The sequence below is a fragment of the Populus nigra genome, chromosome 13 (assembly GCF_951802175.1).
Source record: "Populus nigra chromosome 13, ddPopNigr1.1, whole genome shotgun sequence".
Taxonomy (NCBI): Eukaryota; Viridiplantae; Streptophyta; class Magnoliopsida; order Malpighiales; family Salicaceae; genus Populus; species Populus nigra.
In genome coordinates, this window is record NC_084864.1 from 1,661,961 (window position 1) to 1,726,217 (window position 64,257).

At 35.0% G+C, this 64,257-nt stretch overlaps 3 protein-coding genes, 1 long non-coding RNA gene and 1 pseudogene across 5 annotated transcripts; 4 read left to right on the forward strand and 1 right to left on the reverse strand.

Annotated features, from left to right (window-relative positions):
• Window positions 1-30,158: 30,158 nt before the first annotated feature.
• Window positions 30,159-34,891, forward strand: LOC133670769 (uncharacterized). Of its 2 annotated transcripts, XM_062091381.1 has the most exons (9): window positions 30,159-30,360; window positions 30,457-30,641; window positions 30,900-30,973; window positions 31,092-31,145; window positions 31,251-31,308; window positions 31,664-31,782; window positions 31,972-32,088; window positions 32,665-32,758; window positions 33,456-34,891. In XM_062091381.1, the coding sequence occupies exons 3-9, from the start codon at window positions 30,953-30,955 to the stop codon at window positions 33,473-33,475; spliced, it is 483 nt and encodes a 160-aa protein (XP_061947365.1). In that variant the 5' UTR covers window positions 30,159-30,360; window positions 30,457-30,641; window positions 30,900-30,952; the 3' UTR covers window positions 33,476-34,891. The 2 variants fall into 2 exon arrangements, with proteins under 2 accessions (XP_061947365.1, XP_061947366.1); XM_062091382.1 differs by lacking the exon at window positions 33,456-34,891 and having other exon boundaries at window positions 30,162-30,360; window positions 32,672-32,758.
• LOC133671453 (uncharacterized) lies at window positions 34,622-39,216 on the forward strand (annotated as a pseudogene).
• Window positions 39,217-39,364: 148 nt separating this feature from the next.
• LOC133670770 (uncharacterized) lies at window positions 39,365-40,350 on the reverse strand. Its single transcript, XR_009834162.1, has 2 exons — window positions 39,796-40,350; window positions 39,365-39,665 (listed from the first exon to the last, which is right to left on the reverse strand). It is a non-coding gene; the product is annotated as an uncharacterized LOC133670770 (long non-coding RNA).
• Window positions 40,351-46,726: 6,376 nt separating this feature from the next.
• Window positions 46,727-48,460, forward strand: LOC133670578 (protein SHORT-ROOT-like). Its single transcript, XM_062091099.1, has one exon. The coding sequence runs from the start codon at window positions 46,827-46,829 to the stop codon at window positions 48,150-48,152; it is 1,326 nt and encodes a 441-aa protein (XP_061947083.1). The 5' UTR covers window positions 46,727-46,826; the 3' UTR covers window positions 48,153-48,460.
• Window positions 48,461-56,749: 8,289 nt separating this feature from the next.
• On the forward strand, window positions 56,750-58,916 carry LOC133670771 (large ribosomal subunit protein eL38z/eL38y-like). Its single transcript, XM_062091384.1, has 3 exons — window positions 56,750-56,902; window positions 58,238-58,421; window positions 58,708-58,916. Exons 1-3 carry the CDS (start codon window positions 56,900-56,902, stop codon window positions 58,728-58,730), a joined length of 210 nt encoding a protein of 69 aa, XP_061947368.1. The 5' UTR covers window positions 56,750-56,899; the 3' UTR covers window positions 58,731-58,916.
• Window positions 58,917-64,257: the final 5,341 nt, after the last annotated feature.

Sequence of the window (64,257 nt, forward strand, 5' to 3'; positions counted from 1 at the left end):
GATATTTGACTCCATTGAAACAATGGAATCTCCATTGACGATTTAAACGCCGATGATATTACTCGGGCAGCTTCAATGTTTGTGAACCTGAAAATAAATGAAATAAATTCAATAGTGATTACTTCATAAATTATGTTGTAATTTTAAAAAAAAAAACCTTAACAAACTTACATTGAAAGGTCGTCCTTCCACTGTGCCTCGTACTTGCGGGTAAATTGATTCCGCTGCGAAGGCACACCGCCTCTACGCTGTGAGTACCACTGGAAGAGGCAGCATCGGTTGACGACGCAGGTGGTGTAGGTGCCTCTTCTTGAGAGGCACCTAAGGAAATATCATCTTCGCTACTAGACGAACTAGCTGCGACCATACTTGAGCGACCAGCTCTGGTTTTCGTTCTACGCATCTACACAATTTTATACAAATAATTATATAATTAAATTCAAATGTAAAAAAAAAAAATTCGACAGCACCTCCCCTATACCAGATACTACCAAAATCCACAAACCTGCACATATTAACAATAGCCACAACCAATTTACCCAATCTATACTAATTATTCCAACATATTCAATTACTAATCCTAAGGTAAATTCAACATTAAGAATTACAATTCAAGTAATTATTCAATAATTATGCCAATACAACAAAACAATAAATTAAAAAAAGAACTCTAGAATAACAATCAAAATAAATGGAAAAAATTAAACACAAAGCATGTAATAATAGAGTAAAACTAATAATTATTCCAACATATTCAATTACTAATTCTAAGGTAAATTCAACATTAAGAATTACAATTCAACAAATTATTCAATAATTATGCCAATACAACAAAACAATAAATTAAAAAAAAAACTCTAGAATAACAATCAAAATAAATGGAAAAAATTAAACACAAATCATGCAATAATAAAGTAAAATTAATAATTATTCCAACATATTCAATTACTAATTCTATGGTAAATTCAACATTAACAATAAATATTCAACAAAATAACTAATAATAGTTATGCCAATACAACAATAAAAAATATTCAATAAATTCAAAAAAAAAACTATAGACTTTAGCAATGAATTATGCAAAAAAACTATAGACTTTATTTACATTACAAAAAATACACCAAAACAAAAAAAATAACCAAAAAATAGCAAAAAAAAAACCATTAAAGTAAAATGAAATAGAGGAAACACTAACCGTTTAAACTGATGGAGATTCACGATTAAAAAAGCTTGAGATCGCCTGAAGAACAGAGTGAAGAACGGAGAGGAAAAAATGTTGAAAAACTGAGGAGAAGAGAAAATGAACTGAAGCGGCGGTCGAGGGAGGTTAAATACCAATTTTACCTACGGATTCACCGACGGCTATATAATTAATTATTATTTTAATTTATTCCATCGGTGAGGTGTTAAAAATCCGTCGGTAAATTTTGAATTTCGCACCAATTTTTTTAATGGTGCTCCATATTTTTCGAAGTCCGTCGGTAAATCCGTCGGCAATCTGACACGGTCAGAGATGCATTTAATGCACAACCCTTTGATATTCGCGTGGTCCGTCGGGAATTGTGTCGGTAAAATTGACAACGTACCGACGGCTATATATTCATCGGTGTGGCCGTCGGTGATGTGGTGGCATTACCAGTAATTATTTTCGAACTCTCTGTGAAATATCGACGGACTTACGTACGTCGGTGTGGCCGTCGATGATGTGGTGGCATTACCAGTAATTATTTTCTAACTCTCTGTGAAATACCGACGGACTTAAGTCCGTCGGTGTGGCCGTCGGTGATGTGGTGGCATTTCCAGTAATTATTTCATGTCACAAAATATATCATCCATTTTCAAATAATTATTTCAAGTAATTATTTCGTAATTGTGGCATTTCAACTTATTATTTCAAGTAATAAATATTTTGTGTTTCAAAATATATCATCCATAATCTAAATTACATGAAAAAAGAGGTTTTACATAGGGCTTCATTTTGGTAGTTAGTCAGAATTTTCTTCTTCTTCGTCATCAATTGAATTGTCATCACCTTCATCGCAATCTTCAATATGAATATCATCTTCTTCATCGATATTTGCTTGTCCGCTAGAGCTCAAAATAAAATTCAACTCCTCTGCGTCAACATCAACAAGACTATCATCGAAAACACAAAAATTTGAATTTTCTTCCAATTCAATCGAAGGAGCAACTTGATATGGTTCAACCACCTCACTAACTTGAAAGACTTCATCTCGCACACTTGTGTCTTCATTCTCATCCTGAACAACCTCGACACGACTGTCGCACCCTCGCGGCGTCGCGGCGACCATCGATTGATTTCAGGGTCTTTGTTGTTTGTGTAAAAGGAGTCGCCACCTAGTATTTTGGTCACTAGGAACCCTAACTGGTCTTTCAGAGATTCAAAGGTAAGGGACTGGTTGCGTAAAGGGAAGGTATTAGCACCCCTAAAACGCCCTATCTAAGGTAAGCTGCTTGGTGTTTGGTTTGCTCTATAATTCCTATGGTGTTGGTTTTTTCTAATCCTATCAGTTTTTCTAGGTTTGATTCAAATAAAATTTATTAGGATAGAAATCCAAGGAGATTCCATGTGCTTTAAAAGCTCATTTTTCCCTTAGTATTTCAAGAGTTTGCGACTCGTAAATCGCAAGGAGGAGGGACAAAAAAATTAGAAATCTAAGGCGCAAAAAAAAAACCTATATTTAGTATTTTATACTCTCACAGCTCGTAAACCGTGAAAAAAAATTTGAAATGTCCTCGATTATAATCAAGGCTTCTTTCAAGGATGTGTGCGGATTTGTTACTCCCAATAATATTTTGGATATTCGTCCTTTAAGGATTTCTTTATCCAAACATTAGCGGTGAATAATAGATGAATTCCCCCCAAAATAAGATTTTTATATTTTTTGGAATATTGGCCAATACCCTTTGGAGTTTTACAAACATGTTGTAAAATCCAGAAATGCAAGAAAACAATTTTTTGGTGTTTAAGAAATCCATGCGAAAACACATTTTCAAAACTTTCAATATTCTTTGTACATAAAAAAAACATTCTAAAACATGTAAGGGTATTGGTTGTATGCAACACACAAGAAAATATTTTTTTATATATTTTTTTTCAAAACGCAAACATCACAATTAGACATAAACACCAAAATGGAAAGTAGCAAGCCATCATTCATATTACAAGAAACTTGAAACAATTCGTAACAAAAATCGTTCAAAGCCAAATCAACTTAAAATTTTGTACACTGGAAAGGACTAAGCCCATATGCATGAGGGAGCCAAAGTTTTGAAACTGAAATTTTGAAATCAAAATCCTACTGCATGTGACCATGACTCATGATCTATTTTCTTTTTAACAATCCGGGAGAAACTGCCATGCTAGTTTCATACAAAAAGGAAGAGCTTGGGACGGCATGCTTTTATAACACATATATATCACGGACTAGAAACCAAAGCAGACCTGGCCGGCTATTTCAATAAAAAAAAATGGATGGACACAAAGAGAAAATGGAGCTACTGATGAAGAAAACAATAGCCCCCTCCCCCGGTTCCTTAATTCTGAACCAGCGAAAGAAAGGAGATAAAAAAAGAACACCAGAGGCTAGCCAACGCTTAACATAGTCACCCATCCAAAACTCAAAACCACGGCAGAAACAACACAAGGCAAGCATTCATTGTACAGTCTAAAATTAAAAATGAATGTGCAAAGCAAAGACAAAACAGGTACAACATATTTAAAGACAACAAAGGAGGAGGAAGTGAAGACTTACCTGCAGGTCTCACCGTCTTCTTTTCTGCAGAAGATGAAATAAAACCAAGCAAACGTTGCTATCAAGGTTTAGCAGCAAAACTCCCTCTCCATCTTGTCTTTTTTCTCTCCCCTTTCCTCACAATAACACCAGAATGCAAGAAAAGAACTCTTTCTATTTACTGTGTTTTTCTTACTCTTTGCCTCTCTTGCGTTTTTCTCCTCTTTTATGCTCTTTTCTCTCTGTTTTTCCTCTCCTTTTTTTGCTCTCTTTTTCTGTTTTTCTGCTCTCTTTCTGTCGCCTCTTGCTAGGTCATTAAAGGGGTTTATATATAGTCTAACATATCTCTATTTAGGAAAAATCCAATGCATTAATTCTAGGATGCAAATCCCTGCTGATGTGCAGTAAAAAAAACGCAAAAAGGAAACTGAAATATTCTTATTCCTATTCTGATTTTCAGCACTTAATTTCCATTGATCAAAGGGTGGTACAACTCCTTTCTTTCCTTCCATAGCTGGGACCATGAGGCACCAGCTGTTTCCTTTGAAATAAATCAATAAAACGTGGTCTCAAGCTCTCCAATCAGCAAGAAAAACATGGAAACCAGTAGGAAATTTGCAGGGGAAAAAAGGAAAGAAATCAGATGGGTAAGGGTGCATGCAAGGTCTTTTTGATAATTTTTGATATCGAAATCAAGTGATTCAAAAGCCCAAATTCATCTACGCATCTAGGAATAAAACTTTGATGAAGAAGTCGAAGTGAGATAAAATCTTTTTACATAACATAATCTAGCAGTAATTTGGTTGGTCGAAAGGGATCTCCGGGTCTAACTCAAAAACTGACGAATGCCGAGAGTCCTGATATGACTGAGAGTATGAACTAAGAACAAAAATCACAAAAACTAGACCAAAAATAGAGTTTTTTTTAGTGCAGACTCGGGTCAATATCCTTCTCGCGGCAGAATTCTCTGCCTTCACGTTAGATATTCAAACAGGAACATCTTAGGCCTCTGATATTGAAATCAAGTGATTCAAAAGCTCAAATTCATCTACGCATCTAGGACTACAACTTTGATGAAGGAGTCGAAGTGAGATAAAATCTTTTTACAAAACAGAAACTGGCAGTAATCTAGTTGGTCAAAAGGTTCTTGATCTGACAATACTGAGCATCCAAATCTGACTGAGAATCTGAAAAATGATCCCCTAGGACCTAATAAAGGTGTACGTCAATTTTTCAACATGTAATGAGTGACAGGATATACCTAGGATGGTCAGATATCATACGAAACTGAGTCAGAATCAGAGCCTAAGTTGGAACCAAAAAATTGCGACAGCAGCAGAACTATTTTTTTAGTGCAAATTCTAAGGGATTTATTCAACCTTAAAGACCAGATAAAAAAGAACGAATTTAGCATTATGAAGACTCCTGATCAACCTAAGAAAACCTGATGATTTTGGTAGTAAAGGGGAAGGATAAAAAGAGCAGAAAACAGCTCAAACAAGGTTTCAAAACACAAAATATTTCTTTCTGTGCTTTTTGTCAATCTTCTAGCGAATATGAGCTAAACTCCTACACTCCATTCAAAAGAGGTATACATCATCTCCAGCACGTGGGGTCCAAAATTGAGTAACAACAACGACCCCGGGGTTTCGTTTTTAAAACGGACAACCAATCCACTCTTGATCGATCCTTTCTAAATGAAGGGGTGTATGTGTAATAAACTTGTTGACATTGCTTTGCGAAAACAAAGACATCATTTATGTTGCAGAGTCTAGCTTTTGAGTTGATTTTGACCAGACCATAGTGCGGATCAACTCTGATTCCTCTGTCAGTCGTGTCATACCAATAGCATTTGAATAAAAACACTATATTCTGCTCGTTATGATATTGCAGTTCGACGACCTCTTCTAATCTACCATAGTAGTCAACTTCTAACTCACTACTAGTGGATCCCTTAACACAAACACCGCTGTTATATGTCTTTCTTCCTTGCCTGTATTCTTCAGTATGGAAAACATATCCATTGACAAAATACCCGTTGTAGCACTTACATTTTCTTTTAGGCCCCAGGCTTAGTGAAGACAATGACTTAGGTGCACTCCTTCCCATTTGATAAACCTTGTATGTAATGTACATCAATAAACAGTAAATGAACGAGAATCTCGTAATGACATGCATACGTACAGTAATTTTGCAAGTTAGAATGAGTTTGTGATAGTGCTTACATGTGTTCTGAACCACGTGGCAAACTGCTCATCTTGTAATTGAAAGATCTGGGATTCGGTCAGCTGTGAGTTATTGGAGAGCAAATATTGACGATGTTGCCTGCAAGTGATAATGAGTGTATGATATTATAATATATAATTAACAGTATATTACTAACAAAGTTTAATTAGTATAAACTTACTGAATAAAAGGTCTCAGCTCATCACAGTTAAATAGAACATAGTTGTGTGCTTGTTTGAACTCTATTTCCGACAAATATCTTCCTCTTACGGCATTTTTAGGTGTGGGTCGTCCAGTATTGGAGAATATTGACAAGTTCCCATTGGAAGGCACTTCACCGCCATCATCATGCCGTGGAACGTGATTGATTCTCGTTCTCATATGAGGTTTGAAATAGTACTAGATAAATGTTGAGATCTCCTCAACAATATAGGCCTCACATATCGAAGCCTCAACATGCGTCTTGTTCTTAACCTTTTTCTTGAGATTGAACAAGTACCTGCATTGAAATATTAATCAAGTATTTTCAATTAAGAAAAACATATAAAATACTTTTATATATGAATTACATTGCAACAGTAATATCTAACCGTTCGAATGGGTACATCCATCTATATTGGACCGGTCCTCCAGCTTTTACCTCGAATGGTAGATGTATAGGGAGATGCTCCATTGAGTCAAAAAATGATGGAGGGAATATCATCTCAAGTTTGCATAGTGTCTCGACAATATTCGTTTGAAGCCTCTCAATGTGATCAACATTCAACTTGCTGGAGCATATATCTCTGAAGAAATGACTGATCTCCATGAGTGCATCCTATTGTAACCCATTTTTGGGTCCACACCAAAATATATATATAAAAATATGTATATATAGCCAAAGGAGGTTAGAAAAATAACAGGAGGCAGAAGCGCTAAAAAAATGGTCGGAAAATTTGTCAATGAGGTTAAAAATACAAAGATTGGATTTTTTACAGTATATTCTTGAAGGAGGAGAGCCCTGTTGAGAAGGAATATTTGAAATTTGAGGAGAAAAGCCCGAATTTGGATGTTTATGGACTTAATTGGATTTTTAAATGAATTTATAGGGGATTTGATTGCAAGAAAAATTGATTTTTAAGTCAATTTGGGCTTTAATTAGAAGAACTTTAAGTTCTGGGGCCAAAATATATTTTTTAGGAATTTATTAGGTCAAATCAGGGGCTTAATTGCATAAATATTGAAGTTTAAGGGCCAATTGGGGACTTGATTGAGAAAATCCGAAACCAGGGACCAAATTGGAAGAGGCGTGTAAATGGAGGGGCTGCAATTAATGGATTCAGGGGCCTAATTGAAGAAATTGGAAGTTTATTGATCAATTAAGGGCTCAATTGCATAAATCAGAGGCCAAGGACTAAAGTGAAAAACGCGGCCAACAAGAGGGGTGGAGACCGAAATTGGCAGGGATGCAATTGAATGAACAAAAGATGATTGAGGGCTGATTTGAACATTGGCGCGTTCTGGCACCACATTTAAATGAAACGGCGCGTTTTCTCTAAAACGACGTCATTTCATATATTTAGAAAAAAAAAAAGAGGAGGACCGAACGGTGCCATTTTGAACGGCACTGTTCCCCTTTCTTCTTCCCCCCCGAACATTGCAGCGGGGAAGAAGGAAAAAGGGGCTTTTGTTTGAATTTCGCTGGGCCCTCTCTCGCCTGGAGCCCACCGACCGAACACACTGGCCGACCACCCGCCGCGCACCTGCCAAAAAACCGGGGGCAGCCGAACCTTGGCAGTCGCGCCCAATGGCCGACCAGCCGGCTGCTCCCCATGAGAACAGTAAAAAGCCACGCCCTTGGCTCTATAAATAGGACCCAAGAATATTGAGGAGAAGGACGGGGAGGAAACTGAAGAGAGGAGAAAACGAAAAAAAAACAGAGGAAGAAGAGGGAAAAAACCGAAAGGGAGGAGAGAGAGGGGAGGAGATAGAACGAAGGAGAGAGAAGGAAGAGAGGGGCGAACCGAAAAAAAAAGAGAAGAGGAACGGGAAGAGAGGAAGGACCAAACCGAAAACAAAAGAAAAGGCAAACCGAAAACAAAGAGAAAGGGAAGAACGGAGAGAACGAACCAAACCATTGGAAACAGCCGCAGCACCGCCTGAAGCCGCCGTCCGTGAGCTACGACACCGCCACCAGCCTCCGCCGCAGCACCGCCAGCGAAGCCGACAGACCAGCGACGCACAGCCTCCTCCGCGCCAGGTAATTCTTCTTCCCCCCTTCATTACTGCATTTTGTTTTGTTCCCTGCATGCAGAATGAATAGCGTTCTGCATGCAGGAGGGTGGGGGGAAAATAATCCCCCCCGCCAACGTTGTTGCTGGGCCAGGCTGGTCCTGGCCCAGCCCAGTCTTCTGGGTCGGGTCTGGCCTAGAAGAGAAAGTTTTTTTGGGCCGAGATCGGCCCAATCTATTTTGGGCCGAGATCGGCCCAACACCTTTGAGGCTGAGTCCGGCCCAGTTGGTTGGGCCGGCTCAGCCCAGCCCGATTTAGTGTTATATTTATATATATTTTGTATTATTTATATATAGATATATATATATAAAAAATTTAAGAAAATTCTGCAAAAATTATTTCAAAAAATATGTGATTTTCTGTAATTTTATTATTGTATTTTGATTAATATCGGTTTGTATTTTTATACTGTAAAGATACAAATCCGGTATTAAAATACCCGGTTTCCATCAAAACATCAAAGATTTTCAAAATAAAAAATGTTTTTTTTGCTTTCAAAAAAAAAAGTTTCTAAAATATCTTTAAAAATATTGTTGATCTTTCTTGCATATTTTTATCAAAGTGGATTAATATTTGGTTGTATTTTTATACCGTAAGGATACAAAACCAGTATTAAAATACCCGATTTGCGTCAAAACATCAAAAAAATATACATAATTAAAAAATGTTTTGTTTTAAAATACGGCCTAGTCTCTCCAATATATATATATAAATATTCTAACATCCTATTTTCACACAACAAAGAAAACTTCGAGAACAATATATGTATTAGCATGTATTTTGGCTTTAATAACCAGTTTATTCAAGCCATGAGAACTAGGCCAATATTTCAAAAATTCTAAAAAAATCTTTTTGTCTTCTTTTAGTATTTGGGATTATGAATTTATACGTAAAATGTATTCCTGATATTAAAAATATGGTTTTTTTACATAGACATTACAACAGTTAGGTTTTACCCGATAAGATAAGGACCTCCTTATTGAGGAGGACTTTTCTTGAACCATAGACGGACCAACAACTAGAAAACACAACGAGACCTTGAATTTTATCAGACAAATAAACAATGCAGCTTACCTTAGGTAGGGCGTATTTGGGGTGCTAATACCTTCCCTTTACGCAACCAGTCCCCGTACCCAATCTCTGAGACCAGTTAGGGTTCCTAGTGACCAAAATACTAGGTGGCGACTCCCATTCCATTTTCTACCAACAAAAGACAATATTTTCTTGTCTCCCCACATTTGCCAGATAGATACCATACACATTTCCTAGATTTTAAAGTGGGAATATTCGCCGCGACGCCGCGCACCCGCGACAGAATGGCGACTCCACTGGGGAACTTGTGGACTAAGCTTTGTTTTTGTCTGATTTGTTTTTGTTTTCAAGTGTTTATTGTTAATATGTCTTTCCTTTTTGTTATCTGCTTATATGCTTTAAATATTTTTGCACATATTGTTCATGCATTTGTATAGAACTGTCACATGCATCACATACTTTGATTTTGAGAAGCACACACAAGCTTAAGTTAGGTGGGGGATTAGCGATTTACCTTATGACTATTGGTTAGGGTTCAGATGCGTGAAACACCCGACTCATATCTGAGTGCCTGCTTGGTAATGGTGGGTATATGTACCTTAACTGTTCCTTGCAACGCCCCCATACTGTCTTTACGAAGAACGTCACTGGGCAGATATGAGACCCTTTCAAGACCAGATAGAAAACCTACCCGTTCTCACCTAATAAATAGAACTTGTCCTTAGGATATCTATATTACGTTCATCTACATCATGATTAATAATGTTAAATTCATCAATCCAGGTTTTTGAGCCGAAATCATGACTAAGTACCTATCTTTCCAAGAGTTTGGGCAAGAATCTGAGTTGACTCAAGTAGCTGAAGGAAAATGCCCAAGAATCGATGCTAGTAGGTTGCCTGGCATTACCAAGATAAATCACATGGTAAATGACTTGGGGAAGTTAGTGTCCATTATGGAATATATTGATGAGACTATTTTTGAAAGGCGATATGGGAGAATTGCACAACTAATGAGGTTACCTGTACAAGCAGCAGCAATCAAAGCCCTACTGATTTTTTGGGATCCTAGTTATCGATGTTTTACCTTCGAGAATGTCGATATGACACCGACTTTGGAGGAATATGAAAGGATTTTAGATTTTCCAAACAACAGCCACAAGATCTACCTCAGGCGAAGATTTGAAGACACAGCTTTGGAGGTAGTCAGTTTATTAGGCTTGGGAAAGATCAGCCAATGTAGAGTCGCCGAGGGGGGTTTCAAATGGAAGGTCATTGAAGCCCGAATGAAGAAAAATGCTGAAGAAGGCAAGTTGGGAGAGGAACGATACAGGTTGGTGGCCTTCGCCATTTTTGGGCTAGTATTGTTCCCTTCCGAAATCGGAGTCATCAGTTTGGAAGCAGCAAGTGTCTTCATAGAATACGAGCGTGACCAGATCAATCCCTCGTCAGCCATTTTGGGAGAAACCATGTTATCACTCAACCACTGTAGAACGCATGGAAAAGGAGCCATGAGATGTTGCATCCCTATGTTGTATTTATGGATTATCAGTCATATCGAAACACCAAGGGAAATCTTTAACAACTTTTGGTGGTTTGACTTGAGACCGTTAAAAATTACCATAGATGAGGCTTGGAAGAACTGGGATGAGAAAGCATGGATAGAGAAATATGCCGCATTGCCAAAGAGCAAATTTAAATGGAAAGCACCATGGATGAACAATGTCATCTGCACAATGAGCTGTGGAAGCAAGATATGGGTTCCCTTGATTGGTATAACCGGGTACATCAGTTACGCGCCCGCCCTAGTAACAAGGCAGTTGGGTGGAATGCAGTATGCACCAAGAACTCTGGGTTTAGCTGATTTCGTCGGTTTATTCAAACACCAACCTTTCCTCGAGGAGATGGAACTTATCCGACAAGATTGGGAAAGACCCCTGATGGTAAAAAGGCAAGAAGGGAGCACATTTGAAACATCATTCAGCCAGAACTATGCAGTTTGGAGGAACGAAGAGCTTTCTAAAGTGAAGGGTTTCTCAATACCAAAACATCCAGAATCCACAATAGAGCAACAAAAAAGGAAAAGGACTGATATTGAGGAAGAGTTGAGAAAGCAGCTAGAACAATGTAGATTTGATCTCAGCAAGAGCAAAGGGCAGCAACAACTGTTAGAAAATCAATTAGAAGAAGAAAACACGATGAGGGTTTACTTGAACCAACAGTTGGAAAAACAGGATAAGCAATTAACGTCCTTAAAGGAATGGCAGAAAAGGGCTGAGGTAGCTGAAGAAATAGCAAAAGCAGTTCAGGCTGAGTTAAGGAATCGAATAACTGAGTATGATAAGCTGTCTAACAAGAACGGGCTCACACAAAAAGAGTTGGCTAAGGTTAAGAGATCAACCAAAGGCAAGATGAGTGTCGATAAAGAGATGATGGATTCCTTGAAGAAAGAAAGGAGCATTCTTTTAAAGAAAGTAGAAGTTGAAAAGGAGAAAAATCGGCTAGCCCATCTCGACATAGAAGAGGAAAGAAGGATCAGAGCTCAATATATGATGCAATTGGAGGAAGAGAGAAGTTCAAGAAAGGCTGCAGAGTCTGATATGAGAGATTACCAGAAGAGAGCCGAGTCTTCGAAAGGAAGGATGATGGCTTTACAATCGGAGATCAAGATACGAGAAGAAGAGTTAAAAGAGATGAGAAGCCATTACTTCGAGATGGAAGAGGAGCTCAGTAAGGCTAAGCAAGAGCGTCAAGAATGTCAAGACTACATGGACAGCTTTACAGTTCAAATTAACTCCAAAATAGTCGAGCTGGATATCGAAAAGGAAGAACTACAGAGGGTAAGGGATAAGTTGGCCCGGTCGAAGGATATGGTTCGAGTGTTGGAAAGAAGTAATGAAGCCCTATGAGCCAGCAACGAAGTGATAATTGCAGATAACATCGTGTTCCATGATAAGATAAGGCACATAACGAAGCAGGTCAAGCAAGCAGCCCGTTATGCAGAAAGATTGCAACAACAAGCTATCCAAATTGGAAATGATGCTTCAAAGTATCGGGAATACATAGCGGCCATCACATGTTTTATTGGGGACTTAGCTAATAGGGGAAACGCCTTTTAAAGGGTAACAATGTATAACGCCCTGTTTGGTAATCATTGTATGAACGACTTCTATTTATAAGAAGGCCATGACCTATCTTTCTTTCTAAATGTGTTTTGGTAAGCTACTATGATAAAGAACTTGGCAAACCCTCCTTTACAGTAATCGGGTCAACTCAGAAATCTTGCCTAAAGGATTACGAAAGTCATGAGTCGGCTCTAAAATATACATTGCATGAGCATCATATTTTCATCACGCATTTGTTTTTTAATTTATCATATGCATTCCAGATCGTGAAACATAGGTCCCACATCCAAAGTCCACAACACCCGGTTTAGAGCAAGAATGGAGAACGAAGAAAGAGCTCACTTAGAGTCACATTATCAGACCGAGTTAGAGTCCGTAAAAAATGAAGTTTCTCGGCTAACCAACTTACTCGAGCAGCTTTTAAGAGCTAAGAATGGGGAGGGAACATCAGCACAACAGCTTGAAGGAGCGCCAGCAGCTCACATCCCTCAAGCATCTCAAAACCAGGGGGCAAACTCGGCCAATGAACAACATTTTGTGCCTATCACCCCTATCCAGCCAACTCACGCTCCAATCACTGTGGACTTAACAACGGAGGGAGTCCCGGATAATAGGTCTCCCAGTGTGATGGACCAAGACAAGCTATTTGCTCTAGAAGAAAGATTAAGGGCAGTTGAGGGTAATGACTGGTTTGACCCTATGCGAGCAGCCGAAGTATGTTTGGTACCAAACATCGTGGTGCCAAAAGATTTTCGAATACCAGAGTTCATTAAGTATACCGGTTTGGAATGCCCAAACACTCACCTTCGATCCTACTGCAACAAAATGGCGGAAGTAATCCGTGATGATAAATTGCTAATCTATTTCTTTCAAGATAGCCTAGCAGGATCCGCTTTAAGCTGGTACATGAGGTTAGACAGCATCAGGATCAAGAGCTGGAGAGACTTGGTGGAGGCTTTCCTCAAACAGTACAAGTTTAACATGGAAATCGCTCCTGATCGAACAAGTCTAATGGCAATAGAGAAAAGGAGTCAGGAGTCAGTAAGGGCTTATGCGCAAAGATGGAGGGATGAGGCAATGCATGTCCAACCCCCTTTGATAGAAACGGAGATGGTGAGCTTGTTTGCCAATACCTTCAAAGCACCTTATTATGAGCACCTAATGGGTAGCTCCTCTCAACATTTCTATGATGCGGTACGCATAGCTGAGAGGATAGAACAAGGGATTAAAGCTGGGCGAATAGCGATGCCAGTGGAAAAGAAGGGTTTTATTGGAAGAAAGAGAGAAGGCGATGTTAACAATCTGGAAGGTGGGTATAAGGGCAAGAGAGTAGATTTCCATAATCCTCAAGTACCTACCTCTCAATTCTCACGCATAAACTTTAACCAACCTTTTTCCACTAATCGAACAAATAACCAGTCAAACTACCAAAATCACTACCAAAGACCCCATACAAGATACACTTCAGAACAACTACCACCGTTACCCATGCCTTTGAAGGACATGTATGCCAAACTGTTGAGCATTGGACAAATAGCTCTTATCCCTACACTGCCACTACAACCACCATTCCCAATTTGGTACAAGCCCGAGTTGGCTTGCGAGTACCATGGGGGTAATCCCGGGCATGGGATTGAAACCTGTTACGCTTTCAAGAAGAGGTTATTGGAGCTTATTAAGATGGGATGGGTATCCTTTGAAGACAAGCCCAATGTTAATTCAAACTCATTGCCTAAGCATGCACCAAATAGTAGTGGAATAGGCATGATCGAAGTGGGAAATCAATGCAAGGTGTTGAAGGTGTCCATGAAGAAGTTGTACGACATGTTAGTACGATCAGGATTTCTAAAGGCAAATGTGGAAAGTCATTCGGAGGGAGGTGGTTATTGTGAGTTCCATGGAAGAGATGGACACCATATTGAGGATTGCATCGAGTTTTGCGAAAAGATTGCAAAAATGTTAAAAATGGGGCAATTGAGAATTGAACCCATGGAGAGCAGGGGTGAGGTGAGTATGATGGAAGGTCAAGATGAGATGACAGGAGTATGCAGGGTCCAACAAACAGCTAATGAGCCCCCAAGGCTAATCTTGGTTAAACCGTCCTACACAAAAGGGAATCACAATGCCATGCACTACAATTACGGTTATGCCTCCAACGTTCAAACTCCACTTCCTTTGTTCCAAACTGAGATTAGTGGTTTGACTCGGAGTGGTCGTTGCTTTACGCCCGAGGAGTTGAGGAAGGCAAAGGGCAAAGAAGTAGTAGATCTTGACAAAGCACTAGAAGTTAATAAGCCGGTAACAGAAGAGGAGTCGAATGAATTCTTGAAGTTGATCAAGCATAGCGAATATTGCATAGTAGATCAACTAAAGAAGACTCCAGCTAGGATCTCCCTTATGTCCTTGATACTCAGCTCTGAGCCGCACCGAAACGCCTTGCAAAAGGTATTGAATGAGGCGTATGTACCCCAAGACATTGAACACAAAACCATGGAGCATCTCGTGGGGAGGATCCACGCAACTAATTACCTGTACTTCACGGCTGACAAGCTTGATGCTGAAGGTACCGGACATAATAAGCCCTTATACATTACGGTTAGATGCAAGGATTGCATCATATAAAAAGTACTCGTTGATAATGGCTCGGCTCTTAACGTGTTGCCAAAACACATTATGAAAGAAATGCCGATCGATGAATCTCATATGAAGCCGAGTACTATGATGGCTAGGGCATATGATGGCTCACCTAGGCCAATAATTGGGACTTTAGAAGTGGAGTTGTATGTGGGACCACAAATGTTCCTAGTAACACTTCAAGTTATGGATATTCATCCTTCCTATAGTATGTTGTTAGGAAGACCTTGGATTCATGCAGCGGGGGCCGTAGCTTCATCATTGCACCAATGCCTGAAGTATATCATGAATGGGATGTTGGTAACTGTCAAAGCTGAAGAAACAATATCCATGATAAAGAATGTGGCGGTACCTTTTATAGAGGCAGATGATTGCAAAGATAACAATATCCATGCTTTTGAGATTGTGAACACTGACTGGGTGCCGGAGAACACAGTATTGAGAAGGCCAAGGATCTCAGAAGCAGCAAGGATGGCAACTCAATGCTTCTTAGAACGCGGGATCCCGTTTCAGTATAACCCTATCACCGGGATACCAGAAGGTGTTAATTTGGCAAAGATGACATGTTTTGATCAAAGATTTGGGCTAGGGTATCAACCTAACCAAGAGGATTATCGGTGGGCTGCTGGTCGGAGAAGGGCAAGAAGGATGGCTAGAATTAAAGGAAGAGAGCTTGAAGAAGAAAAGCTAGAAATCCCTCCCCTTAGCGTGTCATTCCCAAAAGCTGCATACATAATGCAACATGATAAAGAAGCCGAAAGCCTTGATCAAAAGCTGTCAAACATGAGCATAAATACCTTGGGGGAAAACAAGGTGGAAGGAGATGACATGAAGATGGTAGCGAGAAAGGGAGAGGAAACACTGCCACAACTAACGGTCTACACCCTAGAAGAAGTCTCCGCCAAGACCTTTGTGCGCAAGTTGGCTCAGAGCGAGAAGTTTCAGAACTGGGTGATCCAAGAAGCTCCAGTAGTTTTTAAAATATAAACCCACTTTGGTTGTCTTAACATGCTTTTGTCACTGCTTTGGTTTGCTTTTATTTTCTCTAGTCGACAATCAAGGCTCAATTGTCAGCTAGATTTCGTGTTTGTCATGGAGCCTACCTTTTCTTTAAATAAATTGTGAGATCATGCACTTTTCACAAATTGCCTTCTTTTTTATGCATTTACACCAAACACTTCCCGCTTTCAGGAATCCTGAAAGCAGATCTCCTACAACATCACATACATTCAGCATCAAGAATAAATGGTCAAACTTGAACGAACATGTGATAACTATGGAAGAAGAAGAGTGGGATGAAAGCAATATCAGTGAATTCACCAGGCTAGTAGAACAATAGGAACAGACTTGGAAACCCGCCGCAGAAGAACTCGAAACCATCAATGTAGGCAGTGATCAGTTCAAGAAGGAGTTGAAAATAGGTACCCTAATTGCTGCTGAACTAAGGATAAAAATGATCACCCTATTACAAGAATATTCAGATGTCTTTGCTTGGTCCTATGAAGATATGCCTGGTTTGGATACAAATATTGTAGTACACAAGATACCGTTGGAAGAAGGTTGTAAGCCAGTCAAGTAGAAGCTGAGGAGGGCCCACCCGGATGTCTGGATCAAGGTCAAGGCAGAACTCGAGAAGCAATGGGATGCTGGCTTTCTAGAAGTAGTTAGATATCCATAATGGGTATCTAACATTGTTGTGGTGCCTAAGAAGGAAGGGAAGATTAGAGTGTGCGTAAAGCTAGCCCCAAGGATGATTTTCCTCTACCACACATAGATGTTTTAGTGGACAACGCTGCCCGGAGTTCCACATATTCCTTTATGGATGGTTTTTTAGAATACAACCAGATAAAAATGGCTCCGGAGGATAAGGCGAAAACAACTTTTGTCACTACCCGGAGACGATCAAAGCAAATGGGCACCAAATTACGAGGGTCCTTATTTAGTAACGAAGGCATTCTCAAGAGGAGCACTGAAGTTAGCCAGAATGGATGGAGAAGACCTAGCTCGACTTGTGAATTCTGACTCTGTAAAAAGATATTATGCTTGATGTAAGCTCTTAAATCAATAAAGCAAAGTTTGGCCATTGACTTCTTTCTCTTTTGCATTGATCTCACAACAATCATTTTTGCATTAATCCGAACAGTGCATGTCTTGTTGTTATCGCACCTAAAAAGTTTAGCATCGGCTGAACGAATTTCTTCTCTATACAAAAGCCAAGACTAGAATCACACCCCTACACTGGGGGCAATAAGAGATGTTTTCATGAAAAGTTTTACGTGTTTAAAATGTATGAAAGCTTATAGATTTGAAAACCAAGCTAAAGCATTTGACAAAAGCATGACAAAGAGGCAATGACAAGTCATACATTTTGGGAAAAGGACTACTTGAAGAGAGTCAGAGACTTCTTCTCCAAGAATATGATAGGAGGCAACACGAGAGATGAATCCAGCATACGACTTCAAAAGCAAGCTCATGTTAAGGGGGAGTCTCATGAACTAGAAGAAGAGGATGGGGCCTATGTTTCAAAACCAGGTACGAATGCATGCATGGCATCTAATCATAAATCATTGCATATATGTTTTTTGGATCATTACAGGAGGAGTTCTTAATGCATTCCAACAAGATTGGAGACGAAGAAAGAATCATAGTGGATGATAGCAAAGAATCACGGTTTTGAACCATAGTGGATTCTGGAACAACAAGAAGAACAAGAAAAAGAGAGAAAATGAAAAGTTTTGAACCCTGCCATCAGGAAGAACGACATCGATATCAGCTTTGGTAATAAGGAATCGCCAGATGGGATTCCAAGTTGTTTGAGATCGCCAGAAGGGATCTCGTATTTCGATATTGGTCAAAGGAGGTCGCCAGAAGGGACCTCGTATTTCAGCTTTGAATAAAAGGAATCGCTAGATGGGATTCCAAGTTGATGGAGATCGCCAGAAGGAATCTCATATTTCGCTATTTGGAGGTCGCCAGATGGGACCTCATATTTCATGTTTGAATAAAAGGAATCGCTAGATGGGATTCCAAGTTGATGGAGATCGCCAGAAGGGATCTCGTATTTCGCTATTTGGAGGTCGCCAGATGGGACCTCATATTTCATGTTTGAATAAAAGGAATCGCCAGATGGGATTCCAAGTTGATTAAAGGAGATCGCCAGAAGGGATCTCGAGTTTCGCTATTTGGAGGTCGCCAGATGGGACCTCGTTTTTTCATGTTGGTTAAAAAAAAAGGAATCGCCAGATGGGATTCCAAGTTGATGGAGATCGCCAGAAGGGATCTCGTATTTCGCTATTTGGAGGTCGCCAGATGGGACCTCATATTTCGTTTGAATAAAAGGAATCGCCAGATGGGATTCCAAGTTGATGGAGATCGCCAAAAGGGATCTCGTATTTCGCCATTAGGAGGTCGCCAGATGGGACCTCATATTTCATGTTTGTTAAAAGGAATCGCCAGATGGGATTCCAAGTTGATTAAAGGAGATCGTCAGAAGAGATCTCGTATTTCGATATTCATCAAAGGAGGTCGCCAGATGGGACCTCATATTTCATGTTGGTTAAAAGGAATCACCAGATGGGGTTCCAAGTTGATTAAGGGAGATCGCCAGAAGGGATCTCGTATTTCGCTATTGGTCAAAGGAGGTCGCTAGAAGGGACCTCATATTTCAGTTTTGTTGAAAGGGAATCGCAAGATAGGTTTCCAAGGCTAAGGAGAATTGCTGTAAAAGACAAGTTTCAGATCAATCAAGCTTCAACCAGATCGGTTTCAGGAGTTACGTTTCGGGTTTATCTTTATAAAACTTATTGCGTAAAACCCCTGCTCCGTAAGCATTATAAAGAGGGGGCATCTGTTGTAACCCATTTTTGGGTCCCCACCAAAATATATATATATATATATATATATATGTATATATAGCCAAAGGAGGTTAGAAAAATAACAGGAGACAGAAGCGCTCAAAAAAAAATGGTCGGAAAATTTGTCAATGAGGTTAAAAATACAAAGATTGGATTTTTTACAATATATTCTTGAAGGAGGAGAGCCCTGTTGAGAAGGAAAATTTGAAATTTGAGGAGAAAAGCCCGAATTTGGATGTTTATGGACTTAATTGGATTTTTAAATGAATTTATAGGGGATTTGATTGCAAGAAAAATTGATTTTTAAGTCAATTTGGGCTTTAATTAGAAGAACTTTAAGTTCTGGGGCCAAAATATATTTTTTAGGAATTTATTAGGTCAAATCAGGGGCTTAATTGCATAAATATTGAAGTTTAAGGGCCAATTGGGGACTTGATTGAGAAAATCTGAAACCAGGGACCAAATTGGAAGAGGCGCGTAAATGGAGGGGCTGCAATTAATGGATTTAGGGGCCTAATTGAAGAAATTGGAAGTTTATTGATCAATTAAGGGCTCAATTGCATAAATCAGAGGCCAAGGACTAAAGTGAAAAACGCGGCCAACAAGAGGGGTGGAGACCGAAATTGGCAGGGATGCAATTGAATGAACAAAAGATGATTGAGGGCTGATTTGAACATTGGCGCGTTCTGGCACCACATTTAAATGAAACGGCGTGTTTTCTCTAAAACGACGTCGTTTCATATATTTAGAAAAAAAAAAAAAGGAGGACCGAAGGGTGCCGTTTTGAACGGCACTGTTCCCTTTTCTTCTTCCCCCCAGAACATTGCAGCGGGGAAGAAGGAAAAAGGGGCTTTTGTTTGAATTTTGTCGGGCCCTCTCTCGCCTGGAGCTCACCGACCGAACACACTGGCCGACCACCCGCCGCGCACCTGCCAGAAAACCGGGGGGAGCCGAACCTTGGCAGTCGCGCCCAATGGCCGACCAGCCGGCTGCTCCCCATGAGCACAGTAAAAAGCCACGCCCTTGGCTCTATAAATAGGACCCAAGAACGTTGAGGAGAAGGAGGGGGAGGAAACTGAAGAGAGGAGAAAACGAAAAAAAAACAGAGGAAGAAGAGGGAAAAAACCGAAAGGGAGGAGAGAGAGGGGAAGAGATAGAACGAAGGAGAGAGAAGGAAGAGAGGGGCGAACCGAAAAAAAAAAAGAGAAGAGGAATGGGAAGAGAGGAAGGACCAAACCGAAAACAAAAGAAAAAGCAAACCGAAAACAAAGAGAAAGGGAAGAACGGAGAGAACGAACCAAACCGTTGGAAACAACCGCAGCACCGCCTGGAGCCGCCGTTCGTGAGCTACGACACCGCCACCAGCCTCCGCCGCAGCACCGCCAGCGAAGCCGACAGACCAGCGACGCACAGCCTCTTCCGCGCCAGGTAATTCTTCTTCCCCCCTTCATTACTGCATTTTGTTTTGTTCCCTGCATGCAGAACGAATAGCGTTCTGCATGCAGGAGGGTGGGGGGAAAATAATTCCCCCCGCCAGCGTTGTTGCTGGGCCAGGCTGGTCCTGGCCTAGCCCAGTCTTCTGGGCCGGGTCTGGCCCAGAAGAGATAGTTTTTTTGGGCCGAGATCGGCCCAATCTATTTTGGGCCGAGATCGGCCCAACACCTTTGAGGCTGAGTCCGGCCCAGTTGGTTGGGCCGGCTCAGCCCAGCCCGATTTAGTGTTATATTTATATATATTTTGTATTATATATATATATATATATATATATATAAAAATTTAGAAAATTCTGCAAAAATTATTTCAAAAAATATGTGATTTTCTGTAATTTTATTATTGTATTTTGATTAATATCGGTTTGTATTTTTATACTGTAAAGATACAAATCCGGTATTAAAATACCCGGTTTCCATCAAAACATCAAAGATTTTCAAAATAAAAAATGTTTTTTTTTCTTTCAAAAAAAAAGTTTCTAAAATATCTTTAAAAATATTGTTGATCTTTCCTGCATATTTTTATCAAAGTGGATTAATATTTGGTTGTATTTTTATACCGTAAGGATACAAACCCAGTATTAAAATACCCGATTTGCGTCAAAACGTCAAAAAAAATACATAATTTTAAAATTTTTTGTTTTAAAATACGGCCTAGTCTCTCCAATATATATATATATATAAATATTCTAACATCATATTTTCACACAACAAAGAAAACTTCGAAAACAATATATGTATTAGCATGCATTTTGGCTTTAATAACCAGTTTATTCAAGCCATGAGAACTAGGCCAATATTTCAAAAATTCTAAAAAAATCTTTTTGTCTTCTTTTAGTATTTGGGATTACGAATTTATACGTAAAATGTATTCCTGATATTAAAAATATGGTTTTTTTACATAGACATTAGAACAGTTAGGTTTTACCCGATAAGATAAGGACCTCCTTATTGAGGAGGACTTTTCTTGAACCATAGACAGACCAACAACTAGAAAACACAACGAGACCTTGAATTTTATCAGACAAATAAACAATGCAGCTTACCTTAGGTAAGGCGTATTTGGGGTGCTAATACCTTCCCTTTACGCAACCAGTTCCCGTACCGAATCTCTGAGACCAGTTAGGGTTCCTAGTGACCAAAATACTAGGTGGCGACTCCCATTCCATTTTCTACCAGCAAAAGACAATATTTTCTTGTCTCCCCACATTTTCCAGATAGATACCATACACATTTCCTAGATTTTAAAGTGGGAATATTCGTCGCGACGCCACGCACCCGCGACACATCCCATATTCCCTTTGGCAACAAATCATGAAAAGCTAATGGGATGAGTGTTTGCATAAACACGTGGCAGTCATGACTCTTCATTCCATTCAATCTGCAGTCCTCTATATTAACCAGCCTTGATATGTTCGATGCGTGTCCATCCGGAAAACACAGACTCTTAAGCCATTTGTAGACTAGCAGTTGTGCGCTTTTCTCTAACACGAAGCTTGCTCTTGGTTTTGCGACCCGTGACTCATCATAAACCAACTCCATATTTTTACGGTTACAGTATAAAGCTATATCCAATCTAGCCTTGATGTTGTCCTTTGTCTTCCCCTTCACATCCATGACAGTGTTGAAAATGTTCTCAAACATGTTCTTTTTGATGTGCATGACGTCAAGGTTATGGCGGATCAGATTGGTCTTCCAATAAGGAAGCTCCCAAAAGATACTTCGCTTTACCCAATTATGGGTCAAACCAAAACCAGAAAACTTTTGCTTACCTGATTAAAGGCCAAACACAATGTCACTGTACTCTGAGACAACATCATGCAATTCTTCACCAGAAAGACGCGGGGATGCAACATCTTTTTCAACTCTGCCAACAAAGAAATCTTTTATGTTCTTTCTGTACCTGTGATTAAGTGGCAAGAAGCGACGGTGACAGTCAAAAAAAGAAGCTTTACCTCCATTTGCTAGCGTGAATGCCTTGTTGTTTTCCATGCAGTATGGACATGCGAGTTTCCCATGCGTGCTCCAACCAGAAAGCATTCCATAAGCTGGAAAATCATTGATAGTCCACATCAAAGCCGCCCTCATAAGGAAATTTTGTTTCCTCGATATATCATAAGTCAGAGCTCCGGAGGACCACAACTGCGCCAACTCATCAATCAACGGTCGAAGACAAACATCTATATTCCGCCCCGAGCTTCTTGGACCTGGTATGACAGTAGATAAAAACATGAACTCCGGCCTCATACACATTCCCGGTGGCAAGTTATAAACTGTGAGTATGACTGGCCAACAAGAATAAGGAGCAACAAATGACCCAAATGGGTTGAATCTGTCTGTACACAACCCAAGACGCACATTCCTTGATTCAGCTGAAAAGTGAGGATGAACACTGTTAAAGCGTTTCCAGGCTTCGCCGTCAGAAGGATGAACCATCACTCCATCAACCGCATGGTGTGCTTGGTGCCATGTCATGTGCTCAGCAGTCCTTGGTGACATGAATAACCTCTGTAGTCTAGGTGTGATCGGGAAGTATCTAAGTTCTTTATATGCCACTAGAGTCTTTCCCCTGCCAGTTCTAGGTTTGTAACGGGAATGCCCGCATGTCATGCACTCGGTCATCTCAGTATTTTCAAGGTAGTATAACATGCAGAAGTTAGGGCACATGTCAATTTTTTGGTATCCTAAACCGAGGGGTTTCATCATGGACTTCGCAGCATAGAAGTTCTCTTTCAGCCTGTTCCCTTCAGGTAAAATACTTCTTGCCCATTCAATAATCTTGTCATACCCGGCTTCACTCAACCCGTGATCTGACTTGATGGTGAACACTTGTGCTTCAGCCGATAATTTACTGTGGTTCGTGCAGCCATCCCATAATGGTTCGTCAGAATCTTTCAACAAATCAAAAAACCTAGCTGCATCTGCATTAGGTTCTTCTTCTACGATTGGACATTGACTGCCATTACCTTGATTCATTCTCATTGCATCCATAACCATATTTCTGTAAGGATTAGTGTTGTCATTTGCCGCTTCATGCACGTTGCTAGCACTAGAAGTAGACCCAACCACCGTTTCTTCCATTCTCCTCTTACTACCAAATACTTCTCTATGTGCATACCAACACTGGTAATTCTCCATAAACCCTTTGTGTAGAAGATGCATCATTACAACATCTGGATGCAGATACTTTTTATTTTCACACTTCCTGCATGGACACTTAATACCGCTTCCAGTAAAATTTCTGGGAATAGATGTTGTGAAATTAATAAAACCCTGAACCCCGTTACAATAATCCATCCTCCGCAATCCTTGGGGTGAATCTCGATACATCCATGAACGATCATCCATGACTTATATCAAACCTCTATAAAATTATGATGACATCATGTATTAATTAACTAAGTTAGGTAAATAAACTTGCAAAAATATTACTTTACCTCGAGATTATCCAACAAACCAATCACAACTTCTCATAAATATTAAATATTCATTATCATTTATCAACGTACATACGAATTAAAATATATAAATTTACAGAAATTACCACTCCGCAATACCATTGATAAAACTTTAAACGGGCCCATTAAGCAAGCTATTAATTATTTCAAAATAGCACATGTAATTCGGTAGTTCCATAAAGTTTTAACAATTTACAAACAAATACAATCTTACAAATCTAAAACAAACCATAACAGGTATAGAATTATACATTCATATACTACAAGTTTGTTTGAGAAATAACAATAAAACATGTACATCTACTAACAAAATACATATACTAAAAAAACAATAAAATTGACATTTAATTAAATGTTAAAATTTAAAAAGATAGAATTACTTACAAAATTTGATAAAATCCGTCGGTAAATCAGAACACGGATGCTGTGACCACAAAACTTCAAGAAATATAACTTGTTGTGCTGATATGAGGAAGATTTTTTTTTTGGGGGGGAGGGGGGGCTGGTTGTTTGCAGATGGGAGAGTTGGGATTAGGAAGAAGAAGGAGAAATAGGGGAGGAGAGGGTCGGCAGAGCTGTCATTTATTAACTTTTTCCGACGATTTCACCGACGGAAAGTCCGTCGGTGATTACGTCGGTGATTCTGAAGGAAACATAGACACGTCACCGTACGGATCTAAAATTTCAAATCCCTCGGTGAGTCCGTCGGCAATTTAAACGGCGAACCGGTCACATCACTGTACGGGGTTTCGTTTTGAATCCGTCGGAAAAAAATAACCCGCCAGAACCTCCACATCAGCGACCTGTCTTTTTTTTTAATTCGGAAACTTTTCCGTCCATAATTCAGTCGGTAACTACCGACAGAAATTTTCCGTCGGTAGTTACATTTTCCGTCGGTAGTTACCGACTGAATTACGGACGGAAAATGGGCCGTCGGTAGTTACCGACTGAATTACACACGAAAAAGTGTCCGTCGGTAATATCGACCTCAAATTACCGACAGAAATATTCCGTCGGTAAATCCGTTGGTATTTAGCAAATTTCTGGTAGTGTCCCCACCAAAGAAGTTGGCTTCCCTGTATGCCTGAAAATCTTGATTTAGTCACTAATCTAGAAACTCGCAGTAAACTTAAAAAGAAATGATGAATTAACATAATAGCAAAAAGTTTAGATAAAATAACATGTTTTTGAAATGTCACCGTTAAAAACATGACATATAATTTCTGTCATGTTTCTAAGCCACTGCATTAATTAAATTCCAGTTCACTTGTGGAAGTACTGGAAGTTAAACCCATTTCCCTTTCACTGGACTTGGAGCTACTTTGGCTAGCTCGTCAATTTCTCTTTGTGAGCAAGAATCAAAGGGGGTGGATTGAGGTAGCTGATCCATCAGAGCTACATTCTGCAGCCTCTACAGTAGATGAGCTAGATCACAAAGTATATATGGGTTAGTATTGATTATCCAGCTCAACATAATAAAGGATATCCACACTTTTTTATGTAAGCATTCAAGAGTTTGCTCTACTAAAAGATTTTCCTGCTGCAGGAAGAAACAAGGTGGATCGATTCTCTGGAAAGAATCGGAAAGGATAAATAGTGTGTTTGAGAATAATATAAATTATATTTTAGGATCTCATCTAACAGCTTAAACTATTATATTGAAATGGTTTTTTTGATATGGTATCAGAGCCTTGATGACCAAGCGGTCACGAGTTCGAATCTCACCATCCTTATTTATTTGATAAAAATTCAGCACAATGTAATGTGAGCCTATGCAAGTTTCAAGCCTTCATTTGAGGGTGGTGTGTTAGATAATAATATAAATTATATTTTAGGACTTCACCTAACAGCTTAAACTATTGGATTGAGATGATTCTTTAATATAGTCACGATAATATAAATGATGACAATTATGAAAATACATTTTATGATATGCTTCTGTCATTAATTTATATGGTGTTTCTAAGCCACTACATTAATTAAATTCCAGTGCACTTGTGGAAGTACACCCATTTGCTTTTCACTGGACTTGGAGCTACTTTGGCTAGCTCGTCAATTTCTCTTTGTGAGCAAGAATCAAAGGGGGTGGATTGAGGTAGCTAATCCATCAGAGCTACATTCTGCAGCCTCCACAGCAGATGAGCTGGATCACAAAGTCTATATGAGTTAGTATTGATTATCCAGCTCGCCATAATAAAGGATGTGCACACTTTTTTATGTAAGCGTTCAAGAGTTTGTTCTACTAAAAGATTTTCCTGCTGCAGGAAGCAACAAGGTGGATCAAAGTTATTCTCTCTGGAAAGAATCGGACAGGACCAATAGTGGCGGTAATACAAATGATGACAATTATGAAAATACATTCTATGATACGCTTCTGTCATTAATTCGTTGGATGATCCCGTATCACAATTTCTGGAAACTGTCTCCAGATCTGAAAATGGATCAGCGAGGGATCGAATCGTGCAGAGATGTTTCTACCAGGTCTTGTGATTCATATGGTACCCCAACAAAGGTCCAGTGCGCTTGAAACAGAAACTCTTGGAAATTGGAAAAACAGACTAAGAAGAACAATGCTGAGAAGGAGACAAGACCAACATCCTAATGGAGGTGAAGGAAATGAGGTGAAGAATCACGATAAGAGAATACCAGAGCAAAGAAAGGAAAGAGAAGACAAATAAAGGCAAGGTTTATCTGCCGAAGATAGAGGAGGCTTTGCTTATTTAATTATTTACTTAATTTATATTAAGTTATCGTGTTTTTGAAGAAGAGTAAAATGTTTAATTGTTGTTTTTCTCATGTTTAATAATAACAATATCTTATAAATATTAAATTTTTGAAATACAACAAGGTAAAAATATATTGTTTTGGTCAAAACTTTTTGAAATAATGTTATTCTATTAAAATTCTTAGATTAGTATGCTAATTTAAAAAAAAAAAATCACTCTTTGGTTCTCTAAACACGTACGCTTAGAATGGAGGGGAATAACTACTTGTAGAAACTTGTTGGTAATGCTAGTTTGGCTACTTTTTGTAAGGCTTGGCACTTGTGTAAAGATTAATTGTTCTCAGTTTGCTTTCGTTAGGAGTTGTAATTCTTTCTTAAACAGGATTTCTTCCTGTTTTGGTTGATTTTGATCAATGAAGTTTTTCATTCATCAAAAAAAAAAAAAGCTTGGCATATAGGGCCAGTCTCACTTAATTGCAATAGAAATGATGAAGAAAAGTTCAAAGAGTAAAGCTACCAGACATTGATAATATGAGGGCATGAAATGGCTTGACCCCAAGAAATCCATGAAATGTATTTTCATAATTGTCATCATTTGTATTTTCAATTTTTCATTATTGTATGTTGGTAATATGTAACCAGCATTTTGCTTAGAGCTCTTGAGAGCTGTAATGCTACTAGTAACATGTTTTCAGTGTCGTGATCATTACCTACAGACAAAACTTGTTATTATTTCTGAACAATTTAGGCATCAAATGTTGCAATATATTGTTTTTCCAAGTAATTTTTGCGATTAGGTTATAAACTAGATTCATTCAATAAATGGCCAAGCAAGCCAGTAAAAGGAGTTAGGCCCTAACCTCGAAGGTTATGATATTACAACCTCCAAATCCTTTGCAACCAGTCACAAAATATCCCAGTAAAAATAGATCATCAGAGGGACTGATATCAGCTAGTCGAAGCAAAAACATCCTCGAACATTTGTAAATTCTTTGTACGAAGAGAGATTTTGCAAATGGTGGACCCAAGACCCAAACAAAGAAGACGATAAAAGGGATGCGATGTTTGGAATCATTGAGTAAGAAGCAACCCCAGTTTCTTTGGATGATTGAACACATTGTATTTTCCCACTGCAGATCATTGAGGGAAAGTGTAAGTACAACTGAATCTGGTGTGTCAGTCTGTAGCATCAGTTTGATGTCCTCTTTGTATTTGTTCTTGTATCTATAGGATGACTTTCAACTTGTCAGAGACTGTTTTGTGAAAAGCAATTATTAAAGAATATCACAATAATAATTTAAACTAGAAAAAACACGGTGGTTCAATAACGTTATTATATTCACAATAATAAAGAGTTTTATTTTTCATTATATTAAAATAAAATTATATGGTATGTATTTATAATAGATTATAAATTGTCCAAAAAAAATTTTATATTTTTTTATCATATCGCAGAGGCCCCACAGCCCCAACCTATTAATCATCCTACAAAATAAAACAAGAAATAAATTTCAAAGAGACAGATATTGTTGTTCCGCTTCGCTCGATACGCTCTGTAAAACACAAACTACAACGGACTGTATTTCAGGTCATATCTATGATTCTAGTCCAGTGGATTTTACGAGTGATATGGGGAGACGATCTGTAATTCACCCATCTGTTCTTAAAATGTCTCATCCACCAAGAATACCATCATGGATGGCAAATGGAATTGGTAGCAGTCTTGATGCTCTCTTCCTGAACAGATTGAATCACGGCGTGCTGAGATCGGCGGACTCTGTACTCCTCTGCTGTAAAGTACATAATATGTGCTCAGAGAATGATGATCTTGCTCCTTATCTAGACATTTGCAATCTCGGAGTTTTTGCATTCATTTTACTCTTTCCCGCCCCTTATCTTGGAGTTTTTGCTCTTTTTGTAAATTATTTCCTAGCTCGAAAAGGATTCTACTACTTGCTTGAAAATAATACTAATCAAATCAATTTAGAAGTCAGAACTCCTCAAGTCAGAGACCACGTTCTTCGAGGTTGAGTTGTTGTCTCCAAGGCTATTTCTGTCACATATAAAGCCTCTTAAATCTCGACTTTTCTTCTCCTTTTCCTTATAGGAAACTCTCCTAGCCCAGTTGCCACAAGAACACTGCCTCTGTTTTCCAACTTATAGTTGCTGAAATTCCTTCTCCCACAAGGACTCCTTGCACAGACCTAGCAGCTGCCGATTCTTGGATGTTGTTCCTTTGCTGCTGATTTATGGTCTATCTGGATTCTCATTACCACAAGAACATTTGCTTGCTCTGTTGTTTATTGATTATTTCATATGCCTTTGAAATCTAATTATGAAGGTTTGTAATTTTAACATTTCTTTGTTTCTCTTTCCTCTTCTCACTCTCTTGTTTTTCATAACAGACGAGAGAGCCGAATCTTCATACTGAGATTCCAATAAAAAAAAATTGATTTTAGTATCAATGATTTTATCATGAAAATGGAGTTCATTGATGGCAGTTTTATCTTGAAAATACATCAGAAAAAATATGTTTTTTTATTCAAATTGACTTATAGTTTTTAAATAGTGTAGAAGATGTTTTAGAGTTAAAAAATGAATTTATTAAGATTTTTATGATGTTTTAAAAATATTTTTAAATAAAAAATATATTAAAACTTAGGATTTTAAAATTGAAAAAAATTATTACAGTGAACATTATATTACATGCTTATAGTACACTCTAAGACATAGTTTACCTAGAATCTTACCTGAAAAAAAAGTCTTAGACATTAGGTTACTAAGTTAATTCATATGTTATCAAATTAATCTTCAATTATTTTTATTAAAACACTGTTTTATTTTTAAAAAAAATTTCTCCATGTTAATCCTTGATTAGGAATGACAATGTCATTCCATTAACTGTAATATCTTTTTATAATTTAACTTAAAATTTATTTTAAATCAAACTCTAAAATATAAATTTCTCTAATCTATATATATATATATATATATATATATATATATATATATATATATTCTTTTAAAACATTCTAAGAAAATAAAATATACAAACTAAGTTTCAATTTATTTAATGATATTTGGTAGTGTGATAGTAATTATTTTTCAAAGTATTTTTTATTTGAAAATATATCAAAATAATTTTTTTTATTTTTAAAAAATTTATTTTTAATATCAATAAATCAAAATAATTTAAAAAAATAAATAAAAATTAAATTCTAAGTAAACAGCATTTTAGCTGTAATGACAAACTCATTCTAAGTAAATAAACTATCATAGAAATCTCAAAATATATTCAGTAAATTAAGGGTGTGTTTCGGAGAGGTATCGTTTCACAAAATTTTTAATTTTTTTTAAATTAATTTTCTTAAATATTTTTAAATTGTTTGATAACAAAAATAAATTTTAAAAAAATAAAAAATATATATTATTTTAATATATTTTAAAATAAAAATACTTTTAAAAAAAATTATTACGATATTAAACACAGTCGGAGACCCGAAATTAGTTTGGTTGCAATTTCAATGTCGTCGCAATGGAAATAAAAACGAGGCAAAAAATCACGTGCATCACACGTGACAAAAAGGCCCGTTTGTAAGAACAGTGCTTGCAGCTAGCTGTGACAGAGAAAATGGAGAAAGACTGCGAGACAGCATAGGAGACCTGCCAAAATTCACTCTTGAATCACAAGTTAACCAAACCCTAGAATTCAATCTCGGACTCTCCAAAGAGTTCTGCATTAACCTCCTAGAAGAAGACCCAAATGACATGTCATGTAACTGTCCTGCAACGGGTAATGAAAAACAGTATAAAAACAATTTGTGTTTTTTTTTTCAATTATTTGATTAAAGATTTGATTTTTATGCATAAATAATTCAATGGACTGCAGATTCTTTTGATGGGGTCGCTCAATATCCTTTGTATAAGCGTTTAGCTTTGTATCATTCTGTAAAGTGTGGTGCTTTATGGAGAACTTATGTGAAGATGATGTTTTGTGATGAAGTTAGTAACTTGAAGTAGAAAGAAGAGAATTGGAATCAGTTGATTAAAGAAAAGGGACTTGAATTGATAAATGTAAGCATTTTCTAATTGTTATTGAGTGTTTTTAATTAATATTGATTGGTGATTTAAGGGTTTTTCTGTCAGGTTTTTGGAGGGTGTATTTTGTGAAATTCATGTTCAGGAACCTTACTTTTCACTCTTGAAAGGTGTTGTTTTTGTTTCTTTGACATGTGGTTTTTCCATGTTTTTTAGTTTTCATTTTTTAACATAGTATCTGCTGTTTATGTGGTTCAAGACATTTTCTTTTGTAATCTAGGGTTGTGTGTGTAGATGGGGGCAAAACAGTCGAAGGAAGGTGTGCTACTGGTGATTACATAATGTAGATGATTTGCCATATGCTTCGAGTACATCATCATAAATATTTGCAAGTTTATGATTGTGCAATCTTTGAAGAACTCTCTGCAAGAAAGTGGATGAATGTCTTCTTTTTTTGTAGCTTATATTCGGTTTGTTTTGCTATAGAATTGGGCCGGGAGATGTGATACTCGTAAACAAACTGTGGTGCTTAAAGTGGGGGTGAGACCATATTGTTGAGATATATTCATTCATTTATATTTTCAGTCTGGGCTATGTACTTTTATCTGTTTCCAGAATGTTCACAGATATGCTTCATTTTTTAAGAGGCTGCAAGCTGAGAGTCTCGAGAAAGTCCTTCCTGGGGTTAAAACTGTTGAAGAAGGTAAACCTAGTTCTGTGTTGATGTTTATGCTTTGCTGTTGAAATGATGTTCTCAGTTGAGACAAAGCAAGGATGACTTACTAGAATTAAGCTGTCATACGTCGTAACTGCCTGTAATGCTGTCTTTAGTTTGAAGTTAGGGATAAGGGGTAGGGTTTCTGTTATTTGTGCATAATGGTTACTGGGTTGTAAACTTCTAAATATTTTGGTTTGCATTTGTGCAAGAATCTTTACATTACACTCTTTGCTCCATGAAATCTTTTTAAATATGTATTGTTTGAAATGAGAGACTAGTTGAAAAAATTGTTACTGGTGATTGCATTCTTGAATTTATAAGGTCTGAATTGTATAACCAGGTGTCAAGATTTATAGGAAATTTTATGCAGAAGAAAAGGAAGTGTCTAATGGTGTCCTAGCAATCTGTGTTTCAAAAGTGGCTGCCCAGCCATGCCTTTCTCTGGCTAGCATACTGTTTGTGAGTTTTTCCTGACCCTTTTGATTCCTACGTTTCATGTGTGGGACTCAAGTTTAATTTTATAATGGAGATCTTTGGGGTACAGATGTGACATAATATTTATCATGTGGATCATGTTTTGAAATAGTCATACCTGTAAAATGGCTTTTAGAGTTAAAAGTTCTGGTTATTTTGGTGTCTCTAATGCAGGGATTGAGTTATGGAGGTGTTCAAAGTCAACTGGGTACTGATGGGACAGTTTCTAATGCCCTACCTCTTCCAAGATCGACACTTCTCTCATCCTTCATTTTTCCATATAATCCAAATGTAAGATTATGGTTCATAATGAATTGTTTCATGCCGTAAGCTATCTCAAGAGATTATTTTTTTTAGCTTTTTCTGAGCCCTGTGATAAGAAATTGGGTTACATTGAATTGATCTGTTCAAAATTTGGATTCAGTAGAAGGTCATAGTAGAGAAAGCTCATAGCAGAATTTACTTATCTATTAAAATGCAAACAACGACTATTCTAGGGAGAGTAATCATCTACCTTGTTTTTTCTTAATATCTGATATGTTAATCTATTTATCTTGTTCCAATTTAGTCATCCGTGAGAGAATTATTTTGTACAAAGGGAATAATTTCTTGCTTGCTGGACTTAATATTCATGTTGCCTTTAGACCCCTCAAGTAGTGGCAACCAAAGTTGATTTTCAGCATTCTTTGTGGGTACATTTCCTACCTTTTTTTTCCTTTTTGTCAAACTGTCAAGGAAGCAGCTGTCTTCTCAGTTCATTATATGTTTGAGCAGGTTTATGCATGCCAATTGTAGAATTGTTTCAAGCTTGATTTTGTAAATATATTGTGGTTCATGATTCTGAGGTTTTTTATTTATTGGCTTGAGATCAAAGGCAGTGCCTTGACTTGTGGAGCAAGGGCCTTGGCAAAGCATGCTAAAAGGAGCAGCAATAGATATTGGGGCGTTCTTGGAGGAAGTGGTGAGTACCTTTTAGGATTTCAGTCCTTGAACTAGATTTCTTACTTCATTATTCTGTATGGAAGTTATCTTACCACTAGCCGCTTTGCAAGACTTATCATTTCTATATTTGTTAGTGCCACAAACATCACCCACTCGCACTTAACAACCACTGTCACATACTGCTCTTGAGCCATACTGCCGGTGCAAAGACTACTTTTGGGGGCCACAACAACCCCACCCTCCCCAAACCCCCATGCCACCCCATTGTGCCTCTGATCCTATCCCTGGATAGCATCAATCAATGAAAACCTTAGCTAGCATCATGATCTTCATCCCCAAGTTTTTCCGGAGATAAGAAGTTTATGAGCCAAAGTTGTCAAGAATATCATTTACTTTCCAATTCCATTTGCAGTTCTTGAGGAAATGAAGACGAAACCTCTTTGATATGCATATGATAACTCTTTCTGCAAATTATAAGGTCAAAGGTTCAAACTTTTTTCAACAACCAAACATCCATAAAACTCTTACAAAATGCGTCACTTATTATAAGAAAATGGATGTGTTTTGCAAGTTACATGGTTGTGCAGGGCTAGGCCCTTTGTTAAGGAATTGAGTTTCTCATGACCAAAAAGAACGCATGGACTTTTCTTTTATTGGCCTTACCATTACATGCTTGGTGACTATCTAATATATTATCATCACTTTTATCTTACTAGGCTTGCAATGGATGTCATAAATCGCTTAATAGCTGCTTGTAGCTGGCAAAACATTCATGCTGTTCCACAACATGGGGCTGTCTTTGAGATAAGGGTAGTTGATGGTTATGGAGCACATTGGTCTAAAGATGGAACGAAGGTATATTTATGCTATTGTAGTGATCCTTGTAACTTCATGTATACTGGCATTGATGGATAACGTGCTAGGAAACAGAAAAACATGTACAGATAAATACGGGTTGGCTTAGGCTTAAAACATGCTCTACATTTTCAAGAAAAACATGAAAGTTATGCTATTGAGGCCTCTTTTTTCTTGTGGATAAAAGAACAAATTCCAAAAATCTGGAGAAGACATCCAAAAGAGAAGAATAAGAGAGACAACACCAAATTTAATGTATAAGAGCACCTAAATCCCATTAAGACCCTATTCTATTCTATACTGTTCTCTGTACAATAGCTTTGTACTCTGCTGAGTACCCCTAATCTGGGTGCATGTAATGATGGATTCCTCATGAAATCAACAGATTGGTGAATCCAATCAGCTATCGGAGTAGCTTAGTGTGAGATTTGCATGGTTTATACAAGAGAGTGGAATTAACAAGGGACTTTTAGTGTTCTTAAATTGACTACTCAAAAGTGCCTATATATTAATTGAAAAGCATTTTCCATCGGATTATATTATTTGAGCTGAAAATTAAAAGAAGACATTCAGAAATCAGTTGCTATAACTTCCTCCACTCACTGACAAACAGTAAGGCAGGCAGTTCCACCATCTAGATTTTGTGGCACAGCCCTCCATTCCCAACTCTCTCACAACCGGTTTACTAGTGCTAATGGTAGCTTTAGGAAAGCATGCATATAACTGTTTCTTTTAGTGCTAAAACCTATTATTGGATTGTAAATTTTGTCCTTGAAAATGTGTCCTGTAACAATGCAAATTCCGTTGGCTTTTTGCTGACCTGCTGACACTGAACCTGACCCTGTTATCAATGCCCATGTTTTAACTCACCCATTGTTTTTGTTCATTTCAGTTCATAGGATTTCTCGAACCATACATGAGAGATGGTCACTCAAAGAAATGGAAGCATTAGTTTGTGTGAGGGGGCATTTCGACTGGCATCCTTGAACTATACATTTTCTTTTGTAATCTAGGGTTGTGTGTGTAGATGGGGGCAAAACAGTCGAAGGAAGGTGTGCTACTGGTGATTACATAATGTAGATGATTTGCCATATGCTTCGAGTACATCATCATAAATATTTGCAAGTTTATGATTGTGCAATCTTTGAAGAACTCTCTGCAAGAAAGTGGATGAATGTCTTCTTTTTTTGTAGCTTATATTCGGTTTGTTTTGCTATAGAATTGGGCCGGGAGATGTGATACTCGTAAACAAACTGTGGTGCTTAAAGTGGGGGTGAGACCATATTGTTGAGATATATTCATTCATTTATATTTTCAGTCTGGGCTATGTACTTTTATCTGTTTCCAGAATGTTCACAGATATGCTTCATTTTTTAAGAGGCTGCAAGCTGAGAGTCTCGAGAAAGTCCTTCCTGGGGTTAAAACTGTTGAAGAAGGTAAACCTAGTTCTGTGTTGATGTTTATGCTTTGCTGTTGAAATGATGTTCTCAGTTGAGACAAAGCAAGGATGACTTACTAGAATTAAGCTGTCATACGTCGTAACTGCCTGTAATGCTGTCTTTAGTTTGAAGTTAGGGATAAGGGGTAGGGTTTCTGTTATTTGTGCATAATGGTTACTGGGTTGTAAACTTCTAAATATTTTGGTTTGCATTTGTGCAAGAATCTTTACATTACACTCTTTGCTCCATGAAATCTTTTTAAATATGTATTGTTTGAAATGAGAGACTAGTTGAAAAAATTGTTACTGGTGATTGCATTCTTGAATTTATAAGGTCTGAATTGTATAACCAGGTGTCAAGATTTATAGGAAATTTTATGCAGAAGAAAAGGAAGTGTCTAATGGTGTCCTAGCAATCTGTGTTTCAAAAGTGGCTGCCCAGCCATGCCTTTCTCTGGCTAGCATACTGTTTGTGAGTTTTTCCTGACCCTTTTGATTCCTACGTTTCATGTGTGGGACTCAAGTTTAATTTTATAATGGAGATCTTTGGGGTACAGATGTGACATAATATTTATCATGTGGATCATGTTTTGAAATAGTCATACCTGTAAAATGGCTTTTAGAGTTAAAAGTTCTGGTTATTTTGGTGTCTCTAATGCAGGGATTGAGTTATGGAGGTGTTCAAAGTCAACTGGGTACTGATGGGACAGTTTCTAATGCCCTACCTCTTCCAAGATCGACACTTCTCTCATCCTTCATTTTTCCATATAATCCAAATGTAAGATTATGGTTCATAATGAATTGTTTCATGCCGTAAGCTATCTCAAGAGATTATTTTTTTTAGCTTTTTCTGAGCCCTGTGATAAGAAATTGGGTTACATTGAATTGATCTGTTCAAAATTTGGATTCAGTAGAAGGTCATAGTAGAGAAAGCTCATAGCAGAATTTACTTATCTATTAAAATGCAAACAACGACTATTCTAGGGAGAGTAATCATCTACCTTGTTTTTTCTTAATATCTGATATGTTAATCTATTTATCTTGTTCCAATTTAGTCATCCGTGAGAGAATTATTTTGTACAAAGGGAATAATTTCTTGCTTGCTGGACTTAATATTCATGTTGCCTTTAGACCCCTCAAGTAGTGGCAACCAAAGTTGATTTTCAGCATTCTTTGTGGGTACATTTCCTACCTTTTTTTTCCTTTTTGTCAAACTGTCAAGGAAGCAGCTGTCTTCTCAGTTCATTATATGTTTGAGCAGGTTTATGCATGCCAATTGTAGAATTGTTTCAAGCTTGATTTTGTAAATATATTGTGGTTCATGATTCTGAGGTTTTTTATTTATTGGCTTGAGATCAAAGGCAGTGCCTTGACTTGTGGAGCAAGGGCCTTGGCAAAGCATGCTAAAAGGAGCAGCAATAGATATTGGGGCGTTCTTGGAGGAAGTGGTGAGTACCTTTTAGGATTTCAGTCCTTGAACTAGATTTCTTACTTCATTATTCTGTATGGAAGTTATCTTACCACTAGCCGCTTTGCAAGACTTATCATTTCTATATTTGTTAGTGCCACAAACATCACCCACTCGCACTTAACAACCACTGTCACATACTGCTCTTGAGCCATACTGCCGGTGCAAAGACTACTTTTGGGGGCCACAACAACCCCACCCTCCCCAAACCCCCATGCCACCCCATTGTGCCTCTGATCCTATCCCTGGATAGCATCAATCAATGAAAACCTTAGCTAGCATCATGATCTTCATCCCCAAGTTTTTCCGGAGATAAGAAGTTTATGAGCCAAAGTTGTCAAGAATATCATTTACTTTCCAATTCCATTTGCAGTTCTTGAGGAAATGAAGACGAAACCTCTTTGATATGCATATGATAACTCTTTCTGCAAATTATAAGGTCAAAGGTTCAAACTTTTTTCAACAACCAAACATCCATAAAACTCTTACAAAATGCGTCACTTATTATAAGAAAATGGATGTGTTTTGCAAGTTACATGGTTGTGCAGGGCTAGGCCCTTTGTTAAGGAATTGAGTTTCTCATGACCAAAAAGAACGCATGGACTTTTCTTTTATTGGCCTTACCATTACATGCTTGGTGACTATCTAATATATTATCATCACTTTTATCTTACTAGGCTTGCAATGGATGTCATAAATCGCTTAATAGCTGCTTGTAGCTGGCAAAACATTCATGCTGTTCCACAACATGGGGCTGTCTTTGAGATAAGGGTAGTTGATGGTTATGGAGCACATTGGTCTAAAGATGGAACGAAGGTATATTTATGCTATTGTAGTGATCCTTGTAACTTCATGTATACTGGCATTGATGGATAACGTGCTAGGAAACAGAAAAACATGTACAGATAAATACGGGTTGGCTTAGGCTTAAAACATGCTCTACATTTTCAAGAAAAACATGAAAGTTATGCTATTGAGGCCTCTTTTTTCTTGTGGATAAAAGAACAAATTCCAAAAATCTGGAGAAGACATCCAAAAGAGAAGAATAAGAGAGACAACACCAAATTTAATGTATAAGAGCACCTAAATCCCATTAAGACCCTATTCTATTCTATACTGTTCTCTGTACAATAGCTTTGTACTCTGCTGAGTACCCCTAATCTGGGTGCATGTAATGATGGATTCCTCATGAAATCAACAGATTGGTGAATCCAATCAGCTATCGGAGTAGCTTAGTGTGAGATTTGCATGGTTTATACAAGAGAGTGGAATTAACAAGGGACTTTTAGTGTTCTTAAATTGACTACTCAAAAGTGCCTATATATTAATTGAAAAGCATTTTCCATCGGATTATATTATTTGAGCTGAAAATTAAAAGAAGACATTCAGAAATCAGTTGCTATAACTTCCTCCACTCACTGACAAACAGTAAGGCAGGCAGTTCCACCATCTAGATTTTGTGGCACAGCCCTCCATTCCCAACTCTCTCACAACCGGTTTACTAGTGCTAATGGTAGCTTTAGGAAAGCATGCATATAACTGTTTCTTTTAGTGCTAAAACCTATTATTGGATTGTAAATTTTGTCCTTGAAAATGTGTCCTGTAACAATGCAAATTCCGTTGGCTTTTTGCTGACCTGCTGACACTGAACCTGACCCTGTTATCAATGCCCATGTTTTAACTCACCCATTGTTTTTGTTCATTTCAGTTCATAGGATTTCTCGAACCATACATGAGAGATGGTCACTCAAAGAAATGGAAGCATTAGTTTGTGTGAGGGGGCATTTCGACTGGCATCCTTGAACTATACAGGTATACTGTCTCATGGTAATGCCTTAGCCCTACCCTCGCTTTCCTTTGTGTCATTTAACTTATTAGGATTTCTTGAACTACACATGGAAGATTGTCACTTAAAGGGATTGAAGCATAGTTTGTGTGAGGGGGCATTCCTAGTGGTGTCCTTGATCTGTAAAAATGTCATCATGATGGCAACTTGAATACAAAGTTTTCAAAGAAATGGTATCTTAATCGCAGTGCTCAGTTCCATCTTATGAAACTGACTGGGACTTTAGAGGTCTTTGATCTTTATTGATGTTCAATCTCTGCTTGATTTAAAACTTGAATACGAAGTATTTATAAGCTTGGCTGGTCAGGGGCAATAATCGTTATGGAACTAGCATTGGTTTTGTGGTGTCTATGCACATCTTGATGTATCTTATGGGAAAGATATCATAGGTTTGCAATCATTCCTTAAGTGGCTATCACTCGGTAACATGTCCTGCCTCGTACTCACTTGTTCTATGTTTATGTGACAGATGTATTTACATTAAGGTCGAGAAGCAACCTATATAAAATATACAATAGAGTGTGACATGTCACAGTACAGGTTATTCAGGCAACCTGGAAGAATTTTTGAAAATTTTGATTGATGATGGCACCAAGATTGCATCAATATTATCTCAAGGCAGTAAACAGACCAAGGGCCGATTGCTGTCAGCAAGCGCTTGTGCATATTACAACTGTTAAATGAACCATCCTTGTCAACCCCTCCCTCCATTAACATTTAGTGTATGTAATTATCTTGGGGACAGTTGATGTTAACATTTTTAAGGATTCTCAAAAGCAGGCAACATACACCGGCTAAGGACAATTTATGTTTTCCTCTCACTTTGTTACTTCTCTCTAATTATCTGAATGGTCGTGCAGTTTGGATTTATTGCTTTAGTACTGTTGATATTTTAAGTTCCTCTATTGTCAATCTATTAACCCCATATGTCTCCTGGTCTAGCATGAATGTCACTCAGTTTCTCATGAACACCGTTGGTGTCATGGTTCCATCAATTTCCTTTTGAACAGGGTTGATGTGGTTAAATCTCCTTGTGTTTGTAAGTGGTGTTCGTCCTCTTGTTTAAACTTGAATACGTAGTTGCTACAAGATTTCTAAAAGTTACAGAATGATGAGAGCTGCATGGAGAAGATTGCAAGCTCAGATACTAGGGTTTCATTGATCTGACACTGATGTTACCTGTTTTGCACTCCTCTTTTAGGTGCTTTAGGTGGTCTATCGTCGGTCAGTCTCTCCCGGGTCATTGTCGATGTTGAAGCAAATTGCAGTTTACTTTTAGCAGCACTATCTCCAAATTGATCTGCTCTATCGTTTAGTTTCTGCAGATAAAAACGATTCAGAAAAAGAACTGATTGCTTTATCATAAAACTTTTGATAGTGTCCAGAGAACTTTCTGCATTTGCAGATGATAAATAACTGAACAGCTTTCGGCGATGCTTTTGAAATTACCTCTTTGCACGTTAAGCTCCTTTTCTTCTTTTTCAGTGGAAAGGCTAGAAATGCTGCAAGAGCTGTGGAAGTCTGATGCTTGTCAAGATAGAATATTCAGCTGGTAGGGCTTTGTGGTGGCTTTTCTTTCTCTTGAAATAAGATAACATGGGCAGACCAGACCATCTTCTTCCCAGTTATCTCATTGTGCACTGTTATTATAACCTTTAATCGTTTGTTTTTCTTTTGATTCAATCGGGAGGCTTGATGAGTCTTGTACAATACAATGGGATGGCTATCTCCTAGGATCCCATATCATTATAGTTAAGTTTTGATCTCGATACATTATGAATAACATGTAGGATCATCAAGATGAAGAAAACAAGCTAAATCCACATAATAAAATTGAAATTGATGAATTAATGGAGGCATGTAACATCCTCCTACCAAAACTCTACCTTTCCTACTTCATAAATTAGAACATGCCCCATGTTGGCTCATCAGTTTTCCCATCTAACATCATAATCACTATTATTAAAATCATTAATCTCTTATTAATGGTGGTGGTGGTCGTCGTCGTCGTCATCTGTATAGACTTTGTTCCTTGAGAATCAAAATCCAACAAGATAATTAAATAGTAATGAACGTAAGCAAAACACTAAACTCCCATCAGCACTTTATCCTCGGAGGAGAGTTTCCTGCCCTAATGCCTGTATGTTTGAGCTCATATGAGATTGAACTTTATAAAGGTTCCCTCGCACGTTTGAGGTCAGCTTTTGACTTTTGAGGACTTCTTTCTTATTTTTTTCACTGTTTTTTTTTTTCCTTCTTTTTGGTTGTCTGAAGAAAGATAGTGTTTTTTTCCCTCACTTTTTTTCTTTCTTTTTCCAGTTAGACAGGGAGGGATACAAATCTACAAATTGTTAGATATGTAGAGTTCATCTTTGTGGATAGGTCAGTCAATCAATCTGAGCCTTTATGATCATCTACTAATCGCACAACCATGAAGTCTACTGCTTGAATCAATGAGAAATATTTACCAAAAATATAGTATTTACTGCAGCACTAGAGAGAGTGTCATGTGTATTGCCTTGCCCTTCATCAAATTAGCTAAGAAGAAGAATAAACTTGGGGTAAAATGATTTTTTCCATGTGATTCATTTATTATTTTTGTTTTGAATGGGGGTATAAAGGTTTTTTTGTCTTTTAAAAAGGTAAAATATTTTTATTTTTAACCGATTCTTTTTTCTTTCTTGCTTTTTTTGTGAACTTTCAATTGTTTTCAATTTCATCCTTCAATTAAAATTTTAAATTTGTTATTTTTTTTAGATTTGATTCACATTCTCTTAGTAGTTACTTTAATTATTTTATAAATTTGATTTTCTTTTTAATTTATCCTTTCATTACAAAATTATTCATCATCCAATTTTTTTTTTAAATTGGATTCTTGTTATTTTAATTGCTATATTTTTTTTAAACCTTTTTTTTGTGATTTTTTTTTAATTTCAACTTTTGACATTTTATTTATTGAAATTTGAGCTTCGTGGTTTTTTCAGGTTTGATGGTTCAAATCAAATGGCTCAGGTCACGGGCTCACATTGTTTTTTAATACTTATTTTCTTTTTCAATCTCATTACTTGACGTTATTTAAAAAAAAATGGCTTCATGATTTTCTTTGTTTTTATTTTTATAGGGTTGTCCTGATCTCATGTGGGTTCGGTAAGTTAATTCAAGTGGGCTCGTATTATTTTTTTTGCTTTTAATTATTGTTTTTTTATATTTAATTTTTTTTATTTTATTTTTTAATATTTGATTTGTTATAGCATGGGTTAACATCGGCTTTTTTTATTTTGTTTTTTATTTTTTTTATTTAATATTTGTTTAAAAAAAAACAATATGCCTACGTTGACTAAATATTTTTTTTCTCAAAAAACATTTATCCAACTAAAGGCGGGCTGTTGTATAAAAAATTGCAAGATGAAAGTTCCGAGAGATACAATTGAAAAAATATTTTGCAGTATAAAAAATATGGAGCACGTCAAACTTGCTGTTTAATTTTATCAAAATTTCATTTTGTTGTGGCAGGCCAGCCAGCTTCACGTACCCTCCTGCAATGAAAACTATGCTACTACAAACTTTTCTTATCTTTTTTTTTTTTTTTTTTTGTGAAACAGATACTTTTCTATTAAAATATTGTTTTTGCAAGGTTCATCATTTCACACTCTATTTCGTTTTTCTCTGTTTTTTTTCCCCTTATATTTGAGATAGTTACGATGAACATATTTGAGATAGTTACGATGAACGTGTTTGAGAGTATAGTTATGATTATTTTTTATAGTATTTTTTATTTAAAAATATATTAAAATAATATTTTTTTATTTAAAAAAATTATTTTTGACATCAGCGTATTAAAATGATCTAAAAACTTCAAAAAAATATTAATTAAAAATAAAAAATTAAAAATACTTTTAAAACACAAAAAAAATAAAACCATCTTAAAATAAACTTGCACATCAATTGAAAGTAAATCTTCCTTCCTGAGTAAGGATACTCTCTATTAAATTTGTATGAATGTTAATTATAAAATTCAATTAAAAAAAAAACAAACCCCTGATAAGTCGATGTAAAACCTAGCATGGATCGGTTTTATTTCAAATTATTTTAGAGTTTAATTTAATTAAATTTAAATTAATCCAAGTAAATTTAGATAATAATATTGTTAATTTCACTTAAAAAAACAAAACAATATCTTTTAACAAACTCAGGTCTAATAACTATACTCCAACCCTCAAAATTGAAGTGTAGTTTTTAATGTACATAAAATTCTTTGCAAATTGAACTTTATGTAAGCTATGAAAAACACTTGCAGACAATGTGGGCTAGAATATATCGTGGACCACATGAATGGAATCACCATAAAATTAAATCATCTTTTTTATTAAAAAAAAAAAATAGACTTGAGGCAAAGACATATGTACAGTTTCTCCAATGATTGGACGGAGAAACAGCAGCCTCACCGCTGTCCTCTTGTTTAATCATTTGTGTGGAATAATATGCTTTTAGATACCATTTAATTTTGGTTTTATATGCGCACCATTAAAACCTTCTTTTTTATATATCCATAAATGGTTTGTCAATAGTAATATAAGAAATATGTGTGATAGTTATGTTCTCTAAACAAGTCATTAATTAAATGTTTCCTTTTTAATTTAAATTCTACAAGAAAAATATCAAATTAAACTAATATGTTAGCGGTATCTGAAGATAACACCGAGCTTAAATTAACGAAAATGGATAAAGACATAGGCTTGTTTGGTTTTGTGTTAGCTTGTGTATTTTTTAAAGTGTTTTTTAAATTAGTTTTTATCTAAAAGTATATTAATTTAATGATTTTAGATGTCTTTTTTATTAACATGGATGTCCGAGTTAGCTTGCGTGCACCTCAACTAATCCCACGAGCCCTGAAGTTAACGACCATATAAGCCTCCAGTGGCCATCATATTAGCAACCACATGGTTCAAACATGAGATCACAGGAGAAACAAACCCCTTAATAATGATTTTAAATATTATTTGACAATTTTGATGTATTAATATCAAAATAAATAAAATATTATTTTAAAATAGTTTTTTTAACTTATTACACCATGTTACGAACCGACTTGGATTCGAATATTTCCTTGTTCCAAGCTTCTATATTATTGACATATCAAACATGATCTATTAACATTTGTATATAAAAATAATTTAACTTGTATAATTTTTTTATAAATATATTTTTTACTATTGTAAAATAAAAGGAGAACATGATTTATTCATATATTAAGTTCATTTATTATATTTTATGCTGAGTTTTCTTGTCAGTCGTCCTCTCTCTATCTCTCTTTTGCTATGTTTCTTTCTTTTTGCTTTATTTCATGCCTTTTTTTTCTTACGTACAGTGATGCAAAAATGTTCTTGACAGCTTTAATAACACTTCATCAAACTTTAATGGGGCTTGCAAGCTTTAACCTATAGTCGGGTCTAATTTATTTTTGAAGTCTCTGCTACCTAACAATATTCGATCCTGTGTGCTGACATGAACTTGCCTCTTTAATTAATTACTAATATGATTAATTATAAATATTCCACGAGCTTGGGTCACGGTCCAACACATGAATTTCAACAAAGCTGAGAAGGATTGAATTGACATAAAAACATTAAGAATTAAGAAGACTGTGAAAGAAACATTTTCATGTACTTGGATGTCTTTTTTGACTTGGGAAAATTAATGTTTAATTAATGTCTTAAAAAAAAGTGGATGATGCATGCTTGCTTAATGAATATTATAAGATAAGCTATGCTTAAATTTTTTAATACAAATCTTGAAAGCAGTTTTTAATTAATTTCTTTTAAATATTGTGTTAGTCTGATTAGTATGATGTAGAGAATATATATATCTTTAATATAGCTTTAAAATAAATATAATGTTAATTTATATAAAAACTAGTTCGAAAATATCTTTTGTTTTTTAATTATAAGTTAAGAAAAAAATATTTAAAATATTTTGTTACCCCACCCCTGCAATAAGTTAGCAGATGACCACTTTTAGGAGGTTAAGTATTAATTTCTTCTACTTTTCCCTCCCGTGAACCTTAAATGATGGCAATTTGACCCCTGCTCACCCGTTAGTAGTGATTTTTTTTTGTACTTTTTTAAAGTATATTTACTTTAGAAAATATTAATTTAATATTTTTTTTAGTATTTTTCAATCATTTTAATGTGTTAATTTGAAAAATAAATAAAAAATTATTTTAATATATTTTTAAATAAAAAAATATTTTTGTAAAGCATTATGTACTGTTAGATAATAATATAAATCATATATTAGAACCTCATTTAATAGTTTAAACTTTTAGACGAGATTATTTTTTGACATGATATTAGAACTTTATTAATCAAACAGTTATGATTTCAAATCCCACGATCTCTATTCTATTTGTTAAAAATTTAGCATATGGGTCACATCAATAAATTAAGAAAATCCAAATGATATTATATTATACGCTAATTACCTTAAATTAATACATTTTAATAGCTGCCATTCGTCATTCATCGACAAAATCTAGAGTAGTTAGTTTAGTCTACTAATATACTAATAAAAGTTGGAGCTCTACAAGTATGACCTAATTCTACAATAATATATAATTGATGATAATTGATTTGATATATATATATATATATATATATATATATATATTACGTCATGCTGAGCATGAATCATCATCATTATCAGTAAACTATATATCATCAATAGTAATCACAATAATTATATATGTTAATGAGTCACAGTAATGATATATAATTGGCAGAAGGGGCAAAAAGTTTTTGGCAAATGAAAGACTTTTGAGTATGATCAGTTGATTTAGTTAAAATCAAATCGCATTAAAGTCACAATTATTTAGTCTATTTTTCAAGTGCTACTACTTTTATCATAATCTTCTTGTTTGTGCTAACTGAAAAAAATTATTCTTTGTTATTTTCCCTTTAACACTACTCAGTTGCTATTGAACAATTATGAGGATTCCATAGGGATATTTTATTTCTGAGAATAAATGTCTTATTCCTTGCCAAAACCATGCATGATTGCTAACTACTGAGATGATACTGACCTAATTAATATTTTCCCGGCTGCCCTTATTAATAATTAATTAGTTTTTTTGTTCATTGATTAGCATTTTAAAATAGAAAATACAGATAAAAAAAAAAAAGATAGAAATGCATTCTCCAGTGGGGTTGTTGTTTTGAGATGATACTTCAGCAAGCTTGTTGTGAAGATCATGATCTTACAGATTGTGTTCTGCTTTCTCTATGTTGTTGTTGGGTTGCCTTTTGAATTTATTCTAGTAGTTTCGTTGAGTTTTGCTGCTGTGAGAGTTTCTTATAAGGTTTCCTGTTTTGCTAACATGGTTCTAGACCTTTACTTCTGTCTAGTTTCAACCTCTGTTTTCTTTATCTCGATAGTTTAATTAGGTTAGGTTAAAGCTGTTTGATGTGATTAGAGTTGTTTTTTAGGTTTTGCTCTAATTTTGTATGCTAACTTTCTATCTCCTTGCCTACTTTGGCTATAATATATGCCTTATAAAAAATAAAAATAATATAGCTTTCTGCTAAGCTTAATTATTACTATTATAGTGGCCAAATTGGACCACTGGACTAGCAAAATAGGTTATTGGAACAAGGGAGTTGTTTGTTCAGTTGGTATGACTAGAAAGCGTGTACTTGCACATTTAATTAGCAGTTTTTTTCGTGGTAAAAGTTTGGAATTAAAAGCTTTGTTTTTTCTATAATTTCATATTCGAGTCCTGTAATTACTAATATGATGATTACTAGAGACTTATATAGTTGTTAACTTCAAGATCAGTAGAATTAATCGAGGTACGCGCAAACTGTCTCAGATATCCATGTTACTAAATAAATAAATTAGCAGTCCTCTTGATCAAAATATAAAGTTGTACCTGGCCAAAAGTTTCTGGTAAATTTTTTGTCTATTTTCTTGTAGAATGCTATGATTTTCCACCACAAAACATCTTTATGATTTCTTAACAATATTAAACTCTTAAGTTTTCATCAGGAGATCGCATCATTTGAAGGTAAATAGTAGAATAGTTTGATGTTCTTAACAATATTATATTAAACTCATGTAATGTTTCTTGTACTCTGCCATGAACAAAACAATAAAATTGTGTTCAAATACTAAGGAACAAAAAATTTAACCTTAATTTCTAATGATAACATAGAGGTTGCATAGGTAAACCATGCACCTAGTAATCACCATAGAGTTTAGCTTAAAACAAATTAAAATACATATAAGAATATTTCAAATATAATATTATACAAGAAATTATTCACATTAACAAAATAGGATGACTATGACCCCCACCCCAAGATATAATTATACTATGGATATCTATATCAATATAGCTTTCTACTTGGCCATGTCTGAACTCAAATGAAATTTGAGTTTAGCAAAGGTTCTGCCTCTAGAGTCAAAGGGGGCCTCGCCGATCACCCATGGACATAACTCTCTTCTGTCCAAAAGACACACTGACACACTTCTTTCCTTCCCACCAGCAAAGCAATGATCAAGTAGCAGCTATAGACATGCAAAGCAATAGCAGCAACAACAACAATAATCAGCCTCAAACTAGCCATACATCAACAAGCCGGTCTTCGGACTCCGGTGAGGCCTGTGGAGGAGGAAACAAGTGGGCATCAAAGCTTCTTAGTGAGTGTGCAAGAGCAATCTCAGAGAAGGACTCTAGCAAGATCCACCACCTACTATGGATGTTAAATGAGCTTGCCTCTCCTTATGGAGATTGTGATCAGAAATTGGCATCTTATTTCTTGCAAGCTCTATTCTGTAAGGCTACCGAGTCTGGTCAACGGTGTTTCAAAACCCTTACCACAGTAGCTGAAAAGAGCCACTCCTTTGATTCAGCTAGGAAATTGATACTAAAATTCCAAGAGGTAAGCCCGTGGACTACTTTCGGTCATGTAGCTTCAAATGGTGCAATTTTGGAGGCCTTAGATGGGGAAAGCAAACTTCACATAATTGATATCAGCAATACCCTTTGCACACAGTGGCCTACTTTGCTAGAAGCTTTAGCCACAAGAAATGATGAGACGCCGCGATTAAAGCTCACCGTTGTGGTAACTGCTAGCATTGTAAGATCAGTCATGAAAGAAATAGGCCAAAGAATGGAGAAGTTTGCTAGGTTAATGGGAGTGCCCTTTGAGTTTAAAGTAATTAGTGTGCTAAATCATATAGGAGAGCTCACAAAGGAAGGACTGGGTGTTCAAGAAGATGAAGCAGTCGCGATTAATTGCATTGGGGCATTGAGAAGAGTTGAAGTAGATGAAAGAAGTTCTGTAATCCAGTTGTTCCGATCACTTAACCCTCGAGTTGTGACAATCGTTGAGGAAGAAGCTGATTTTACTAGCTCAAGATATGACTTCGTCAAGTGTTTTGAAGAGTGCCTGAGGTATTACACACTATATTTTGAGATGCTAGAGGAGAGCTTTGTCCCAACTAGTAATGAGAGATTGATGTTGGAGAGGGAATGTTCAAGGAACATAGTTAGGGTTTTGGCTTGTGATGAAGAAACTGGTGGAGGAGAGTGTGAAAGAAGAGAGCGGGGTGTCCACTGGTCTGAAAGGCTAAGGGAGGCATTTTCCCCTGTTGGATTCAGTGATGATGTTGTCGATGATGTCAAGGCATTGCTTAAGAGATACAAAGCTGGGTGGGCACTTGTGCTACCTCAAGGAGATCATGAGTCAGGAATTTACTTAACATGGAAAGAGGAACCTGTAGTATGGGCTTCTGCATGGAAACCCTAAAAGGGTTATGGCCAGAACACCATCTCTATGCTCAAATTCGAGGCTCGGCATGGCAATTTATTCACAGGATGGGAACGGCGCGCCATGAACACATATTGATAATTAATTATAGAGTACTACTACTTTCACTTTTCATTTCTTCTTCTTATTCATGCATATTTGTATCTTATGCACTCCAACTTTTCTTTTCTTATGCTATATGCTTGGGAGTTTGTGTTGCTTTTCAACAACTCTAGATAATTGTATTTGTTTGAAGGTGTTTGCACTTGTGCCTCTTTTTTGCAGTTCCATGGCATCCCTTTCCCTTTTGGCTTGCCTCCTCAATATCTTTCTCTGCATCCCATAGTGGGCAATTCGTAAGAAACATTAGCAATTCATCCATGTATTCATAGAAAGTGGTGATTTAATCACATCCATCATATGATCATCAAGTTTCTATCCATCCAAGAATAGCAGTTCCTATAAAAAAAGAATTTCCTGGTAGTCCCTTCCTTTATGTCCTAATGTATATTGACAAATCCTAAGTGGATTGTTGGTATAATTAAATTAGATCATAACAGGTAAGCTCAAGTATGCATGGGAAGAGTTTGCTGTGTAACTTATGTATTATTGCTGTCCTTGTTTTCATCTTCCTGCAATTCCCATGGCAGCACAAGAAACAAATTATATAGAAGATCCTTCTTCAGTTCTTATTTGAATATTTAATGTCTACCAAAACCTAGCTCGGTGGTGATGTATATGCCTGACTCATTAAAAATTAATTTGGGAATTCATTGTTGATTGCGGGCGGCCTGCAAGAGCACCCATTTATTAATGCCTAAGCCTCTGATCTATACATGGATTCGATTTATTTTTTTTAATGAAAAGATAAATGTTTGATTGTTTTATATTTTATTTTTTTTTAAAGAAATGCTTAAATTCACGATCCCTTGAAGTATTTGTTTGTTACGGTGACAGCTTTTATTTTTTAAAATATTTTTTAAATTATTTTTACTTGAAAAAACATTAAAATAATATATTTTTATATACTTTTTAATGGTTCTGACATAATAACATAAAAATTTTAATATATATATATATATTAAAACACTTTACACTATATTACTAAACACACATGGTGTAATGGAAAAGGATGGTCCCTTGTTATATAGCTTTTAAGATCCAACAAACCTTCTAATGAACCTACAAGTCAATCGGTTTTAAGTATGTTAATTGAGGTATAAGATTAAATACCTAAATGAATTATTATTATTTTTATCTATTTTTTGCACATTAGGGTTAAATATCAATGTGATTAAGTTTTAAATAAATGACATCATGATAACGAACCCAATTACCCTATAGTTTATTGGGTCCAAAAAAGATTAATTAAACTAATTGAACTTATTTGCATGGTGGCAATGAGCATATCCCTACATTACCAATTTGGAGAGTAGCTAGGAGATGACATTTTCAATGATGCATGAATGAACTTAATTTATTAAATTATTTGTCCCAAATCAACACAAGAATCTTCTCTTCCCTTTGATCATATTTGATGCTATATGGCTAGCATGATTGCCAATTGATTAGAAAATTCCTTAACCAACACAGGTTAATTATTTTATTGGCAAGTAGATGATAAGTGCTTGTCATGCTAGTGAGAATTACACCAGAAATACTATACTAATTAGATATTTCACCAGCTATGCAAAGAATGGCAGTGTGTGGCCGCAGTCTCTTGAACATCTAAATTAGGTCAATTTTTCTCATGTCACTCTTAACCTAATCTATTGCTTGGATTTTCGATATGCATATGATCATAAAGGAATTATACATACGGTAATTAAGCACATAGACACGAGAAGATGTATCTATCTCTTCTTCTATATTGTAAGGACTGGTAATTATAGATTGAAGATCATAAATTTTTGTTCTTATCATTTAATGCAAAAGGGTAAGACGGGGGTTCTGTTTTTTTTCAGAGAACCTGTTTTCCTTTGTTATTTTCTGTGTGATGGGTCACAAAAATGAAGAGCGACTGTGCTATTGGAAAAGGGATAAAAGAGAGGACATATTTGTGAGGAAATATATGCATAAATTGACATAAAGAGAAGGAGAAGGGACCAGGAAGAGACCTTTGGTGGCAAACAGATGAGAACCAAGCAGATCCCATGTTTGCTTTTATGTCTAGTGATTTGAATAGCATATTTGCCTTTAAATTGCCATACTTTGTGTACAAACTTTAGGCCAACATTATATAGTGGAAAACAACTTTTTCTTGATTTAGATAGCTAGGGCCTCTGCCATTTTTCACCTACAACTACACTCTTCAAGAACCCGTTCACACAAATACACTTGCCGTCAAACACGCTTGGACACATAATAAGAAACCTTCTTCCCTCTTCTTCAAATAATTTGCTTACTACATGACTCTTGAATTAACCTGACTTGATGGATGGATAAGTTCGGTAACTCGTTGATTTGACTCGAAACTTGATGTAAATTGACTCTTAATTTAAATTATATAGAAGTTAATTTAGTATGACATAATCAACTTATGATAAAATCAAAAAAGTTAAAATATATAGTTTGATTTAAAAAAAAAAACTCTAAATAAAATGATTTTACTTTAAAAAAAATCTTGAAATCACATCGTTTTGAATCGATATAGTTTAACTCATTTTAGTTTGAAACTCAGAACTTAAACCAGTCATAGGAAGGAATACGTTTGATAGCTTTGGTTTACTGATCTTGCGTGTTGGTTCTCCTAGCTGGATGCTTGGTTTGGAATCTTTGTCATGGAAAAGATTTAATTAAAACAATTAAGTCCGGGAACTCGATAGGTATGTTGTAACCATTTTCATTATCATAAAATTGATAAATATAAATAAAAATACCAATAATTTTTTTTGTTGATATACTATAATAATATTTACCGATCTAATTTTTTTATTAATAACCATTGAAGTCAAGAATATATTGTTGGCATATAATGAGAAAATTGCAGAGAAAATAAAAAAAATCAAACAATATAATGATGTGTAAATTTTTATAGATATAATTACTGATAATACAATTCATTTATAAATATTTCAACAAAAATATTCTGTCAATATATAGTACCAATAACATTACGGACAAGATTATAGTAAAATTCAAAAAAACAAATCGTATTACAGAGGAATGGGAATTGCCTAATGTAACAATATTTGATCAAAATCCATACGAGATATTGTATGTTTTAATAACGTGATCTTAGGGTTTTTTTCATAAGAAAAGAATATATTATACATTTGAGATTTTGAGTATCCATGTGTAAGTTCAATTAATTACACCATTACATGCAGATCCGATTGTGGGATTGTGATAGGCTTTTGACACCTCTCCTTTTGTGGAGTCCAATGAATATAATAGTATCCCTTGAGCGGCTTAATTAGCTACCTAATGTCATGATTTATGTTTTAATCACATTATCTCATGACTTTGTCTCATGAGTTTGAAATTTTAACTATAATCACTTTGTCCTGGTTAGTATTTTATGATAAAATAATAGAAATGTGTTTAGTTAAAAATATAAAAATAAAAATAAAAATAAAAGTGTCTTTGAAATAATTTTTTTAAAGTGAGTTTATATACTTTAAAAAAAGATGAAAAAATATATATGTTTTTTTTCAAAATAATAATGTAATGTTATTTTATTAATAATACCACTTATATGTCAAAGAAAAAGCAGCACTGATGGAATCATTTCCTCTCACTTAGTTGATATGTAGGGTGAGACTTTTTCATGCCTAGCTAAAGTAGATTACAATTATAGCTCATGTGTGCTATTTCATTTTTGAAACTCTTGATTTATTCTTTCCAAGGAATGTCTCCCTGTCGTGGATACAATGTCGTTTGAACGCTTGGATATTGAAGTTTGAGTACGACTAATTACCCTGTTAAAATAAAAAAATTTAAAAACTTAATTAATGGAGTTTTTACTATATATATATATATATATATATATATATATATATATAGAGAGAGAGAGAGAGAGAGAGAGAGAGAGTTCGGGTCAGGGTCGGGTTCGGGTCAAGTAGGACAATATTCATACCCTATCCCAACCCGACGTTTTTACTTTGGATATTACCCGAACGGACAAAAACAATTCCTACCTATTAGGTTCAAGTTGGGTCGATATCCAACATGTTGAAAAATCATCTCAACCTAAGAGTTTAAGTTGTTAGATGAGGTCACAAAAATAGTTTTTATATTACTTTTTAACACACATCTTTTGGGTTTGAAACTTGCACAGACTCACATTATTTTATGCTTAAATTTTATCAAATAAAATAGCGGTGGTGAGATTTGAACTCGTAATTACTTGGTCATCAAGGCTCCGATACAATATCAAAAAACTTTCTCAACCTAAAATTTAAACTATTAGCCGAGGTCTCGAGAATAGCTTTTATATTACTCTCTAACACAACAAGTATAGATAAAATTGTCATCCTTACTTATCCCATGTCCACATACATTTTTATATCAGCATATTAAAACTATTACAAAATACTAAAAAATTAATTATTTTGATACTTTTTCAAGCCAAATACATTTTAAAACACATCCCAATACAATTCTAAACACAAAATCAGATGGAAAAGTTGGTAAATGAATTTACTTTCTATGTCATCATTTAAGGTTTGAATTTAAAAGGAACTTCAAAAGTGCTTTATATATATTCTAATGATTTTTCTAAAACTCAAGAAATATATTTTTAATACTAATTATTTAACTCCCACGGGTTAGATAAAAAGATTGAAGAAAAAAATTATATTTAGCGACAAAAACACATTTTAAAGAAGGGGAAAAACAATGTTGAACGATGAAAATAAACAAAAAAAAATAAGAAAAAAAAATGATGTCAACCCATATTAACACATTAAGCCCGTGACTCGATTCATTTAAACTAAAAGCAATAAATTTTGAAAACCTTGAAGTCTAGTTTTCAACTAATTAAATGTTGAAAAAAAAATGAAACATATAAAATAAAAAAAATAGTAATTATAAGTTAAAAAAGACCTGAGGCTGCTTAGGCTAACCCGCCTAACCTACGGGTCAAGTTATGAGATTAGGATAACCCAACAAAAAGTAAAATGAAAAAAATAGCAAAGTATAAGTTTTTTTTAAAAAAAAATCAATGTTGAATCATGAGATAGAAAAGATTAGAAAAATAATAATTATAAGCCAAAAAAAAGCGTAAGCCCACCCGGGTCAACTTGCCAAACTCACGGATCATGTTTCGAGATTAGGATAACCCTAAAACAAAAGAAGAATGAAGAAAATCACAATACCTAATTTTTTTTTAAAAAAAAAAAACAATGTTGAATTATGATACATGACAAAAATAAGTAAAAACAGTGATGACAACCCTTGTTGTCTTATAAAACCCGTGCCCCAAGTTATTTGAACGGAAGTAGCAGATATGAAAAAACCACAAAGATCAGTTCTCAATAAATTAAATATTAAAAGATGAAATAAAAAAATCAATACACATAAGGAATTAATTATCAAAAGGAAAAAAAAGTGTGAACCACCTAGGTTAACTCGTCAAACTCACAGGTCAAATCATGAGATAATGATAACTTTATAAAAAGAAAATGAAAAAAAAACCATGAAGCCTATTTAAAAAAAAAACCAACATCAAGTAATGAGACCATAAAAAAAGAGTCTGAATAAAATATAGGAACCCAAGTCAGCTTATAAAACACGTGACCTAAACCATTTAATTGGAGACACTAAATCCAAAAAAACCACAATTCTCAAGTTTTAAAAAACCAATTAATAAAGGATGAAATTGAAAAAAAAAACAATCACAAAAAATTCAAAAAAGATAAAAATTAAAAGAATGAGGATCAAATTTAAAATAAAAAAATATGAATAATTTTGATTTGAAGAGATAAATTAAAAATAAAAATAAATTCCAAAAAAATAAAAGGAAAAACCACCAGAAGAATGAGAACAAAATCTAAAAAAATTAAAAATCTTGATTAAAGGATAAGATTGAAATCAATTGAAAGTTCACAAAAAAAGGGCAAGAAAAAATGAATAAAAAAAAAACCAGGACCAAATTTGAAAAATTAAAATATGAAAATTCTAGATTGAAGGGTGCAATTGAAAAAATTAAAAAAAAACTTACAAAAATGCCAAGAATAAAAATTAACAAATCAAAACAATGAGGACCGATACGCAAATATACATAACTAATGGGTTTGTCCTAAAATTTTAAATGCCAGACATGAATCACGAGGGAGGAAGAGAGAAAAAAAAGGAAAACAAGAAAGAAAGCTTTTGCAGTGACAATTTGTCTATTAAAAAGCAACATGCTGGAAAAAAAAATTAGTCATCATACAAAGGTGCACGAGCCGCCAAAGCATGGCAGTCTCTCCCACGCACTTGACAGCTTCTATTTTTTTTATTTTTAAATCACTTTAAAAGACCAATTTAACTCTTAACTAACCTGTTTATAACTAAAAAAAAAACCATGTGAAAACACAAAACTAATTACCCCTAAACCAAGCCTAAATAAATTGTAAAATAAGGTTGGTTTCATGATTTTACTATGCTAAGAATAATGAAAATATCAAAATGCTTCCAAAACAAGGCTAATTAATTGTGGCATAAAGGTAAGTCAATAATTAAACTGTGCAAAAAAGCATGAATCTACAAAAAAACCCTAGCAATCAAATATATGAATGTTTTCTTTTAAGGACAATAAAAGTTTTTCTTAAAAAAAATGAAAATATATTTGTAGTTTGTACCCTCACTAAAAGAGATAATGATAAATAAATAAATCATATGAAAAAGATTATTTTACTCCTAAAATTAATCTTTTAACCTGATTTGAGGAAGGTTAAAAATATTATTTTATTATTATAATTTACAGTAAATTATCTTTTATGCTGTAGCATTCCACGTCATATATCTTTTTTATAAATATGAAAATTCACTTAAAATATATCGATTATTGAATCCACCAAAATGAAAAGGTTGTCAATGTGAATACATGTCCAATCTTTTTTCTAATCTAGCCCCCGCACGGGCCACTACCCATCTCTTGTCAAAAGACATGTTTTCAAAGATTTTTTTTAACAATCATTCACCAAATTAATCGGAGGCAAATTGAAAGTGAAGGTTAGAAGACATGCATCTATATTTCATGGATAAATAGGGAAATATATTGCAATTATTGACCCCTACATTTCTATCACTTCACGTATATTCATATTCATATATATCATGGATAAATAGGAAAAAATATTGCAATTATTTGCCCCTAGATTTCTATCACTTCATATTATTTATATTCATTCACAATAAAAAAAGTTATTAAACATCGTTTATCCCTTAATTTTTACCGGGGCTCAGGTTATAAATTGGATAGGTTAATGTAGATTAACTCAAGTCTATTAAAATAATATTACTTTAATTCTTAAAATTTAAAGAATAAAAATTTTAAAGTCAAACTAGATTTTGATGAGGTCAACAAGATTAACTCTAAGTTGATTTTATTATAAAATTTGAATTAAGTTAAAAATTGAATCTCAAATAAACTCATCAATCAAGTTTAATAACTATGATTGTAAGTTACTCTTTAAAAACTTTAAACTATCCTAAAAAATAATTAAAAAACATACATTATCAAAAGGGACGCATATATAGTAACAAATTGCAATTTTGTACATAAACATTTGATTAGACAAGTATAACGTACCACGCCACCAAAACAAGAGAAAAATGACACACATAATCTTATCCTACCTTCTATCATCTTAACTATAAAAGAAGCTAATAATATCATAATATATAGATAAAGGGAAAAGTAATAATATTATAAGAATTTCAAAATATTTAACAAAAAAAACATGGTTATGAACACTTGGGGATTCATGTTAAGATTTAGTAAAGGATTAAAAATCTAAGATTTTTTTGTCAAATATATCAAATTTTGTTTTACAATATTTGTGTGATTTCATGATATCTCAATTATTCATCATCAAATCCGGTCAATGGCACATTTTTTTTCCTTTTCTCTTGTTTTCTTATGGATTGTGTCCCTATCTCCTCAATTATTCATGATTACATTCTATCTTTTAATTTCTTTTTTTTTTTAATTTTTTTCATGTATTATATTTTAAGAAAAGTTATATATAATTTCCTTTTTTTTAATTCCATGGTAAGTTTTTATTGGTCTGGGTTTTCTACTTCAATTTTTTTTATTTATTTCTTAGACAATGATATTATCAATCAATATTTATATTTTTAATACGTATAATATGATTTAACAAAATTAAAAACTGCATGGATATAGATTAGGGCACAAAAGCCCATCCTCTCCTTAATCTCTATCTGGTCGGGTAAAATTAAGATATTTGCAGCGGATCAGAACCGGTTTCCTTCGGATCCTTACTCAACACCTCGTAATGTTTTTTATTATTAAGTTTGGGCCTACAATTCAACTACTTAAGGCCTTTGGGTCAGACGGCAGAGGCCTAGTAAGTTAGAAGCCCGAAAGTATAACCACTGGCGTAATAAAATCAACTATACAGGGCCAAAACAGTCCACAAACACAATAAATTTTCTAGGGTTTAAAAGCAAGTGATAATTGTAACTCACCATATATATATATATTTATATCTCTCCACCTTAACAGAGCTAGGGTTTGGGGAGCGCTGAGACTTCAGCAAAGACGAAGAGCTCTCAGAGACTCTGAAAAACTCAAAATGGTAATACCCTTTTAACCTCTCTCCATGTCTCTTGCTTTTTTCTGCTTGGTTATTGCAGAGATCATGTTTCTTGGTTGATAGACAGAAGAATGGGTTCAACTGTGTTTTTATTTTTAAGGATTCTGTGTTTTTAATAGTCATGTTTCCTCTTGCTATCTGTGTTTTTAATGGTAAAACTTTGAAAGATTGTTTTTTTTAATATAGTGAGAATTTTGAAAGACTGAAACTTGGGTTAAGAATATGAGTAAGTATTGGACTTTTTAATCATCTTTTTAGGCTAGTTTGTTGGGTTCATGATTTTTACAAGTGAGGGACGAAACCAAGAAAAATTAACGCTGTAGTTGGATCTGAAGAGAAGGAAGTTGGTGACTAGTTAATGTGAATAAAAGAAAGTGATAGTAGGTGGTATGTATTATGGATTTTTTTCATTTTTGTACTCTTAGCTTTCTCTATCGTCTGGTAGGTTTTAAAGCAGATTTTTCTCGGTGATTATTGAGGGTAGTTTCTTATGCTATCTTTTTAATGTTTTACTGAGGGAACTAAAACTGGTGGGAACTGGGGTGGAACTGGGAAGACAGTGTAGTCTAAGGTACAATTTCTTGAAACTCAGGGTGGTTACTAATTAGATGGTGAGTGAAAGTTGTCTATTTTAGAAGAAGATAAGGAGAGCCTGGAAATGGAGATAGAAAAACAGGGTGTGGTCTTAAGGTAATTTGAGTACATTTGTTGCCTTGTTATTTTTGTTTCCATGAATGGTTTTGTGGTCCTGTTATTTCTTATAAAAAGGAAGAATTGCTCCTAAGCCATAGGCAGACCTCTTCTCTCATTTAAAACTGATACCTTTTGCATAATTGTGAATTAGTTTTTTCAGCTGCTTAATCTCGAGTGATCACTGAATAGAGCTTGAAATCTGTATGTATCGGTTGGTGATTTTGTCCATTCTTCTACATTGAAAGATACTTGAGTGATTTCTTCTGGTTTTTGTGAATTGGTTGCAAGAGTGTTGGATGTATTTAAGTGTGTGTTTGGGAGTGTGGTTGCGGTTGCTTTTCAAAGTGCTTTTCACTCAGAAAAAGCATGTCAATACTGTTTTTTTATTTTTTAAAATCATTTTTGAGATCAGCACATTAAAATGATTTGAAAACATCAAAAACATACTAATTCAAAGAAGAAATAATTCAAAAAAATTTAAAAGTGCTTTTGAAATGCACTGGCAAACACTCATTTAATCTAGTGTTGTCACTCATGTCACTCGATGATATTTGATTTGATACACCTTTTTATTTGTTGATGTATTCAATCATTCTGTCCTTGTTTGCTGTCCTTGATACACAGCCTAAGCAGATCCACGAGATCAAGGATTTCCTTCTTACTGCCAGAAGGAAAGATGCACGCTCTGTGAAGATCAAGAGGAGCAGAGATGTGGTCAAGTTCAAAGTTCGCTGCTCAAAGTACCTCTACACTCTTTGTGTATTTGATCCTGAGAAGGCAGACAAGTTGAAACAATCTCTTCCTCCAGGTCAGTTGTCAAAAAATCTTCCTTAAGAAGTTCTTGTTCACAGTGATTCATTGTTCCATGCTTCTCCTAGTGTCATGACTATGAAATACACAGCCTAAAATCTGTAGATAGAATAACCAAAAAGAAAGAACGTGAAGAGATAGTCCTAAAAAAAACTAGGCATGTATGCATCTGCGTCTATTATTGACTCAAGATAGCCAGATGCTTTTATTGTTGTTTCTTCCATTTATTGATGATAGGTGGTCTGTTTCATTAATTGCATCCTATCTATTTTCTGCCGCCACAGGTTTGACTGTTCAAGATCTGTGAAAGATGCAGTCTGGTCCAAGGAGAGATATGAACAAGAATTTTCCTATTTCGTGTTCTATTTTCATGGTTGAAATACTTAGTATTGGATTTTGGCTTGGCACTTCATTATGATAAAGTTTCTGTCGATCATTTAGTAGTTAATGTCACTCTGAAATTTTTCTAAACGTTTGTAGTTTTTTCTTTCAATTTTGTTCAATCACCAGTTCCATGTTTCAAGTGCTTCACATAGCATATAAGGATTTGTGCAAGCATCATTTTTAATCTGGGGTGATACTTTCTTGAGGGTAATAACTTGCTATTATAATACAAAACTCTAAACGTCTTGGCCAAAACTTTAATGTTCAAAAAAAATTTTCATTTTGATTCTAATTTTTTTTTTGTTTTAGCGTCATTGTATATTTTTGGGTCAAATTATAAGATAATTGAAGAGAAATAAAATTTAAAAAAAATGAAAAAGTTGTCTTGATGCGATTAAAATTATCATAAAAAGTTTATTTTATTTCTTAAATTTTATAAATTATATCTATTTGGTATATCAATAGTTTTGCAATTCATTTAAGTATGAACGTTTTTTTTTTTAGTTTTTGGTTTATGAGAAAAAAAATACCGAATTTCGGTGATAAAAAAAGAAATTGACAATGATTTTGACTATTAAAATAGTTAATTTTAATATCAAGAGATTTTATTTGGTGAAGACTAAGAGAGTTTTACTTGTGCTTTTTGACCTCGAAATTATCTAAAAAATCATATTTAAGGAACACTGATTTCGAGTTATTGCTCGGCTTGTACATGCGATTTTTGGGTAATAACTTGCATGGAGGCTTAGATTTCAGAAGAAAACTTGCCGATTTCAGGGGAAAACAGTTTGCCGATTTCAGGTAAAAACTTTTGATGTTTGAGTCGTAACTTGTAACGACTTGGCAAGTGAACACCCAGTTCGGGTAATTACTTTTCAAGTTTGGGCAATAACCTAGCATTTCCGGGTAATAACTCGGCTTGGAAACACCATCTTTGGGTAAAAACAAGCACTAACTCGGGTAACACTTTGGGGTTGCATGGTAACGCCAATTTCAGGTGATAGCTTCATGTGCAAAAACTAACATCGATTTCTGGGTTCCGAGAAAACAAAATAAAAACAAGAAAATCAGAACATGAACTGAAATCGGGTTGCGAGTTGGTGCCCCTAAGTTCAGGTTGGAGTTGGTCGGGTTAGAACTTGCAGGCAAAGGGTTAAAAGTAGTGTCATGGTTTGCAAACAGCAAATGAGGATAGAGGTTGGAGATTGGACTGTAATAGGAGTGGAAGGGCCTCGAGACATGGAGGATTGATTCATGGATAATGTGTAGAAACCCTTAGGCCTTATGAACTATCTAATGATTTGATTAATGTGGAGTTATTAATGGGTTTGACAAGGAGTTCTTGCTGCCTTTGCTTGTTATTTGTTTCTGTTAAGAAAAAAAACATCATTGCCCTGATAGATACAAGGTTTCATATTTTAGCTTGAAGGAATTGACACGATGATAAAGAGCAATATATCAATAAATTGTAACTCAATTGATATTTATATATATAACCAATATATCTTTGATTTACTGATAATTAAACTTGGTGTGTTTGAATTTTGATGTGGGGTTGGATTATTTTATTTTTTAAAAAATGATATTTAGGTATTAAAATGATATAAAAAATTATTATAAAAATACAAAAATATCCCTTAAATGCCAGGTTTTTTTTTTCTTCCAATGGTGTTCTAGTTATTTTACTGTATAATTAAAATGAAAAAATATTTTTTTATTTCTGATAAATTAAAAAATAACAAATAAGCCACGTGAAAAGATTTTAATATCCTTAAAAACTATAAAAGAGTAAAAATAAAATTATTATTATCCTGTTTAAGTGGATTGTATTTTCAAGTATAGAGCTATAATGTGTTATTAAGGGGTTTTAGTTTTGGTTAATGAGTTTTCTGCACTTGCTAGGAGTTTATCAATTTCAAATTTTCCTTCTAAAATAAATTAAGTTTAAAAAATACTTCATTGTTAGAGGACGATAGAGTAATTGCTCGTTTTTACAGTGATATATGATTCATAATATTGTGGTATTATGATTATCATGTCTCTTTAACTACTAATTATTAATAATAACTCTATGATTATTATATCATTATGATTTAAAAAAAAATCAATTTTTTGCTCTACCATCTCATTAATAAGAAAAATGAAGATGGATATCAAGCGTAATAAGAAAATTGAAACTCTCATTAAATTTCTTTGTATCAAAACGGAATGATTTTTTTTAATATATTGTTTGAAATCAAATCATATACTGAATTGAATGCAATTAATAAAAGAATTTTTAGAATCAATTCTTTATCATAATTCAATTCAATTATGGTGTTTAGTTTGAATTCAATTAATAAATAAAACTATTCTTTATCATAATTCAATTCAATTTTGCTCTACCATCTCATTAATAAGAAAAATGAAGATGGATATCCAGCGTAATAAGAAAATTGAAACTCTCATTAAATTTCTTTGTATCAAAACGGAATGAATTTTTTTAATATATTGTTTGAAATCAAATCATATACTGAATTGAATGCAATTAATAAAAGAATTTTTAGAATCAATTCTTTATCATAATTCAATTCAATTATGGTGTTTAGTTTGAATTCAATTAATAAATAAATTGAATTCACATGTTTGGAAGAGATAAAACTTGATTTATTTTACTTTTTATATTACCTCCATTAACATTATCTTTTTTATTCGAAGAGGTCTCTCAAAAAAGTATTTTGAGGAAACTAATTAACAAATAAACTAAATCATGTTGTGAAAATATTGTTCATTCAGACTCATGCAACTGTGAATTGTAACAATTACTTCAGCTCATATTCTCTTTCTTTTGGTTTGTGCATTATTAAATAAATGGGGCAGTACCCTTTCTTCAGCCTATATTTGTTGTCTTCTATATTTGTTGTCAATTTGTGCATTAAATAAGTGGGACAGTGATATCATTAATAACACTTGTTTACTGTCACATTGGGTCTCTCTACAATATTGGAAGAGTTGTTGTGGTTTGTTTGGGAAATAGTGTCACGTTTGTTAAAGATAATATTCCGCACTCTTTGCATTTGATCCATTATGCAACAATTGGGCTCTATTTTTTGTCTAACCAGAAATAGAAAATTCCTTCTTTTTTTTTTAGTTTACAGTCAAATGCCTTTTCTTTTGGTTTGTCTATCTCAATACATATGATGGACTTCTACTAGGGATGTTTTTGGATTTTCCTTTGTGTTGTTTTTTAGCTGGTGAAATGTCAGTTTTAGAGAGTTATTGTGGCAATTGTTTTTCTTGCAGGTGGGTTCTGAGGTTTCCAGTAGGCTATTGATTTTTTTTTGTTTCTCTTATATTCAAGTTTGTGCATTTCTTTGGCCATCGAATGTTGCACTCTTTTTTTTTCTCCATTGCCTCTCCTACTGGTTGTTACACCATCAATTTAGTCTTTTTTCCTCTCTCCATTGCCTCACTTGCTATCTTTATTTAGTTTGTTTTCTGATGCATTTTTTTTTGGTGTTATTTCATTCAGATTCTATCGGTTTTTAGATGTTGCATGTGTGGCATGTTTTGTGTTGAACTTGTTGACTTTCGGTCATATTATTTCTATTACCGAGGTTAGCTCATGTTTATGCCATTCTTTTGTTTAGTTGTTTTTAACATTCCTGTCGCAGTGCTTTTCATGCACAACTTCAGCATTAATGTTGGTTTTTTTTTTTTGCAAGATTTAGCTCGTGTTTAATGTTATTTTATGTTGGAATTTTCATTTGTTTCTTTCATTGTTTGCAGGGTGGCTAGCCTTTTTTTTTTTGTCTTTCCTTGTGTTTTTAACTGTATACGTTGCTCTATTTGCTTAGCTTTGTTTTTTTTCCTGCTTGCATTGTATTGTCACTATACTTAATTTGTGTGCTGCCTCTGTTTTCATCAGATTTGTTGAGCTCTTTTAGCCTTCTTTTCGGTTGGGTTGCTGCTTTGTTGAGATTAAGCTGGTGTTTAATGTTATTTTATGTTGGAATTTTCATTTGTTTCTTTCATTGTTTGCAGGGTGGCTAGCCTTTTTTTTTTGTCTTTCCTTGTGTTTTTAACTGTATATGTTGCTCTATTTGCTTTGCTTTGTTTTTTTTCCTGCTTGCATTGTATTGTCACTATACTTAATTTGTGTGCTGCCTCTGTTTTCATCAGATTTGTTGAGTTTTTCTAGCCTTTTTTTTAGTTGGGTTGCTGCTTTGCTGAGATTAAGACTTGCTTGCTTTACTCTGCTGGTATGTGTTAGTATTTATGATCTGAAAGATTAATGGTTGTCTCTTTCTTGCTTTGTTGGACTGTGTGACCAGCTTCTCTGTTTTTCTATTTGTTTTGAAAATTGTTTATGATGTGTTTTTTTCCTTTTTGATGGTCATTGAATTTGTGCTTTAAATTTCCATCTTTATTTATTTGACCAATTCATGTTGTAATTTAGATTTGTTCTTTTCATGGCTTACCTTTTTTATTCCAGTCATTCATTTAATGGAGCATTGGATGTTTTTTAAGTTTGGCGCATTGCTTTGAATAATTGGTTGGTCAAGTTAAACATTTTGTTATTCCCTTACTAGTTAAAATTGCACTTTAGGTACTACCAAGATGTACAGAGCATAAAGGTCTGAAGTTTAAGAGATGACCAAGCAAAGATGATCACAGGCCCCTGTGAAACACATGAACAACAAATAAAATCAGCCTCAAAAGACAAATGGCAAACCAATTAAATAATTATCCATGATTGAACTGACAGTGCAACCAACACAGACCAAAGCTTCAAAGAAAAGAGAACATGAACCTTACAAAAAGTTTTTCTAAACAAACCAAACACTTTAATCTTACTCTTGGAAGACTCTTAGTGGTGTTTAAGTAGCCTTTAAGTTCAGAATGTGTGCAAAGACTATCAAAGCAAAACAAAAATTCACAACAAAATCATTTAACAATGATGCATCAAGATCTTTCATTTTATCCAAACCACCCCTACCATGCACATTTCCCAAAAGCCGCCCTCCTTAAACGTGAAAGCCTAACATATTTGGACACAACTAATTATATGCTTTGGTCTAAATCTACAAAGCACACAGGCAGTAACAGAATCCCCCTCAACAGCAAAGCAGTAATAAAAACAAAAGCACCAGTAGCAAATAACCTTACAAGCAACAAAACACAGATAACCAAAACAGAAGCCAACGATACGAATATAAAAATTAATCCTTGCTGCAGCAACATAGAAGTGTCGACCCCAAACACCAGTCAACATGGAATGCCACCCAACATAAATATCATAAAGCAATAAGAAATTTTCAAAAACTTGTTTTAGTATTAAATTTTGTAGTAAATCAAGAGATTCATTTCTAATTTATTTTTGCTCTATTATTAGAGATTAAATTATATTTGAAATTCAATTTTTGACGTTCAAACTAATTTCATTAAAATTTTTAAATTGAATTCAAATT

Excerpts from the sequence above, each read along its gene's own strand:
- LOC133670771 (XM_062091384.1), top strand. Across the intron at positions 58,422-58,707 it reads GAAACAATCTCTTCCTCCAG|GTTTGACTGTTCAAGATCTG; the intron begins GTCAGTTGTCAA and ends CTGCCGCCACAG.
- LOC133670769 (XM_062091381.1), top strand. The coding sequence starts at position 30,953 with ATGATTTGCCATATGCTTCGA. Across the intron at positions 30,974-31,091 it reads TGATTTGCCATATGCTTCGA|AATTGGGCCGGGAGATGTGA; the intron begins GTACATCATCAT and ends GTTTTGCTATAG. Across the intron at positions 32,759-33,455 it reads GGGCGTTCTTGGAGGAAGTG|GCTTGCAATGGATGTCATAA; the intron begins GTGAGTACCTTT and ends TTATCTTACTAG.
- LOC133670578 (XM_062091099.1), top strand. The coding sequence starts at position 46,827 with ATGGACATAACTCTCTTCTGTCCAAAAGACACACTGACACACTTCTTT.